This window comes from Silurus aristotelis, assembly GCF_946808225.1.
Source record: "Silurus aristotelis genome assembly, chromosome: 13".
Lineage (NCBI taxonomy): Eukaryota > Metazoa > Chordata > Actinopteri > Siluriformes > Siluridae > Silurus > Silurus aristotelis.
In genome coordinates, this window is record NC_139586.1 from 5,507,658 (window position 1) to 5,570,544 (window position 62,887).

General features: G+C 38.1%; 3 protein-coding genes and 1 long non-coding RNA gene across 8 annotated transcripts; 3 read left to right on the plus strand and 1 right to left on the minus strand.

Annotated features, from left to right (window-relative positions):
• Positions 1-716: 716 nt before the first annotated feature.
• Positions 717-33,756, minus strand: elp4 (elongator acetyltransferase complex subunit 4; the record flags this gene model as incomplete). Of its 3 annotated transcripts, XM_083558193.1 has the most annotated exons (10): positions 717-897; positions 11,485-11,591; positions 12,034-12,142; positions 16,279-16,461; positions 19,282-19,366; positions 23,931-24,064; positions 24,163-24,279; positions 30,112-30,233; positions 33,170-33,205; positions 33,585-33,756. In XM_083558193.1, the coding sequence occupies 10 exons, from the start codon at positions 33,754-33,756 to the stop codon at positions 793-795; spliced, it is 1,170 nt and encodes a 389-aa protein (XP_083414319.1). In that variant the 3' UTR covers positions 717-792. The 3 variants fall into 3 exon arrangements, with proteins under 3 accessions (XP_083414319.1, XP_083414320.1, XP_083414321.1); XM_083558194.1 differs by lacking the exon at positions 16,279-16,461; XM_083558195.1 differs by lacking the exons at positions 717-897; positions 11,485-11,591 and adding an exon at positions 11,708-11,770.
• Positions 16,506-19,085, plus strand: LOC310735463. The gene is made up of 2 exons (XR_014536300.1): positions 16,506-17,288; positions 17,320-19,085. It is a non-coding gene; the product is annotated as an uncharacterized lncRNA (long non-coding RNA).
• On the plus strand, positions 33,717-41,922 carry immp1l (inner mitochondrial membrane peptidase subunit 1). 2 transcript variants are annotated; one of them, XM_083558220.1, is made up of 6 exons: positions 33,717-33,854; positions 35,201-35,337; positions 37,473-37,561; positions 37,692-37,818; positions 38,709-38,819; positions 41,786-41,922. In XM_083558220.1, the coding sequence occupies exons 2-6, from the start codon at positions 35,233-35,235 to the stop codon at positions 41,855-41,857; spliced, it is 504 nt and encodes a 167-aa protein (XP_083414346.1). In that variant the 5' UTR covers positions 33,717-33,854; positions 35,201-35,232; the 3' UTR covers positions 41,858-41,922. The 2 variants fall into 2 exon arrangements, with proteins under 2 accessions (XP_083414346.1, XP_083414347.1); XM_083558221.1 differs by having other exon boundaries at positions 33,825-33,849.
• Positions 41,923-49,660: 7,738 nt separating this feature from the next.
• e2f8 (E2F transcription factor 8) lies at positions 49,661-58,120 on the plus strand. 2 transcript variants are annotated; one of them, XM_083558149.1, is made up of 14 exons: positions 49,661-50,019; positions 51,081-51,171; positions 51,294-51,515; positions 52,304-52,460; positions 52,739-53,038; positions 53,259-53,411; positions 54,743-54,874; positions 54,977-55,171; positions 55,256-55,340; positions 55,521-55,956; positions 56,221-56,475; positions 56,991-57,117; positions 57,295-57,569; positions 57,720-58,120. In XM_083558149.1, the coding sequence occupies exons 2-14, from the start codon at positions 51,088-51,090 to the stop codon at positions 57,861-57,863; spliced, it is 2,565 nt and encodes an 854-aa protein (XP_083414275.1). In that variant the 5' UTR covers positions 49,661-50,019; positions 51,081-51,087; the 3' UTR covers positions 57,864-58,120. The 2 variants fall into 2 exon arrangements, with proteins under 2 accessions (XP_083414275.1, XP_083414274.1); XM_083558148.1 differs by lacking the exon at positions 49,661-50,019 and adding an exon at positions 50,512-50,953 and having other exon boundaries at positions 54,977-55,177.
• Positions 58,121-62,887: the final 4,767 nt, after the last annotated feature.

Here is a 62,887-nt window from a genome sequence, read left to right on the forward strand (position 1 = left end):
GTACCGGGAACCGGGTCTGGCTGTCGACGAGGGACCTGCGGCTGAAACTCCCATGCTGTAAGTTAAGCTCCTGGTTCATCGGGCCTTTTAGGGTCGCCAGGCGGATCAACGACGTGTCCTACTGGTTGGACTTGCCTCCAAGGTACCGCATACACCCGACCTTTCATGTGTCCCTATAAAAGCCTTGTGCCTCGTCTGTCTCTCACCCTCCAAGTGGCCCCGCGCCGGAGGTCATAGATCAGCCAGGGGTCTACACTGTTCGGGAGGTGTTGGATTCCCGACGGCGCGGGGGTCACCTCAAGTACTTGGTGGACTGAGAGGGATACGGCTCAGAGGAGGGGTCTTGGGTGGCTAGGCAGGACGTGCTGGACCCGGCGCTGTTGGAGGAGTTCCACGCCAGTCGCCCGGCGCCCCGGGCTAGGGGCCGACCTTGTCACAGAGTCAGGGCATCCGGTGCCGCCCCTGGGGGAGGGGGTGGTGTTACCAGTCAGATGTTAAGTTTTTTGAGTAAATTAAGCTCCACTCATAACTTATAGTAGTAGTGGCAATACTGTACACAAATCACATAAATCCAGGGAGGTTTGCATATATTAAAGGAGACCTTGCATATGTTGCAAATTAGTTTATAATCTTAGAGGGCAGTAATGTTTTTTACTTCTACTGTCTATCATTTCACTAACAAATATCAAGAGTACTTAAGATTATAACACCACAAGACCTTTTGAAAAACTTTATTTACTTTTACTTGAAAGTAATGGGTAAATATGATCATATAAAACAGGTTACTGCACACTAGTAGTCCAGGTGTTTGTTTCCATCAGAAGTACAGACTGGAGTTATCTGTGCTTTACTGACCCGACTTACGGAGTCAGAGAGATCAGGGGGCAAAAACATCCTCTGGAATGACAGACAGACAGAAAGAGAGAGAGAGAGAGAGAGAGAGAGAGAGAGAGAGAGAGAGAGAGAGAGAGAGAGAGAGAGATAATACCAGAGTTAATATAATGTAAGTAAGGGATAAAAATTATTGTAACATTTAAATGTAAAAATATTCACATGCAAATGAAGTGAACAGTGTATCACTATTTTTATTTTTATTTTTTTAAGTGGTCTTCCCCATGGTGTAGGTTGCCATACAATATGACATGTGCTTGTGTCATGATTATATAGTCTGCGATTTAGAATGCAGTCACAGGTGTTGTGAAGCGTGATGTATTCTAATAATAAGTTTAGGAAGATCAACTTCCAATATGTGAGCTAGTTAGCTAAGTATTTAGCATCCACAACAAAAATTCCTTGTTAGCATTTTGAACAACCATTGTCTTTTGTTATTATTGCCAAAATAGATGGCAACAAAAGTGAGTACACCCGAAGTGAAAGCTTTTGGTTGTGTAACCATGCAAAGCCACATGTCCTTTTCATCATGTTCATGTTTTTGTCTGCCTGACAGGACCATATCTATTATCTATAAAATTTGGAGCGTTTGAGAACAACTCTCTCACACTGACCACTGTATGTTCAACATGGCACCTCATGGCAAAGAACTCTCTAAGAATTTGAGAATTAGAACTGTCGCTCTGCACAAAGATGGCCTAGGCTGTATGTAAAAGCTGGGAGTGTAGGGAGGAGCCCTGGAGTGAGTACTGGAAAGAAAAGCTCCCAGACGGTTTCCTGGACTGAGTCGGGTGTTGGGGGTATGCACCAGCGGTGCACGAGCTGGACGGAATGAGCGGTGAGAAACAACTGCAGCTGATGAGAATAATCAGTGCGCTCTGTTTTAGTCTAGCGACGGCAATAAAGAGGAGAGAGACACCAACCTCCGGAGGAGAGCCACCAACAGAGAGACGAGTGGAAGGGTTGCAGAAAGGTGACCAAGCGCGGGCGGGCGCCGGTAAATGCCCAGGGAGTGAACTCAGGTGGACACTAAGAAACGGCGTGCAGCTAAAATGCAGCTTAAAATATTTCGCCGCGTAAACAGCGTAAATGCAAACATCGGTGTCCACTGTTCATTAAATGTTATTGTGAGAATGCGCCTATCACCGTGCACGTTACCTTGAACGCGCGTGCAGAACAGTGCCGTCGTGCTGCAAAGAAACAGTTTTATGCGCCATGAACTGTTCATAAAAGTCTCATTTACTTAAAAAAACAAAGCTATTCAAATGCTTTTGCCTTCTCTATTTCATGACTGCTATTTTTTCCCCCACCCTGAATGTTATTTATTAATTAAGGCTAATAAAATGTAGTCAGATGCTGATAAACACAAACAACAGATCCCATAATGCAGTGCTTCAGCTGCATTACCGAACGCTAGACTACATGGGAACATTCCAGCGTCAATCAAGTCGAGCTTCTGTTGATGTATTTAACCCTATTGTACAGTTATTGTGAAGCGCCTCAAAATGGTGAAGAGAAAAGTTGATTCTGAAAACAGAGACTTTTAAAACCGATGGGATTCTAAATACATGTTTACTGACACTGCCGGTAAACACGTGTGTTTTATTTGTGGAGCGAATGTGGCTGTAATTAAGTAATTGAATCTAAGATGGAACTACGAGACAAAACATCAGGAGAAGCTACAGATACAGAATATACAGAAAGTAGAAGAGTTAAAGAAGAATCTGACATTTCAGCAAACGTTTTTCACCAGAGCAAAATCACAAAGTGAAGCTGGTGTGAAAGAAGAGGAGAAATCAGTCACATCAGCCAGTTATTTACTGAGGGAGAGTTTCTGAAGAGCTGCATGATGAAGGTGTGAGATGTCGTGTTTCACAGGAGATATTTTTATGGAGAGCAAAATATTTTTTAGTTATTTAAAGTTTAAGATGATTTTTTTATAAAATGGCCTAAGAGCAAAGAAATCAGATTGTTTTGATTTGTTGTTATTTTAACGTTTACTTAAAAGCACAATTTTTATTGATTTGTTCAGGGTTTTTTCACAGCATGTTCATATTTCTAACTTGTATAATTTTGACAGGAGATATTTTTATGGAGAAAAGTTTAAGTTTATTTATTCTGGAATAATATTCCTGTCTGTTTTTATTCATATTTATGTTCAAAAAACATTGTTTTATTGTGTTCAATAAATGTTTATCCTGTTCGGCCCGTGACCTAAAGTGTGCTTTGAGTTTTGGCCCCCTGTGCAATTGAGTTTGACACCCCTGACATAGATAAATATCATTAATTATTAATAATAACATATAATTAAAGGTAAATTGAGCAAATTTGTTATTTCAGAATTGTGTATCAAACTGGTAGTCCTTCACATTAGTCGGTACCCAAGAAGTAGCTCTCAGTGTCAAAAAGGTTGTTGATCCCTGCTTTAGACTGTACATTGTGTGTATGTGTATATATATATATATATATATATATATATATATATATATATATATATATATATATATATATATATACAATTTTTATTCATTATATTAACATTGTGTATGAAAGTGTGTGTGTGTATGTGTGTGTGTGTGTGTGTGTGTGTGTGTGTGACTGAATAAAACACTGAAATTTGTTATTTTTCTCCATATTCATTCTAGTGATGCCTAACCCTCTCTCTCTCTATCTTATATCCTGAAAAGTGAACTGTAACAGACTTACCGCAGGGTCACCATATTTGATAAGGCACAAATACAGGTTATCAAAATCCGTTAACCCCTCTATTTCACATGTAATGACTTTAATGTTCTCCATATTCACTGTAGTGATGCCTAACCCTCTCTGTATTATATTCTGAAAAATATTTCGGTCTCATTTCAACAGGAACAAACTTACAGCAGGGTCACCAAATTTGATAAGGCATTATTACAGGTTATCAAAATCCGTTAAAGTCACTGCATGTGAAAATAGAGGGAGGTAAAGGAATATGGAGAACAATAACAAATTCCGGTATTTTATTCAGCACTTTATTACCGAAAAACAATAATTCAAATGTTTTCCAAATTACTCTATTTGGAATAATAATAATCTTACTGTTGTTAAATATAAAAATAAAATAATTTTAATTAAAAAAAATAAAATATATTATATATACATATATACAGTGCCTTGCGAAAGTTTGAACTTTGCGAACTTTTGCCACATTCCAGGCTTCAAACATAAAGATATAAAACTGTAATTTTTTGTGAAGAATCAACAACAAGTGGGACACAATCATGAAGTGGAACGAAATTTATTGGATATTTCAAACTTTTTCAACAAATAAAAAACTGAAAAATTGGGCGTGCAAAATTATTCAGCCCCCTTAAGTTAATACTTTGTAGCGCCACCTTTTGCTGCGATTACAGCTGTAAGTCGCTTGGGGTATGTCTCTATCAGTTTTGCACATCGAGAGACTGAAATCTTTGCCCATTCCTCCTTGTAAAACAGCTCGAGCTCAGTGAGGTTAGATGGAAAGCATTTGTGAACAGCAGTTTTCAGTTCTTTCCACAGATTCTCGATTGGATTCAGGTCTGGACTTTGACTTGGCCATTCTAACACCTGGATATGTTTATTTGTGAACCATTCCATTGTAGATTTTGCTTTATGTTTTGGATCATTGTCTTGTTGGAAGACAAATCTCCCTCCCAGTCTCAGGTCTTTTGCAGACTCCATCAGGGTTTCTTCCAGAATGGTCCTGTATTTGGCTCCATCCATCTTCCCATCAATTTTAACCATCTTCCCTGTCCCTGCTGAAGAAAAGCAGGCCCAAATCATGATGCTGCCACCACCATGTTTGACAGTGGGGATGGTGTGTTCAGGGTGATGAGCTGTGTTGCTTTTACGCCAAACATAACGTTTTGCATTGTTGCCAAAAAGTTCGATTTTGGTTTCATCTGACCAGAGCTTTAAACGACACTTTTTATGGATATCTTTAAGGAATGGCTTTCTTCTTGCCACTCTTCCATAAAGGCCAGATTTGTGCAGTATACGACTGATTGTTGTCCTATGGACAGAGTCTCCCACCTCAGCTGTAGATCTCTGCAGTTCATCCAGAGTGATCATGGGCCTCTTGGCTGCATCTCTGATCAGTCTTCTCCTTATATGAGCTGAAAGTTTAGAGGGACGGCCAGGTTTTGGTAGACTTGCAGTGGTCTGATACTCCTACCATTTCAATATTATCGCTTGCACAGTGCTCCTTGGAATGTTTAAAGCTTGGGAAATCTTTTTGTATCCAAATCCGGCTTTAAACTTCTCCACAACAGTATCTCAGACCTGCCTGGTGTGTTCCTTGTTTTTCATGATGCTCTCTGCGCTTTAAACGGATCTCTGAGACTATCACAGTGCAGGTGCATTTATACGGAGACTTGATTACACACAGGTGGATTGTATTTATCATCATTAGTCATTTAGGTCAACATTGGATCATTCAGAGATCCTCACTGAACTTCTGGAGAGAGTTTGCTGCACTGAAAGTAAAGGGGCTGAATAATTTTGCACGCCCAATTTTTCAGTTTTTTATTTGTTAAAAAAGTTTGAAATATCCAATAAATTTCGTTCCATTTTATGATTGTGTCCCACTTGTTGTTGATTCTTCACAAAAAATTACAGTTTCATATCTTTATGTTTGAAGCCTGAAATGTGGCAAAAGGTCGCAAAGTTCAAGGGGGCCCGAATACTTTCGCAAGGCACTGTATATATGTATATATATGTATATACAGTGAGGAAAATCAGTATTTGAACACCCTGCTATTTTGCAAGTTCTCCCACTTAGAAATCATGGAGGGGTCTGAAATTGTCATCGTGGGTGCATGGCCACTGTGAGAGACATAATCTAATAATATAATCTTTTAAACTACTTATTTGTATGATACAGCTGCAAATAAGTATTTGAACACCTGTCTATCAGCTAGAATTCTGACCCTCAAAGACCTGTTAGTCTGCCTTTAAAATGTCCACCTCCACTACATTTATTATCCTAAATTAAATGCACCTGTTTGAGGGTCGTTAGCTGCATAAAGACATCTGTCCACCCCATACAATCAGTAAGAGTCCAACTACTAACATGGCCAAGACCAAAGAGCTGTCCAAAGACACTAGAGACAAAATTGTACACCTCCACAAGGCTGGAAAGGGCTACGGGGAAATTGCCAAGCAGCTTGGTGAAAAAAGGTCCACTGTTGGAGCAATCATTAGAAAATGGAAGAAGCTAAACATGATTGTCAATCTCCCTCGGACTGGGGCTCCATGCAAGATCTCACCTCGTGGGGTCTCAATGATCCTAAGGAAGGTGAGAAATCAGCCCAGAACTACACGGGAGGAGCTGGTCAATGACCTGATAAGAGCTGGGACCATTGTTTCCAAGGTTACTGTTGGTAATACACTAAGACGTCATGGTTTGAAATCATGCATGCCACGGAAGGTTCCCCTGCTTAAACCAGCACATGTCCAGGCACTTCTAAAGTTTGCCAATGACCATTTAGATGATCCAGAGGAGACATGGGAGAAAGTCATGTGGTCAGATAAGACCAAAATAGAACTTCTGGGTCATAATTCCACTACACGTGTTTGGAGGAAGAAGAATGATGAGTACCATCCCAAGAACACCATCCCTACTGTGAAGCATGGGGGTGGTAGCATCATGCTTTGGGGGTGTTTTTCTGCACATGAGACAGGGCGACTGCACTGTATTAATTAGAGGATGACAGGGGCCATGCATTGCGAGATTTTGGGGAACAACCTCCTTCCCTCAGTTAGAGCATTGAAGATGGGTCGAGGCCGGGTCTTCCAACATGACAATGAACCGAAGCACACAGCCAGGATAACCAAGGAGTGGCTCTGTAAGAAGCATATCAAGGTTCTGGTGTGGCCTAGCCAGTCTCCAGACCTAAACCCATTAAAGAATCTTTGGAGGGAGCTCAAACTCCGTGTTTCTCAGTGACAGGCCAGAACCCTGACTGATCTAGAAAAGATCTGTGTGGATGAGTGGGCCAAAATCCCTCCTGCAGTGTGTGCAAACCTGGTGAAAAACTACAGGAAATGTTTGACCTCTGTAATTGCAAACAAAGGCTACTGTACAAAATATTAACATTGACTTTCTCAGGTGTTCAAATACTTATTTGCAGCTGTATCATACAAATAAATAGTTAAAAAATCATATATTGTGATTTCTGGATTTTTTTTTTTTAGATTATGTCTCTCACAGTGGACATGCACCTACGATGACAATTTCAGAACTCCATGATTTCTAAGTGGGAGAACTTGCAAAATAGCAGGGTGTTCAAATACTTATTTTCCTCACTATATATATATATATATATATATATATATATATATATATATATATATATATATATATATAAAGTCTTACACACACACACACACACACACACACACACACACACACACACACACACACACACACACACACTTTCATACACAATGTTAACATAATAAATAAAATGATAATTTATACAATTAACAGTCTAAAGCATCCGCATCTGACAAAATTTTATTAGCCTTAATTAATAAATAACATTCAGGGTGGATAAAAAAAGCAGTCATGAAAATAGAGAAGGCAAAATCATTTAAATAGCTTTTAGTTTTTTTAAGTACTGTAAATAAGTCTTTTATGAACAGTACATGGCGCATGAAACAGTTTCTTTGCAGCACGGCGGCACTGTTCTTCGCACATTAGTTCAAGGTAATGTGCATGGCGATTGCCGCGTTCTTGCAACAACATTTAATGAACAGTGGACGCCAATGTTTGCATGTACGCTGTTTGCGTAGCTAACTTATCTAGACGATCTATTTTAAACTGCATTTTAGCAACAGCGCCCTCTATGGTCACAACATACGATGGTCACAGAATCTGGTGTAACACCGGCAATCATCAAAATGGAAAGGCGTCCCGAACCTCAAGTGTGTGGGTGAGCCCTGGCGTGAGTACTGGAAAGGAAAGCGTCAGGGTGAAAACAAAAGTAAAGAAAGAAAGCTCTGCCTGGTGAGCTCCTGTCTTTCCTGTCTCTCTTTCTTCCAACGCAGTACCAGTGAATTTTTTACAATATAAAAATCGGTAAAACCCTGAAACTGAGTTACAGCACAGTGGACAGAGTGATAAAGAGATATTCCAAGACAATATCCACTCAGAATATACTTAGCAAGGTTCAATCAAAGAAGTTGATGGGTGTCAGGTGCAGAAGCTGGTTTAAAAAAAACAGACACATGAAGACGCATAGAGTCGCAGAAAAGGATGTTTCGCTTGTCAGTGCTCAGACTGTACACCGCACATTGCAACAGGTCGCATGGTCAGTTTGCATGGCCGCTGTCCCAGAAGGAAGCCTCAAACAGAGTAGTGGTAGCATCATGGTCTGGGGCTGCATGAGTGCTGCTCGTATTGGGGAGATGCGGTTCATTGAGGGAAACACGGATTCCAACATGTACTGTGACATTCTGAAAAGCAAAACATGATGCCCTCCCTTTAGAAAAGGGAGAACAGCAGTTTTCCACAATAATTAACAACCCCAAACACACTGCCAACTGCCGATGACACTTGCCTTGCTGAGGAAGCTGAAGAAGTGGCTAAGTATGTCTCCAGACCTGAACCCTATTAAGCACTTGTGGGGCATCCTCAAGCAGTAGGTGAAGAAGCTTAATTTGTCTAACCTCCAGCAGCTCTGTGATGTCTTTATGAAGGAGTGGAAGAGGATCATAGCAAAAACCTGTGTAGCTCTGGTGAATTATATGTCCAGGAGGATTAAGGCAGTGTCTGATAACAATGGTGCTTACACAAAATATTGACACTTTGAACACAGTTTTGACATGTTCACTGTGTGTACTCAATTTTGTTGCCAGTTATTTAAATAATAATTGCTGTATGTTGAGTTATTTTTAGAGGAGAGTAAATCTGCTAAACAAGCTGCACACTGACTACTCTAAAATATACCCAAGGTTAATTTCTATAGTATTGTCCCTTAAGTACATATAATAAAATAGTTGCTAAAATGTAAGGGGTGTACACTTTTGTGAGATATATATGCATGTTTATAAGTATGCATGCAGTGGTATGAAAAAGTGTTTGCATCCTTCCTGATTTTTTATATTTTTTTTGCATGTTTGTCACACTTTAATGTTTCAGATCATCAAAATAATTTCAATATTAGTAAAAGATAACACAAGTAAACACAACGTGCAGTTTTTAAATAAAGGTTTTTTATTATTGAGGGAAAACTAAATCCAAAACTACATGGCCCTGTGTAAAAAGTGTTTGCCCCTAAACTCAATAACTGGTTCAGCCACCCTTAACAGCAACAACTGCATCAAACATTTGTGATAACGCAATAAGTCTGTTACAGCGCTGTGGAGGAATTTTGGTCTACTCCTGGGAAGGTTCCCCACTGTTCTATGTTTTTGCCATTTGTAAATAATGGCTCTCACTGTGGTTTGCTGGAGTCCCAAAGCTTTAGAAATTGCTTTATAACCTTTTCCAGACTAATAGATATCAATTACTCATTTACTCATAAAGAACATATTCATTTTTAATCACCGCATTATCTGTGTAAAGCTGCTTTGAGACAATGTTCATTGTTAAAAGCGCTATACAAATAAAAATAAATTGAATTAAATTGAATTGAATTATTTTCTTTCTCATTTGTTTCTGAATCTCTTTGGATCTCAGGACGATGTCTAGCTTTTAAGGATATTAGAGATATAAAAGATTTCTTGATTGTGAACAGATTGTGTGGCAGTAATCAGGCCCGGTTATGGCTAGAGAAATTGAACTCAGGTGTGATAAACCACAGTTTTAACAGGGGGGGCAAACACTTTTTCACACAGGGCCATGTAATTTTACTTTTTTTTTTCCTCAATAATAAAAACCTTCATTTAAAAACTGCATGTTGTGTTCACTTGTGCTATCTTTTACTAATATTTAAATCAGTTTGATGATCTGAAACATTAAAGTGTGACAAACATGCAAAAAATTCCTCCACACAACACTCCTTATCTTCCATAAAAAAAGGTTAAACACATTTAATAATAATGAATGCAAAATTGCCTGAATTGAAGTATGTAAATATATACTGTATCTTAAACTTCAGCAGAAAAACATGTAAATAATTTAAACGGGTGCGGGCAGCGACAGGGCATTCCCTGTGTGTTTGTTCAAAATGTTACAAATATCTTATTTTTGTGAAAATTTATGTTTTTATTTATTGTTTTATTTAATTCAGCTATACCTTGGAGAACATTTCATTTTGCAAAATATTATTCATTTTCAAAACCTTTATAGTTTTACAAATAGACACTTCAGCATTATCACAAATCTGTGTGCAATTTCCTTGATAACCAATCATGTGGACTCATAATACTACTTATTATATAACAAAATCGCAATATTGACCACAATAATCGCAACATGACATTTTCCCCAAATTGTGCAGCTCTAGTCTCAATACTACCCTAGTCTCTATACTACCCTGTCCTCAACATCTGCCTCTTTCAGACCAAGTATCTATATGTCTTCCCTCACATTCATAAACCTCCTTGGCCTTCATCTTTTCCTCCTTCCTGGTGGCTCCATCTTCTGCATTCTCCTACTAATATACCCCATGTCCCTCTGCACATGTCCAAGCCATCTCAATCTAGCCTCCCTCGCCTTGTCTCCAAAACGTCCTCTCGCAGGCCCTCTAATAAACTAATTTCTAATCCTGTCCATTCTCGTCACTCCCAATGAAAATCTCAGCATCTATAAATAATTTGGTTTGAAAATGTGAGAGTAGAGTTTAAAAGTGGAAAGTACATATATTTATATAAAAAAATGTATAAGTAAGAGTAAAAAGTTGTCCAAAAAGTAAATATTGAAGTAAAGTACTAATACCAGAAAAATCACAGTAAAGTAAAAAAGTGATACACCAGTGGTAAGTTGAAAAAGCCACAGAGTAACAGGAAATAGGTTGATGGACTGAAAACGGCGCAGTGAGAAGAAAAAATAGACATTTCACCAAATAAATTAAAGTAACAAGCTTGATTTAAAAATGTATGTAGAAGAAAGTACAGATATTTGTGTAAAAATGTAATGAATGAAAGTAAAAAGTTGTCTGAAAAAAATCACAAATCACTCTTCTCCACCCACTCTACCCTGCCTGCACTCTTTTCTTCACTTCTCCAACACACTCCATTTCTTTGTACTGTTGACCCCAGGTACCTGAACTCCTCCATCTTTTCCATGCAACCGCACCACTCCACTGCCCTCCCTCTCATTCACACACATGTACTCTGTCTTACTCCTACTGACTTTCATTCTCCTTCTCTCCAGTATGTACCTCCACCTCTCCAGGCTCTTCTCAACCTGCTCCCTACTCTCACCACAAATATCTTCCGCAAACATCATAGTCCATGGAGATTCCTCTTTGACCTTGTCTGTCAACCTGTCCATTACCATTGCAAACAGTAAAGGGTCTCAGAATTCCCACCTCCACCTTGAACTGTTCTGTCGTTCCTACTGCACACACCTACAATTGTCACACTATCAATCTATCTATATATCTATCTATACACATATGTACATACCTCAATTGTGAACTGTTTCCTCTTCACTCTGAATGCAAGGTCCTTTGTATCTGGAACTTCACACCCCAAGCAGTTCAACTGAGGGACCTGTACAACCTGCAGAAGACCTGCCCCCCACAACACACAAACGCAACAACAAATAAGTTACTATCATAGTTAACTATAGGAAAACTTTTATTTTAACAACTTTTACACAGTGCAGTTTTAAGGTCTTTAATTTGGCTTCCTCTAATGCTGCTTTGTGGAAAATCTAAGTACTTCCTCTTCCAGAAGTACTTAAATTAGCCTTTAATAAAATAAAAATAAAAATTCTAATTACATTTCGTTACAGTTTTTAGATTTTCTTAATATTAGTCATAATAAATCACTATCAAAATGTATTTACTATTAGGGACTTCAAATAAATAATTCGCTCTGAATTATGTCATTCTATAATCTTAATCTTATAATGCTTATCGTATTCTTTATGTCCTACCTGTCAGTGTGCCTCACAAAAAAAAAAGATTGCACTGATATGCAACACTCCTATTTTGTGTGTTTTTCTCTCACCATGGTAGTCCTTATAAAGTGGGTTGTTGTTTCTCTCTGCATCTGAGAATGATTGTAAAGTGATAGCTGTATCACTCAACCTAATCATCCTTCCTCTTATTGTTTTATTCTACAAAAGGAGACACAGTCAGACATATAGCCAAATTAACAGGTTCACAAGAATGTGAGGCAGAAACAGAAAAAACAGCAAGACCCTGAGTATTGTATTGTATTACAAAACAATAACTCCGGGTCTTGCTGTGAATTATTGTATTGTATTACATCTTAAAGTATAATTACAAATCTGTTAAAATTATACAATAATTCGGTCCCAATCCACAAAACCTGCTAACTACACTATCTTTGGAGTTAAGTACTGTCATCATGTACAGTGCCTGTCAAAGGTTTGGACCAAACAAATATATAAATGTACAGATGTTTTGTTTTTTTTTTCTCAAGGAAAAATCCTCCCTTAGCCTGAATAAAGGCTTTACACACTCTTGGAATATAGACAGTTAGTAACTTTAAACAATAATCTGAAATACTTGCCAAATGTGCTTTTTGCTAATAAAGTAAATTTTATCTATTGTATTTAGTTGATAAAGCAAGGGTAAGGACACTCTTGAGACGGGCCAAGAAGAAGGTCGGGTGGTAGCCGAGGATTCTGAGAGACTTCAGGAAGACCACCACTGGATATATCGTCTTAGAGGTTGCCTGATGAGGCGCTGGGCGAGCCTTCTGGGGGTTGCCCTTAGGGGCAGGTCTCTGGTGGGCACCCAGGCTTTCTGACCGACATGATGAGGGCCCTCAGCAGAGGGTATTCTGCAGAGCAATGTTCTCTTTATTGCAGGCAGGCTGGGAGACATTTTGGGCAAAACAATATGTTCAGGAGGCTTTTACTGATGGGAAGTCTGGGAAGCATACTTAGCAGAGCAGGGGAGCTGGGCAATACCCCAACCAAGCAGGAAGGCTGAGTGATACTCTTGGCAGGAATTTGGGGCTGTGTGACTCCCTGCGAGCCTTCGATCATGAGCCACAACCCCAGGAGGGGCGGCCTGGAGCTGGCAAAACACCCAACAAGGCTCTGAGGCTGGGCAAAGCTTTCACCACCAGGTACGGAGACCACACTGGGCAGGATAACTGTGTGACATTTTTGGCAAAGCAGGCTGACTGGTTGAAGCTTGCTGGGAGACCAGCGGGGATCGGGGGCTGAAGGGACAGCCGTCTCAGTACAGTATGTTGCCTACAGCCGATTGGGACGCCATACTTTGGGCATGACATGCCCTAAAGTAATCCGTTCTTCGCTGGGGGCTGAGCTTCCAAAGATCGATCGTCTCTGTTGTGTCCAAGACTTGCCAGTTTGAGGCAGGGCAAGCCAAACACTTTGGTGCATCCACTGGGTCGATGTTTGGCCAGATTATTCTGTCAGGAGTGGGATTGGAAGGACCCAAAATGCAAGAGTACGCATTAAACAGTCTTTATTAAATAAAGTAGCAACAGAAAAAGACATTCAAAAACATATGAGCACAGGCAGCTGGTGAGAAAGAGATTAACCAGTTCTTAATTAAATAAAACAGCAGAAAACTGAGCAGTAAGGGGCAGAGCAAATTCACAGAACAAATACAGTCCTAATCAAACACTAAGACCAATGGTGGTGTGGCAGGGTCTAATATTCCAGATATATAATATACCTCCGCTATATTAGGTACCAGTAATACAACAGCCTGATTCATCATGGTATCCTACCTCTGGATATAGTTCTCTTCGATTGGAGACATTGTGCATCTGAGTATTTTTACAGGTGAACAATTTAAAGAGCCATGAGTTTACTTAGTAGGGTTAAACTCAAGGTTTCTTCCTCATACCATCTTCGATTTTCTCTTGCCACTGTTCCCACTAGCTTTGTTTAATAGTGATAAACCTATAGGGAGTTAATTATAAATTTAAAATGCATATTTGTAATCTATTTATTTCTGGAAGTAGATTAGATAAAACTATTTCTGTATTTCCACTTTGACAGCGACTCAAAGCATAAGTCCAAGGCCATGAAGTGTTAGACAGCTAAACAAACAGTTAGTTTGGAGAAACTATATTTTTTATATAAATATTATAAAATTGGGGGAGATTCACAAAGAGTGGACTGCAGCTGGAGTCAGTGCTTCAAGAGCCACCACACACAGACATATCCATGGGCTACAACTGACGCATTCCTTGTGTCAAGCCACTTCTGAACCAGCAACGTCAGAGGTGTCTTACCTGGGCAAAGGACAAAAAGGAATGGACTGTTGCTTAGTGGGCCAAAGTCGTCCTCTGAGATGAAAGAAAATTTTGCATTTTATTTAGAAATTAAGGTCCCAGAGTCTGGAGGAAGAGAGGAGAGGCCCAGAATCCAAGTTGCTTGAGTTCCAGAGTATAGTTTGCTCAATCAGTGGTGGTTTGGGGAGTCATGTCATCTTCTAATGTTATTCCACTGTGTTTTATCAGGTCCAAGGTCAGCACAGCTGTCTACCAGGAAGTTTTAAAGCACTTCATGCCTCTCTTTTTGCTGACCAGTTTTATGGAGATGCTGATTAAAATTTTCAACAGAACTTGCCACTTGCCCACACTGCCATAAGAACTAATACATGGTTTAAGGACCATAGTATGCATGTGCTTCATTAGCCATAACACGTCAGCAGTGCCACAGACTAATCGCCACCATGCCACGCCACATTGCTGCAGTAATTCATGCAAAGGGAGCCCCAACCAAGTAATGAGTTCATACTTTCCAGTAGTCCAACATTTGTGCAAAAAAAATCTTTATTTATTTTAATTTTTACATTTTTTTATTGGTCTCAAGGAATGAGATACTGAATATTGGGTTTTCATTAGCTGTAAGCCATAATCATCAAAATGAAAAGAAATAAATCCCTGTTCTATATCAGATCTATATAAATATATCAGTCTGTGTGTATTGAATCTATACTGTATATTATGAGTTTCACTTTTTGAATTACTGAAATAAATCAACTTTTCGATTATAATCTTTTTTAATTGATTTGACGCATCAGTAAAACAAATGTTTTTGGATTAAAAACGCCTTGAATAAATGTGTGTTGCCTTAAAAGTTTTAATTTCACCTCTTTTATATTTATTAATTTATTTATTTAACAAAAATGGTCAAACAAATACACGTTTTATTAATCGTTAACATGAATTAGCTTGAATTTTGACAGCCCTTGACATATCACTTTATTAGGTACACCTTACTAGTACCGGGTTGGACCCCCTTTTGCCTTCAGAACTGCCTTAATCCTTGGCATAGATTCAACAAGGTACTGGAAACATTCCTCAGAGATTTTGGTCCATATTGACATGATAGCATCACGCAGTTGCTGCAGATTTGTCAGCTGCACATCCATGATGCAAATCTCCCATTCCACCACATCCCAAAGGTGCTCTACTGGATTGAGATATGGTGACTGTGGAGACCATTTGAGTACAGTGAACTCATTGTCATGTTCAAGAAACCAGTCTGAGATGATTCGCGCTTTATGACATAGCGTGTTATCCTGCTGGAATTAGCCATCAGAAGATGGGTACACTGTGGTCATAAAGGGATGGACATGGTCAGCAACAATACTCAGGTAGGCTGTGGTGTTGACACAATGCTCAATTGGTACTAATAGGCCCAAAGTGTGCCAAGAAAATATCCCCCAAACCATCACACCACCACCAGCCTGAACTGTTAATACAAGGCAGGATGGATCCATGCTTACATGTTGTTGACGCCAAATTCTGACCCTACCATCCGAATGTCGCAGCAGAAATCGAGACTCATCAGACCAGGCAACGTTTTTCCAATCTTCTATTGTCCAATTTTGGTGAGCCTGTGCGAATTGTAGCCTCAGTTTCCTGTTCTTAGCTGTCAGGAGTGGCACCCGGTGTGGTCTTCTGCTGCTATAGCCATCTGCCTCAATGTTCGACGTGTTGTGCATTCAGAGATGCTCTTCTGCATACCTATATATTATATATATATATATATATATATATATATATATATATATATATATATATATATATATATATATATATATATATATATATATATATATATAAAAATAAATAAATTTATTTATTTATTTATTTAATCCCCCCCCCCCCCCCAAACTTTTGAAAGGCACTGAAATGCACTTACTACAGAGCTTAGCTAGAGAACTTCTTTTGTAACAAGCAAAAATTTCAAGTTCAGAGAAAAACATACACATACGCACACAGAGCTCTTACCCTGATGAGGCGAGTGGGTACTGTTACCACAGCAACAGAAAGGGAGGAGCGTAGTAGGGCTCGAAGTACATAGAGAAACATCAACAAGGCATGGTTGTGGGCTTGGCTAACACAAACATCATCACCCCACAGCGTTGAGCCAAGAGAGTGAAGGACAAGCCGTAGCACATTACAAGTCTTCAGCTTGTACAGGGAGAGATTCAAAGTGATAGAGATGATGGGTTGCATGGGGGATGGGGGTTAACAGAGAGACAGTAAGATGTAAGGAATTAGAGCGATTGAAAGAATGTAATAATGACAGTTCACAGTAATAACCAACAATGTTCTAGCTAATCACTCTATTAGAAGGGGTCCTTTTCTAAAATGTACATGTACACTTAACTTAATGGGAAAAGGAAGAACCCATTTAAAAACTAGAATGTTCAAATCTCTTAGGTACCCAGCTTTAACTACTTTCTACTTTAACGTTTGTATTGTATTCTGTGTCACACAGTATAAAAATATGCAAAAATATGCAAAAATAAATCTAAAAGTAATCAAGGTCTCTGTTGTGAATTAAATGAATGCAGTGTTTAAGCTTGTGTACCATGGTAACAAGAGCTTAATGCTCATTTATGTGTAGATGCCAGACAAAGTATGATAAATTTGATCCCCCATCAAAAGTCTAAACTGCCTGTGTAGTTAAGAGGTACTGGGATTCACCCACAGAGCCAGAATGAACAACTGATTACTGAGTCACAAATTAACCTGTAAAGGCTCAGCCTGAAATTATGTTTTGGAGACACCTTCTGGATTCTCTTCTTTAGATATTCCACAGGACAAAAATCTCACTTTAGGGTGGGGAATACTCAAAGAAGCAAGGCAGGGGACTTACATTTGGATTGTTAAACAGTCATAGGGTTTTTCTCCGTTAGATTTCCATTAGTTTTAGAATTAAAAACTGACAATTGGTTGTCTATATGCACAAGAAATCATGTTATATACACCTGAAAGAACAGATATCTTAAAAGGTTATAAATTTCTCCTAAATCTGAACCAAAGTAGGAAATGTTTTCTAGACAAGCCACAGATAAGACATGGGTTTTGTACACTGAGGTAAACTGTCTGATAGAAGCTGTGTGATTTAAACTAACATGATTTATTTTTCCATGTACTGAGGAGGCCAAGGACAATAAATCTCAGTGGACTATGTTAAAGTTTTTAATGGACATATCAAGAAGCAGTCAAGATAAGAGGTGTCTAAAAGATAATAGCTAAATGTAACACCTCTGTATTTCCTGATCATTTTGTTCTGGCACTAAAACAAATTGGACCTCTGACATGCATTTACAGTATCTCACAGAAGTGAGTACACCCCTAACATTTCAGCAACCATCTTCTTAAAAGACAATACTATAGAAACATAACTTGGATATATTTTAGTCAATGTGCATTTATTAAAATAACCATTTTTTGTTTTACACTAAAATATATCCAATTCATTTCTGAGGTCCAGAGTGCGCTGGAGCAGGTTTTTATCAAGGATGTCTCTGTACATTGCTGCATTCATCTTTCCTTCGATCCCAACTAGTCTCCTAGATCCTGCTGCTAAACAACATCCCCACAGCATGATACCACCACCACCATACTTTACTTTACTTTAGGGATGGGATTGGTGATGGTTGATGATAAATGCCTAGTTTCCTCCAGACATGACGATTGGCATTCAGGCCAAAAAGTTCTGTCTTTCTTTCATCAAACCAGTGAATTTTGTTTCTCATGGTCCGAGAGTCCTTCATGCGCCAAACTTCTTCCATTTACAGATGATTAAGGCCGCTGTGCTCATTTAGACCTTCAATGCTGCAGATATTTTCCTGTACTTTTCCCCAGATCTGTGCCTCATTACAATCTGCTCTCTGAGGTCTACAGACAATTGCTTTGACTTTATGGCTTGGTTTGTGCACTGACATGAACTGTTAATTGTGGGACCTTATATAGACAGGCGTGTGCTTTTCCAAATCTTGTCCAATACACTGAATGTACCACAGGTGGACTCCAATCAAGTTGTAGAAACATCTCTAGGACGATCAGTGGAAACAGGATGCACCTGGGCTTTTGAGTGTCATGGCAAAAGGCTGTGAATATTTATGTACATGTGATTTCTTTCTTTTTTTTAAATATGCAAAGATTAAAAAAAAAACTTATTTTATGTTGTCATTGTGGGCTATTGTTTGTAGAAGTTTAATCTATTTTGGAATGAGGCTATAACATAAAATGTGGAAAAAGTGAAGCATTGTGAATACTTTCCAAATGCAATGTACCTACATCCTGGAGTGTGTTAAGTAGATTTTCTTCACTAATGGAAAGTATGCATCTCTTATTGGCCAGAGAAATAACAAAAATCTGATTCAATACGTCCTTTATCTAAGAGCAAAACTTTACACACTGGGTTAATTAACAGAAACACTGGGTTAATTATTAGAGCTTGCTACAGGTGCAATTTTTTCAATCTGGGCTGTATAACAAGGCATTTCAGCTAAGGAAATGTTCAGGTGGGTGAACTGGCAGCTAACATGCAATAATTCTTACCTGTGGAAAGAGTTATGGCTTACTTCACTTGCAGTGAGAGCAATTTGGAGTTCATATTGACTTAATAGATTAATGATTTCTAAGCACAAGCTATACATATACATTTATACTTATATATTTCAATGCATAAGTCATTCTTACATACTAGTGCTACATTGTGTCATGGTTTACATCCAACACATACTGCTGGAACTCAAATAATGTGAATACTTTATCACTATATTAGACATGCTTTCCTTGTTGGTGCATCTTCTAGGTTTTACAACAAAAAACTAAAGGTCATCTTTTTCTATGTACAATTTGTTTTATTTATCATTAAGCTCAATCAATTTCTGACAACAGCGCTACCAACCCAGCAGTGACATTCAGGTGCAACAGTACATACTGGTATATACTGGTTATTTACATAATTCCAAGTTGAAAAAAATAACTGACCTGTGAGTTTGATCCATCAAACCCATTTTGTTTAATTAACAGCTGGATAGAGTGTAGTAACGCAGAGTAGGGGCCAAGAACATCACTGTAAGTAAGACAAGGAGTAAGAAACAGAGCAGAGGAAAAGACAGGAAGAATACTGATGAATAGCGGTAGATAGACTAGGAAAAGGACTATAGTTAAGAATGATATTTAACATGTTCGGTAATGAAAAAGTGTGATTTAAAGGCTTGCAATGAGATTGGTAATGATTTCAATCAATTAGAACTTATTCCTATAACTAGAATTCTTCTTTCAACTTCTCCCATTAGGGGGTCACCACAGCGGATCATTCGTCTCCAATTTCAATAAATTAGAACATTTTATGTAAGTAAATATATAAGTGTTTTTGATTGACTCCTGTTTTTTGCTTCAAGATAAAAAGTGAAAAGAGCACAGCATGTTATGGGAAAATTTTGAAAGATAGTCAAAAGGTTTGCAAACACATCCTGAAACAGTTATTGGGGTCTAAAGCTAGGTTCAGCCATACTCCATTGGCAGTTTGTATGCAGCACATATGCAATGTGGAAGTAGCATGCACCATTGTGCTTTCAAATAAGATGTCTTTGGTGTGCTTCTGTGTGTCACAAATTCAACAATTATAAATTTTTTTTTAATTATAATTTTAAATCCAAATGTTAACAACAAACTATCATGTATGTGTTCTTAGGAAGGTTACAGGGACAATATGGTGCATATTACTATATTGTCTTCTAACTTCACCTTAACAGTGACTGGCAAATAAAATACTTTTGGATGAGTGCAGAGCAGATGGATAACATTCTTTGTCTGGCAGGAGAAAGATTTCCTGGTTCAAAGTAATAAGACTAAAATAATTATTTAAACTATGACTAATAATAGTATTAAACTTCAATTATATGCATTTATGGTGTAATTACTCATTTTTATGTCAATCAGTGTTCATTTTGACCATGGACAATGGGCTATCACTTTAATTCAGTACAGCAAAATTAGACTTGATGCATAAACAATCACTGCACTGCTGCACCGCACTATTTTAGCCACGAATTGACCACACCGCTTCTGTATGCAGTGTGAAAGTTTTAAATTGTGAACGTAAGCATGGGAAAAAAAAATGCATACACATTAAAAACTAGGCTAACATTTCAGGTTTGTGATTAAAGGTGCAGCATATCGAGATGCACACCAGCCTGCTGTTATGAGACATCAAATAGGCACAAGAGTAAAGAAACTGAGCAACTATCCTTCTTGATTCATTGACCAATGACTTTAAAAATGCCACATCCTCTATTAATTAATAAAATGATCACAGCTAAGAGAATCAAACATATTGCAATGCAATGATCTTTAATGAGTTCAAGCTATTGGTTTGCAATCAAGATAATCAAAATGAATGAAGTCATAAAAATATAGTTAAACATTATTGGAGTATTAAAACAGCACTTCATATGTTTAAATTAAAGGTTGGAAACACACCTGTGAAAAAATACCATATTTTATGGTTTTTTTGAGAGACACATATGTTCCTTTTAGTTTATATGCAACTTACAACAGTAGGTAAAACAAGAGGGTGAAGATTTACTTTGACTAAAAAATTATAATTGTACAGATTATTGTATAAGCATTATTAGACATCAATCATAGCTGCACTTTTAACTCCCTCTGGAAACTGGCAGGGACTGCTGATCCAGTTTGCCCAGTATAGAGAGCCTAGTGTCAAAGGTTTGCCTCACAGACATGGACATAGACATATGTCTGCACTGTTTGCAATAGGTTGCACTAGGACACTTAGTCCTTGCTCTGTGTTCTGATAGGTAGCTCTATGTTGTTTAATGTAGCACCAATATCTTTCATCAACTGAAAACATTTGTTGCATCATACGAAACGAAAAATTCACAGAACCAAGGACTATTGAGCAGCTAGAATCAGACACGAATGGGACAACATTCATCTCCCAATACAGTGGTCTTCTAAACAATGATGCGACAAAAAAGTACAACCTCTTTGAATTCGAATGTTTGCTCTCTAAAGAGAGCTTACAGATATTGGATATATGCTTTAGGACTGTCTTGCTGTATGGTGAAGTTGGTTCCAATTAGCTACAATGCAGACTCAATTGCATGGTGTTGAAGTATGAAATGGTAGCATTGTTGGCTCAGCATTCCTTTCACTATTTAACCTACATATATATAATAAGTTATTATAATGATGTTCTCCAAATACATACAGAAACTTGTGAAGTAGAATGTCGTATAGCTACATGTATTTATCCAGGGTGACAGTTTGGTGAAAAATAACACTGTTATATAACCAAGCTCTTTGCATATAAACAATTTACATTTACAGCATTTTGGAGACACCCTTATCCAGATCGACTTACATTTATGTAATTCATACAACTGAGTAGCTATAGGGTTACGGGACTTTCTCAGGGGCCCAGGAGTGGCAGATTGGTTTGGCTGGGATTTGAACTCACAACCACTAAAACTTGCATGTTTAATTTTTTCAACACTGGCACTTTCCAACACTATTTTGCCTGTTTGTGTTTCTGAATGATATTGCTGATGATATTTTACCAATGCAACTTAAAGCATAAAGACAGCAATGTTAAACATAAGATACATTTAGTTAGGTAGAGAGAAATGAATACTTATATTAAAAAGAAGGAGGATCATGGGGCGACGTATAAGAGTGGAGGAAGGTAGACACAGAAGTTGGACACTAAGGAAGGAGAAAAGGATTTATACCGATTTGCCAAAGGGAACAAGGGCAGAGGGACCGAGCTGGGAAGGATGTGCTACAAGTTAGAGCAATAAAGGATGGAGATGGAAAATGTGTTGACTAGTGAGGAGAGTGTGTTGAGAAGATGGAGGGAATATTTTGAGCAGCTGATGAACGAGGAAAATGAGAGAGAGAGAAGGTTGGATGATGTAGAGATGGTGAAGCAGGAAGTTGATAGGATTAGTAAGGAGGAAGTGAGAGCAGCAAATAAGAAGATGAAGAGTGGAAAGTCGGTTGGACCAGATAACATAGAAGCATGGAGATGTTTAGGAGAGATGGCAGTGGAGTTTTTAACCAGATTGTTTAAAAAGATTTTGGAAGAGGAGAGGATGCCTGAGGAATGGAGGCATGTGCTGATAACGATCTGTAAGAATAAAGGAGATGTGCAGACCTGCAGTAACTACAGGTGAATAAAGCTGATCAGTCACACCATGAAGTTATGGGAAAGAGTAGTGGAAGCCAGGCTGAAAGAAGAGGTGACCATCTGTGAGCAACAGTACGGTTTTATGCTGAGGAAGAGCACCACAGACACATTATTTGCTTTGAGAATGTTGATGGAGAAGTATAGAGAAGGTCAGAAGGAGTTGCATTGTGTTTGTGGAACTAGAGAAAGCGTACAACAGGGTGCCAAGAGAGGAGTTGTGGTATTGTATGAGAAAAATCAGGTGTGTCAGAGAAGTATGTAAGGGTGGTGCAGGACATGTATGAGGACAGTGTAACAGCAGTCCAGTGTGCAGTAGGAACGACAGACTGGTTCAAGGTGGAGGTTGGACTGCATCAAGGATCGGCTCTGTGCCCTTTCCTGTTTGCAGTGGTGATGGACAGGTTGACAGACGAGGTCAGACAGGAGTCTGCATGGACTTTGATGTTTGCAGATAATATTGTTATTTGTGGTGAGAGTAGGGATCAGGTTGAGATGAGCCTGGAGAGGTGGAGGTATGCGCTGGAGAGAAGGGGAATGAAAGTCAGTAGGAGTTAGACAGAGTACATGTGTGTGAATGAGAGGGAGGTCAGTGGAGGGCTGCGGTTGCAGGAAGAATAGTTGGTGAAGGTGGAGGAGTTCAGGTACCTGGGGTCAACAGTGCAAAGTAATGTAAAAAGAGTAAAAAAGTAAAAAAGAGTTGTGTTAGAGAAGTGAAGAAAAGAGTGCAGGCAGGGTAGAAAGGGTGAAGAAGAGTGGCAGGAGTGATTTGTGATAGAAGGGTATCTGCAAGAGTGAAAGGAAAAGTTTATAGGACTGTGGTAAGACCTGCGATGTTGTATGGATTAGAGACAGTGGCATTGACTAAATAAATGAGGTGGAGCTGGAGGTAGCAGAGCTGAAGATGTTAAGGTTTTCAAAGGTTTTTTTTTAAGGGACAGCGCATGTAGGACGTTTTGGAGACAAGGTGAGGAAGGCAAGATTAGGATAGTTTGGAGGAGGTTTATGGATGTGGTGAGGGAAGACATGCAGGTATTTGGGTTGAAAGAGGCAGATGTAGAGGACAGGGTGGTATGGAGACAGATGATTCGCTGTGGCGACCCTTAATGGGAGAAGCCGAAAGAAGAAGAAGAAGAAGTTAGGTAGAGACAATACATGTGAATGTTATAATGTAATATGAAATTTCTGTTTTTTTTTTTTACCAGTGAGGCGTGCTCATTTCTTATGATCTGTAATCTCAGTTCAGCAAACAAAAGCACTTTAGCTTTTTGTTTTATTTATCTTTAATTTTTTTTATTTATAATGTGTCCAATAAAAATTGTCTACAATAATTTCTTTAATCTGGCAAAAAGCATCAATTCATGCTTTTATGTATATACTGTATATCAAAGATTTATAAATATTTTTCTATAGCTGAAGTGTGTACCTGAGACTTGTTGGTGCTATTTGCTCTTCAGGCAGGTAGAAAGTGTGAATCTTGGCATTCTGTAGACGATCTTGCCCCATATGTTTGGCAAGGTCATAATAATGGCCAAAATGGGATGAAGGTGACAGCACAGTCTGGACACAACATCAGGCATAAGACATAACCATTTAATACTTTTTGCTACTTCATTGTACACATTCATCTCCATCTCTCCATGTAGAATTGTGTTTACCTGGACCTTAGGAAGGTTCTGATAGCGCCAGGCAATTTTCATGGTGTCTTGCTGATCCAGAGTCTGTGATATGGTTTTAAACTCTGTCTCTTCCTCCTGGAATGGAGACGGAATATCCTGCAGCAAAAAAAAAACTTTACATTTTTGTTTTACTGATAAAAATCTATAGCAATGTTCATGAAAATAAATATAACATGCATTTGTAATTGCATTTTGTTTTCAGAGTACACACAATTCTAAACATAATTAGAATTTATTTGCAGCCCCAATTCCATTTATTTATTTATTTATTTATTTTTTTGTTATTGCCTCAAATAATAAAAACTAAAGTGGAGGAAAGAGCCTTCTTTAACAAAGCACAACAGTTATGGAACAGCCTTCCAATTAGGGTTTGGGATACAGACAAAGTCTCAGTGTTCAAGTCTAGGCTGATAATTTGTCTGTTACCTTTTGGCTCTCGGTTTTTGTTATTCTGACATAGCTAGTTGTGCTAGCGTGCCTACTTGCACCCTGATCACACTATACAATCACATACTACAGAACACCATCTTCTAGAATGGTGAATGCGGACTCTTCTCGGGCAGATGAGCTAAACATCTTTTACGCTCGTTTCGAGGCTGCAGCTTACTACGCTAGCGGTGCTAGCGGCACAAACAGTGTGCAGGCAAAGAGAGCCGGAGAGGTGAACACCTTTACCATCTCGGAGCATGACGTGAGGAGGGCATTCAAGAGAGTGAATACCAGGAAGGTAGCAGGACCAGATGGCATCACAGGTCGGGTTCTAAAAGCCTGCGCTGACCAGCTAGCACCGGTGTTCACTGAGATATTCAACCTCTCACTGGAACAGTCTGTTGTCCCCTCATGTTTCAAACAGTCCACCATTGTTTTTGTCCCGAAGAAACCCAGCCCGCCTGCCTTAACGACTATCGCCCTGTAGCCTTGACCTCAGTAGTGATGAAGTGCTTTGAGAGACTGGTCAGAGACTTCATCACTGCATCACAACCAGACACACTGGACCCATTACAGTTCGCATACCGTCAGAATCGTTCCACTGAGAACGCCATTGCTCATCTCCTCCACACCATGATGAGCCACCTGGACCACAGAAATGGGAATTATACAAAGATGCTGTTTGTGGAATACAGTTTAGCATTTAACACCATAATTCCCTCCACATTCACCTATAAGTTGGAGGTCCTGGGACTTAGCCTGCCGCTGTGCCAATGGATCTCTAACTTCCTGTCAGACGGACCACAAGCCGTACGGGTGGGAAAACACACCTCATCCACCCTCACCCTCAGCACTGGAGCTCCACAGGGTTGTGTTCTAAACCCCCTGCTGTACTCACTGTACACATACGACTGTGTGGCCACTTCCAACTCCACCACCATCAAGTTTGCTGACGACACTGTTGTGGTGGGCCTGATCAACAACGACGAGACGGCCTACCTACAGGAGGTTAAAAACCTGGAGAGATGGTGCCAGAAGAACAACCTTCTCCTGAACGTCAGCAAGACTAAGGAGTTGATAGTGGACTTCAGCACAAAGCAGGAGCGGTCATACCAACCGCTAAACATCAACGGGACTCCAGTGAAGAGAGTGGACAGTTTCCGGTACCTAGGTGTTCACATCACACATGGACTTTAAACTACCCTCTCAGGTGCTAAAGACTTTTTACACCTGCACCATTGAGAGCGTTCTGACGGGTAGCATCACTTCCTGGTTTGGGAACAGCACTATGCAGGACAGACGAGCCCTCCAGAGGGTGGTGCGATCAGCTGAACGTACCATCTACACCAAGCTCCCTAACCTGCAGGACATCTACAGCCTGCGGTGCCGGACCAGAGCCAGGAAGATTGTGAAGGACCTCAGCCATCCCAACAATGGACTCTTTTCTTTGTTGCAATTAGGGAAACGCTTCCACTCCCTGAAAGCGAACACAGAGAGGAGGAGCTTCTTCCTGCAGGCCATTCAGAGTTTAAACCAGGAAACACCCAGGATCTAAAAACTGGTCCACTCTCTCCATCATCACACTTTTTCTCTGCACATATTTTTTCTGTTCGCACTACGACACTTTAAACTCGCACAGCACAGTCCACTTTATATTTTATACCACACCATACCACACATGGACACTTTAAGGACAATTACATAAACCACCTTAAATTGTTTACTAATTTACTGTTTACTGCCACAAGCATATTTTGTATATACAAATTTTTTTTCTCATATATATCTTTATATATTCTTATATTTTATATAGTTTTATACTTTATTTATCTGCCTTCTTTTTCCTTGTTTTATTTTTCTCCCCATCCTATTCCTTCATGCCGGACCGTCGTAAAAAGCACTTCACTGCATGTTGTACCTTGAATGTATGTACAAATAAAAAATTTATTTGATTACAGTGTATTTAAACATTTATTTAACAATGAGAATATTTAACAATCATTATTTGTCCCTCCCTCTCTGTTGAGTTAAACATGCTCCTGAGGTACCAGTGATCAGTGTTCCTGTCGCTTTTTTCTTTTCGGATCTGCCTGATCCATCCCGACGCCCTACCTCTGGATTGAATTCTCTACAATTGGAGACCACTCTTAATCGTGACCCACATATTCGATTTGGCACGTTTTACGCTGGATGCCCTTCCTAACGCAACCCTCCCCATTTATCCGGGCTTGGGACCGGCACTAAGAGTGCACTGGCTTGTGCCTCCCTAACAGCAGGTAAAGAGGGATGTGGCGAAAGCCAAAGAAAAGGCATACGAGGAGCTGTATGAGAGGTTAAACACTAAGAAAGGAGAAAAGGATTTGTACCGATTGGCCAGGCAGAGGGCCAAGCTGGGAAGGATGTGTTGCAAGTAAGAGCAATAAAGGATGGTGATGGAAATGTGTTCCATCACCTAGTGAGGACTAGTGAGGAGAGTGTGTTGAGAAGATGGAGGAAGTATTTTGAGCAGCTGATGAACGAGATAAATGAGAGAGAGAGAAGGTTGGATGATGTGAAGTTACTGAAGCAGGAAGTGGATAGGATTAGTAAGGAGTAAGTGAGAGCAGCGATTAAGAGGATGAAGAGTAGAAAGTCGGTTTGGAGGATAGTTTGGAGGAGGTTTATGGATGTGGTGAGGGAAGACATGCAGGTAGTTGGTGTGAAAGAGGCAGATGTAGAGGACAGGGTGGTATGGAGACGGATGATCCACTGTGGCAACCCCTAATGGGAGCAGCCGAAAGAAGAAGAAGAAAAAGAAGAAGAAGAAGGAGGAGACCACTCTGCGCAGCTGGGGATATCAACAGCCTAAAGAGCAATAAAGTTACTGGGCAATTCAAGAACTATAAAGATGGCTTTGGCCTGCAATTAACATAAACAGTCTGCAGCAATGGCTTGTGTACGCAGTTTGCAAGAACACTTCTCCATTTAAAAGCCCATCACTGAACAGTACACCTCAATAATGATGAAACTGTAATGAATGGACATTCTGTGCCACCAAGATGAGGATGGGTTCCATTTTGAGTCTGTTCCTAGGTTTGTTCCTCATGATATCTCAGGGAGTTTTTCCTTGTCACACTCGCAACTGGCATGCTCATTAGGGATAAAATTCAAGGTACACACTATAAGGCATTTTATTATAAGGTTTCTTATGTCAATGTCCTCAGGGATGTCCTCTCCCCATTACTATTCTCCCTCTATACGAACGACTGCACATCAAGTGACCCAACTGTTAAACTTCTGAAATTTGCAGATGACACCAAGCTCATCAGACTCATCCAAGATGATGGGCAAGATGAGCAGGAGCTGGTGCTATGGTGCAGTCAGAACAACCGAGTTAAACACAATCAAAACTGTGCAGATGATAGTGGACTTTAGGAAACACCCTTCAACACTACTCCCCCTCACAATATCCAACAGCCCTGTGTCATCTGTAGAGAACTTCAAGTTTCTGGGCACTACCATTACCACTACCAAGATTTGAAATGGGAGTCCAACATAAACTCCATTCTCAAAAAGGCCCAGCAGAGGATGTACTTTCTATGCCAATTAAGAAAGTACGGTCTGCTACTGGAGCTGTTAATGCAGTTCTACACTGCAGTCATTGAATCTGTCCTGTGCTCATCAATCACCATCTGGTTTGGAACAGCAACAAAACAGGACAGGAACAGACTGCAGAAAACAGTTAAAACAGCAGCAAAAATCATTTGTGCTCCCCTGCCCACTCTCAAGGACTTGTACCATACAAAAACCAGAAACCAGGCAGGAAAAATCACTACTGACCCTTCGCACCATGGACACAACATCTTTCAGCTCCTCCCGTCTGGCAGGCACTACAGAACTCTGTTCACCAAACAGCCTTGGCCCAGAGAAAACGGGCCAAGTGCTTCTGGGTCATGTTTAGATATGGCTTCTTTTTTTTACCTATAAGTTTAGTTTTTAGTATTAGTTTTAGCTGGCAATGTCGAATGGCACGGTGGATTGTGTTCACCGACAATGTTTTCTGGAAGTATTTCCTGAGCCCATGTTGTGATTTCCATTACATTCTACATTCTATTCCATTACTAATTCCATTAGTAGCATTCCTGTATGTGATGCCGTGCCGTCTAAGGTCCTAAGGATCACGGGCATCCAGTATGGTTTTCCGGCCTTGACCCTTACGCACAGAGATTTTTTTTTGGATGATATTATGCACTGTAGATGATGATAATTTCAAACCCTTTGCAATTTTTCTCTGAGAAACTTCTTTCTGATATTGCTCCACTATTTTTTGCCGCAGCATGGGGGAAAACCTCGGCCCATCTTGACTTCTGAGAGACACTGCCACTCTAAAAGGCTCTTTTTATACCCAATCATGTTTCGCCAAATTGACCTAATAAGTTGCAAATTGGTCCTCCGCCTTATTGCTACCTGTCCCAACTTTTATGGAATGTGTAGCTCTCATGAAATCCAAAATGAGCCAATATTTGGCATGCCATTTCAAAATGTCTCACTTTCGACATTTGATATGTTATCTATATTCTATTGTGAATAAAATATAAGTTTATGAGATTTGTAAATTATTGCCTTCCTTTTTTATTCACAATTTGTACAGTGACCCAACTTTTTTGGAATCGGGTTTGTAAAATGAAATTGAAACTTACCTGCAAGAACTCTTTCGCCAGATCTGGGTGTCGGTTTTTAAGATGTTTTGCAATTTGTTTGCAAATTGGTTGCAAATTGACATTGTTTGCAAATTGGTTTTTGATGATCTATGATGTTTCCCTTGTCATCAGCCACAAATCCAAAATATTTTATAAAGAGGACGCAAAATGTGCACCTTTTCGAAAGCGCATCAAGAACCTGGTTGACATAGTATTCTGTACCACCGGTATTTAAGAAAATATGGTGCTATAATGTTAACATTGTTTAGTACTGACTTAGCACCTAAATACTGGGTCTTTTGACAACACTAGTAGGCACTAATGCACCCTCTTACCATCAGAGATGCAGGCTTTTAAACTGATCACTGATTATAAGCTAAATGGTCCCTATCCTTACTAGTCCAGATGATGCAGCATATATAGTTTCCTTGTGCACATAGATTTCTCTAGATTATCAAACTTTTGATGATGTCATGTAGATAATGCGATATTTAAAGTATGCAATTTAATGTTGAGGGACATTACATTGAAATTGTTCAACAATTTGTAGACACAAGTTTTGAGATTGGCAAAACCATCTTTTCTTTTGAGATACCCAATCATATTACTGACCTGCTGCCAATTAGCCTAATTTATTGCAAAATGTCACTTCAGTCGTTTGTTTTAAGTAACACTTGTACACAGAGTCCCAACTTTTTTGGGATTTTTATGGGGTTTGGGGTTGTAAATCATAATACATCTTACATCTATTTGTTTTATCTTTTAAGCTATAAAATGTTTTTGTTTTTTTAACTCCGATAGCATATACAGAACATAATACCTTTATGATTTCTTTAGGGTGATCTTGAGCAGAAGCAATGAATAGTTCATGTCCACTCATTACGCCTTCTGCCAAGAAATATTGCAACAATGCACGAGAATAGCTGTCAAACTCATCCTCCCCTGCAGAAAACACACATGAAACAAGCACAAACACAGATGAACACAAACACACACACTAATGACTAACTGTTAAATGAATAAAAAAGAATAGGATAAACTTATTTATTGCAATCAGACTAGTATAGTTATGAAGTATAATAGTTAGTATTGTATGTATTTTTAAGTAAAGATAAAGACAGAGCTAAAAAAAAAAACATGGAAATACAGTCACCATGTTTGTTTGTTCACTCTACAATTTGTCAAATTCTTAAGTGAGCATTTTGATTAATTTGATCCTTGTAAGATTTACTGTCTGGGTGTGGATGTGTGTCTCCATGGTATTAATGTGTGGATGTGAGATTTTACTGACGTCTGTGTAGCCCTCAATTTTTAAAAGGCTGCTACTCCCATCTCTTTAATCATCTCCAGGATAATTATGGAAATTCAAACCACTATAAAGGCACTGAAAAAGCAAGAAAATAAAGAGGACCTATGGGACTCTTTGAAAGACCCATGAACTCTGTCAACACCTTACCTATTTTTGAGCCCTTTCAGTATGTTGTTTGTATGTTATTATTTATATGTTATTTACTTATGCAAGTTATTTAATTATTTTGTTTAGTTATTTTAGAAACTGCTGTGGAGTCACAAATGATTTGTTCAAATCTTTTGTCTGCTTCTTTCTTTATTATTATTTGGTTTAAGCTCACTGCTGCTTTTGATACTATTAGTAAATTTGATCTCTATAGACTGCTTTTTTGTCAGATGATTAGAGGTTGCATCCTATCTTACGGCAAGCAATTTGTTCATAAATGGTTGTGACAGTTCTAAAAATTCATCCTGTTTGCACTGGTGTCCCACAAGGTTCACTTTAGGTCCCTTTAGTTATTAGCATCTTTATTTTCCCCCCTGGTCAGCAAATACAGTAATCCCCCATTTATCGTGGTGGTTACGTTCCAAAACCGCCCACAATAAACAAAAAACAGCATAAACGGAAGCCACCCCAAAAATGCTTTTTTTGTAAATCATCCTCCCACACACTTTAAACACACAGAAAACATTTGCAGGAATACAGTAATTATATTTGAATTAATAAACTTAATTATTTCAACAAAAAACTTCCGTATAAGTATTTTGGTCTATTATGCTATCCGTGAGAGACCGGGAAAATCAGCGAAACCGTGGTAAAGCAGGGGATTACAGTACATAATTTTTGAAAATCAGGTAAAAGCAGGCAAAATCTTGGTTTAGATTAATTTTTTATGCAGACTCAATGGTTGAAAAACTGATTCCTATTTATTTTTTCTACTGCATTGATTACTGTAATGCACATCTTGTTGGGGTATATACAGAACTGTAAAAAGTCAGGTGGTAAGGCAGGTGTAAAGAAGGCAGGTGTAAAGAAATGTAAAGTAAGAATGCTTTTTAAAAAACAGATTACATTGTTTATTTGTATCAATTTACAAAATGCAAAGTGAGCAAACAGAAGAAAATCTAAATCAAATCCATATTTGGTGTAACTACCCTTTCATGTGCACACTTAGCACAAAGGCAGAGATTGTGTACGATCAGAGTCAGAGGTGCATCATTACCGATTTCAACAAGCAAGTGCTAAAGGTCATCAATTTCATATGTAGGTTGAAACATAGTCATTGGCTGAAACAGAAACAGCTGTGTAGGAGGTGTAATACTGGGTGATGAACAGCCAAACACTGTTACTAAAGTGAGCATGTGCAAAACAGTTTCATGTCACAGGTCATGCACCATGGCAAGACTGAGCACAGCAATAAGTCACAAGGTCTGCAAGGTCTCTCCCAGACTCCCAGAAAGATTTCAAAGTAAAGTGGGTTTCAAGGTGTGCTGTTCAAGGTGTGCTGTTCAAGCACAAAAAATAACAATGTTAAGGACCTTAGACACAGTGATTGGCCAAGAAAGCTTATTTTAACAAAAACTTTAACAAAATTTTAAATATTTGACTGTAGCAGGTGGCAAGTTGTTTGCCAAAAATCTGAAGAGCAGTACGAGTGTCTGCAGGCAACAGTAAAGCATGGTGGTTCTTTGCAAGTTTGCAGCTGCATTTCTGCAAATAGAGTTGGAGATTTGGTCAGGATTATTGGTTTCCCTAATGCTGAAATATATCAAGCAGATATCTATCATGCAATACAATCAGAAAGAAGTCTGATTGCCCCAAATTTATTTTACAGCAAGACAACAACCCCAAATATACAGTACAGTCAATGTCATTACGAACCACCATTAAGAACTACCATCATTAAGAATATTGATGGTTTGGATTCCACAGGGCTTGGATCTTAACATTAAGTCTGTCTTGGATTACATTAAGAGACAAAAGGATTTTAGGCAGCCTACATCCACAGAAGATTTGTGATTAGTTCTCCAAGGTGTTTGGATGTCCAACCTCTGCATTTTATTTATGTAGAACCTGGGTTCAGGAGGAACATTGTTTCATTTTACTGTGTACTGCATCAGCTATATATGGTTGAAATGACAATAAAAGCTTCTTGACTTGACTTGACTTGACCTGCTGAGGTCCCTCATAAACTGTGAGCAAGTGAAGAAGAATTGATGCTGATTTGCAGGTAAAGGGTGATCACACTAAATACTGATTTAGTTTGGATTTCTATTAGGTTAATTTACTTTTTATTTTGTTACCTGATAAACATATTTATTAACATTTCTATTTTTAAAAGCATTTTACATTTTTTTACACCTGCCTAAAGTTTACAAAGTTCTTTACATCCAACAATAATTTATAAGATTTAGCTAGAAACCTAATTAGGATAGAGATTATTCCTATGACAAGCTACTGAGAACTTTTTTTATTTGATAAACAATATAAAGCACTTTATGTGGCTTCGGATAAAGGTGTCTGCCAAATACTGTAAATGTAAAAAAAAAAAAAAAAAAAAAAGAAATGTCCACATGTTTATTCTTACCAATAAGCAGCAGACTTCCCACTGCCAGTCCTCCTCCTAATGAACAGGAACATGTACTGTTTAAAAATTTTTAAATGTAATGATTATAGCCTATGCCTTCATTCTGCAGCCATGCCTTTACTATTTCATGGAGCAGTGTACTTTAAAATCATAGCATTCTATAACATACTATCATAACATATTATTTACTATTTCACAAAAGCAGTATACTTTAAAAATCAAAACATCAACTGTAATTTATTTGCACTAACTGTGTATGGACGCTATTTTTTGTGTATTTCACGTTGCATTATAGTCAATAGCAGCAGCTTTCAGCTCACAACAGGGTTTTACTCTGTTAAACAACACCAGCAGTTTATTTAAATAGGAGTTTTACTGTCCCTGCGCTGAATAGTTCAGGTAAAGGCAAACTCACCGAGAGCACAATCCAGTGACGGTACACCGGAAGAAATGATAAGCTGCCCAGTGTGAACAGACGGTTTAGTTCCAGGAATTTGAATCAGTTTACTGCGGGTTTTTTTCTGAAAGCTGGTGACGTTTCCCGATAAACGGGTCCCTTTAGCTGCGCTCTGCATGGGCACTGCCATGCTGGATAGAGGAAAACAAATGACACTCCTTTCACATTTGCGAGTTCAAAGTTCATAGTAAACGGAAGTGAATAAAAGGTTCCGTCTGTAACTGTAAGGTAAGTTTATTATTTGAGCACTGCTTCTAATTCGTGTTTTAATAGATGCGAACAACAGTAACGTTTTACATGTAAATAAATAAACACAAAATTGTTTAAGTACTCGGCTTGTTTGTGGAAAAAGGAGATATTCGCGATGTGTTTTCATGGAGCTCATATCTCTTTGGCTTAAAAAAATAAACAACAGGGTTATATTTTAAGTTTATGACTGGTTGTATTGAAATAAGCTGAAATATTACATGTTACATGTTTAAAATAAACTCTTGATTCTAAAAAAAAAAATAATTAAATACCAAGAAAAGAAAAGAACACATTAGCATTGTTCTCAGTCCGGTGTCCCATGTTTCCGGTTTATATAGTGATTACTGGCGGATTTTTTTTTTTTTTTTTTTTTGAAGATGGTCCTCTCTTATCCTCTGCTTTTGTCCGAATTTTATATCCAAAATGAATCTGAAATGACAAAAACGAGTAAAATACATATGCTTATTGGGAGCAATATTTATTGTCAAATAAATTATTAGTTTTCTTGTTTGTGTATATTTTGTAAATAATAAAATCTAATGTTAGATACATGGTTGGTAAAGTGAGATTTATTTCTAATTTGGTGTATAGGGATCCATCTTTAATAACACGTGCAGTTTAATGTAATACAGTAATTTAAACTTACTGTATGGTTGTATGGTCCTGTCAAATGCAATATGTTTTATAAATTATTAATTACAACACTGTAATAATATATATATATATATATATATATATATATATATATATATATATATATATATATATATATATAATTTTAATTATAAACCAAGGCAGCTACATTCCATAACAATTTACTGATGACTGTTTGACCCTATCTAGTGCATGAATCAATCTTTTTAAGTTTACCCAGGCTCTCCTTTTAAACAAAATTCTCTGCTTTCCCTGATAGAACAAGCATAAAAGCATAACTTTTCCATTCAGATAGTTGGCTTACTGTGTGAGTATGTGTGTAATGTAAGACTGTGTGTACTGTATGTCTGTATAATGGGAGACTTGTGACTGGTTATCAATGTAAAGGCTAGGCTTTTTTTTTGCCACACTGAAGTTTTCATATTTACGAGTGCAGTGTTTTAAAGCACTCCTCTGCATGTCTCGCTGTGTTTTTTTATTTATTTATTTTTTATCTTGGAACTTATGCACAGTTGTTTAATCCTAAACATTCACTTCTTCTGGCTCCACCCTCTATTCACACCTGACAACACCCCCATTATCACAGTGAGACTGTGTGTAAAGCAAAACTGCGTGTTATGTGAGATTGTGTAATGTTATACTGTGCACTACAATAACAGTTGCTTTTACAGGTTATGATACAGGTGTTTTGTGGAAGTGCTTGATGTCACAGCGTTTGTTTAGCAAGGTGTTGGGTTTTTTTGGCTATGCTGTTCAGTATGGCTGCATCGCTCACTGCACATTCGAGTACATTGGAGAGTTTGTCATGGTAAGTTAATTACATCTTGTTTTATTAACTTATAATACACATAATGTTAAACATAGTCATCAGCTTAACTCATACAGGTCATCTAACCAAGATATAAATTAAGTTCCATTAAAAGATTTTTGCTGTCTAACAAACATACTGTATGTCTCATGCCAAGCTGGAAATTTCATAGTTGGTCAACCTCTAATTAATTTATAGCCTTTTAAGACCAGAACTAACCATAGGATCCCCCCCAGGCTGTTATTCTGTATGTCAAAATGAAAATATTCACCTCACTATTGGGTGAATGTGGCTGTATTATACTTTGCATGCATAAAATGCTCTTATGCCTTGGAACGCACACTTGTTCCTGCTGTCGGGTGATATGTACTCTGCGCCATTTAGCAAGCGGCTGCGTTATCTTACCATCACACTAACCTGTAACTTTAGCAGCCCAAATAATCAATAACGGCATTTATTGACAATGAATTTCATTATTATTCATTATATTACTTGTTGCAGCCCTAGTCCGAAGAAAAATAAACTGTAAATTCAAAGAATAAGTAATGTGTGTTTAATAACAATACAGTATTGATGAATATCAAAAGATAACGTGCATCGCTGGATGAATTGTGTGTAGGTATAATATCTTAAGTAAAAATACAATAAATAGTACAAACACAAAATTTTATGGATAGAATAAAAAATGTGGCAAACTTTTTTAAAGCCATATTTAAACAGAAATGACACACACTTGAGGACTCTCGCACAGCAGCTAGTTAGCAGATGTAGCCTACAGAGCCTACACTGTACTTGCTCTATCCATAGTAAAGATGTGTATGTGTGCTGCAAATGGCTTCTGTGTGCATGGATGAAGCTAATGAATTCTGAAATGGCTAGCCTGTTAAAAAAAAAAAAAAAAGATTTACATTATAGTGTATACCTCAATAGAAGTAATCTAAAACTGATCATTGTCCGCTGTTTTTGAGGTAAATTAGGACAAATTCAGACTGACAGCAGATTCAAATATTTCCATATATATATTTCATAATTCATATGGTCCTGGCAACTGCAGGTTTAATTTCACTAAAGTTAGGGGGGGAAGAAATGAAAAGCTCAGATTTTAACTATGTTTCCTACGTAAAAAGTATTATATTCGGTACACTTGTGTGCCATACGAAAAGCCCTGTACCGAAATAGTTCAGTATGATGACATGTACCATTAAACCCCTATTCATTATATTGCACCTTTTACAATAACTTTTGCACTAATTTCAAAACTGTATTGTCATTTTTTACAACTCTAGACATAAAACTTACAACTGTAATTTCAGTTACATATAAACCTAAGATCATATGCATTTCACACATTACATCTGAGATGGCATTTACGTACTCATTTTATTACCCACAACTAACTAGAAACTGATCCATTACTCTTAATGTGTTAATGTTTAGATCCTGAAAATATGTATGAACCAATTATGTTATATATGGATGTAATATTTCAGCAGCATTCCTTTTCTATATAGATAACCATTTGTTAAGCTTCTTCCAGTAATCATTAAAAGGAATACTGCTAAATGCTTGATTGTACAACCCCAATTCCTAAAAAAACAAGAATGCAACAAATCCATAAACCCATATATTATTCATAGTAACATAGAAATCATATTAAATGTTTAAACTGAGGAAGTGTACCATTTAAAGGAAAATATAAGGTAATTTAGAATTTGATGGCCGTAACACACAACAGAAAATTGGGACAGGGCCATGTTTACCACTGTGTAGCATCCCTTCTTTTTTCAGCAATTCTGTATACATCTAAAAACTGAGGAGACCAGTTGCTAAGGTTTTGGAAGAGAAATGATGTCCCATTTGTGTCTGACAGGACACAGGATTTAAAGGATTCTAGCTACTTAACAGTCCTTTGTTTTGTTTTTTTCTAATTCTTTATTTCCTTATGCACCAAATGGTTTTTGTTGGCAAAAAGTCTGGTTTCAGCATTCAGATTCTACTAGAGAGCCATGCTTTTTAATTCAGTCTAGCATTGTCTTGCTGAAAGGCATTTCCTGAAAAAGATGTCATCTGTATGGAAGCGTTGTTGCTCTAAATCCTGTGTTAATATTAGTATGTGTGTTCATTTTATTGTACAGTGTTCAGGACCATCTATGGAACCAACCATCACCAATTATGACACTGTTTTTTCAGAACGCCTCAGCAGACACTTATACCGCATAGAGAAGTGAGTGTGGTTTACATCACTAAATGGAGTTTGTTTATGTATCTATACATAGAGTGTATGTGCATGTAAGAGCTAATACTACTAACTAGTGACCCAGAGGTTTCTGTAATTTTTGTGGGGTTTTTTACAGAGGGGATATTGTTATTGCCAAGAGCCCATTTGACCCAAAAATGAACATCTGTAAACGAGTTATTGGACTGGAAGGAGATAAAGTGTGCACCAGTGGACCTTTAGATACATTTAAAACACACACTTTTGTGAGTATAAATTGTGTCTAAGAGTCACTGTGAATTGTGTTCTTGCCTATTTAATAGCTGGGGTTTTGGTTTGCACTTAGCAGAAGCTTATTCATATCAACTTGTGATATGGCTTTTTAATAAAGGTAAATAAATCCACCCTAGAAAGAGTTACATTGTGTGTTTGTGGATTTAGAGATAGCGTATGACAGGGTGCTGAGATAAGAATTGTGGTATTGTATGAAGAAGTCAGGTGTGTCAGAGAAGTATTTGAGGGTAGAGCAGGACATGTACGAGGACAGTGTGACAGCAGTGAAGTGTGCAGTAGGAACTAGAGACTGGTTTAAGGTGGAGGTTGGACTGCATCAAAGATCGACTCTAAGCCCTTTCTTGTTTGCTGTGGTGATGGACAGGTTGATGGAGGAGGTCAGACAGGAGTCTCCATGGAATATAATGAGTAGGGAGCACATTTAGAAGAGCCTGGAGAGAGAAGGGGAATGAAAGTCAGTAGGAGTAAAACAAAATACATGCGTGTGAATGAGAGGGAGAGCAGTGGAGAGGTGCGGTTACAGGAAGAATAGTTGGTGAAGGTGGAGGAGGTCAGGTACCTGGCTTCAACAGTGCAAAGTAATGAGGAGTGTGTTAGAGAAGTGAAGAAAAGAGTGCAGGCAGGGTGGAGTGGGTGGAGAAGAGTGATAGCAGGAGTGATTTGTGATAGAAGAGTATCTGCAAGAGAAAAAGGGAAAGTTTATAGGACTGTGGTGAGACCTGCAATGTTGTATGGTTTAGAGACAGTGGCACTGACTAAAAGATTTTCTTAGTTTTCACTCCTGTGTGTGTGTGTGTGTGTGTGTGTGTGTGTGTGTGTGTGTGTGTGTGTGTGTGTGTGTGTGTGTGTGTGTGTGTGTTAGGTCCCAAGAGGTCACGTGTGGCTGGAAGGTGATAATTTGCAGAACTCCACAGACTCACGGAGTTATGGTCCTGTTCCCTATGCACTAATACAAGGACGAGTATGTTTAAAGGTAAAAACACAAGACTGCAAATTGTACATCACAATATCAAAGTAGATGGCATTTAGTAGTGCTAGCATTTTGCTTTAGCTATAGTATTATAGTATATTATTTTTGATTTCTTGCTAGGGTTTAAGGAAAAATTTTATATTCTGTCCATAAAAATACAATTTAAGTGCCAGATTGTGTCTTAAAGTAAATGCACTTTCTGCACCCTTCACCATTTACTGAAAAATATAAAGGACCGTGATGTATGAATGAGAACCAGTAAAATAAGTCTAATATGACTCTAGTATATTGCCAACATATTGCAATATTAGTAATCATTACATCTCTACAGAGTTGTTTGGAAAAACTGCTAATGGTTTAAAGGATAAGCTAAACAAAGTTTCATCGGCCATACTTATATAAACTGATCCCTCCTTTTTTGTACGCTAAGTACCGTAATTTCCGGACTATAAAGCGCATCCATATATTCAGCCGCACCCACTGAATTGTATAAATATTTTTATTTTTAACATAAATAAGCCACATCTGTCTATAAGCCGTTTACATATGTCTACACTAATGTACTTTACACAGGCTTTAACGAAAGACACATTACACATGGTGTAACGGGTGAAATATGTTGCGCTTCCTTTAGGAGCATAGCGGTATTTTAGGAATAGCATGCCACTGCATATTCGCTATTACTGCGTGTGTTCAAGACAAGGATTATGTCCTTATTATTTTCTGATGCTCAGTTCTAAGTTACTTTGTCTAACCCGTAACGCTGTTGCCAAGAAAAATAAAAAAGCACGAGTTTTGGAAAGCTGTCTGTGCTTATATGATTTCTGTTGCAACTGGAGTTAGCGAGCTCTCCCTTCACCCAGACTCAACGCGTTACAACGGCTTGTATCTAAACAGTAGCTGACCAAGAAAGTCATTGTTCACTGTCTTCCTCCTTCCTTTCACAACTACTTCTCTCGGGAGTTTATCTTTTGGCATCGTCGTGCGTTTAAAAATCACCCGATGGAAGTTTTTTCTCCCGAAGCTGTGCAGCTCAGAACACAGGTGAGGTGCGTTTTTTTTGTTTCCGTTTGGAAATTTCATTGGTCCAATATTATGGGGTTCAGTTTTTTGGCTTGAAGTTTGTGAAACCGGGAAAAACCCAGGAAAAAATTCATAAATAAGCCGCTTCGTTGTTTAAGCCGCGGGGTTCAAAACGTGGGAAAAAAGTAGCAGCTTATGGTCCGAAAAATACGGTAATATAATTAAATATAATTAGTAGTTTAAACTTTTATCTACTGTAATTAATTTTGGTCTCAAATGGCTTTCCATTTTTTTCTGAGCTATTATATGTTAACTGCCATTCAGCCGGGTTTAATAGTTCAGACTGAGGTCTGAAGAGAGTTTTGGTAATAAATTCTAACTACAGATGCACTAGAAGATTATTGGGGTTGAGGTCGGGGCTCTGTGCTGGCCAGTCTTTTTCCACACTAAACTCCTCCACCCATGTTTTTCTCGGGTTAGGGTTAGGGTTCCCAAAACTGTTCCCACAAAGTCAGAATTATAGCAATGTTCAAATTTTCTTGGAATCCTGAAAATGGGGGTCTAATGCTTTTTCATGCATTCTGAGTTGTTTACACTGTTTATGGAGTTTGATTCTCATGGCCAAAGTTTCAAACTGCAATTTGGTTGTATGACAGATAAGTATAAGTTTTGGAAAATTATTTTCGAGTATGGCCCTTCATGATTTCATGAACAGCAGAATAACTTGTGTGGGCACTTCTCGTGAAAGAACATGCGCACACAACAACCAGAGTGAGAGCAATAGCACACCCATTAACGTGCTTCATTTGGTTATAGAAGTTGTTGGCAGTGCTGGACAGGACTTGCTCAAGAAGAATGACTCCAAAGAAGTGTGTTTTAAGATGTGAGGGAAGAAGAACGTTGTACAGTACTTACCATATAGACACATCTTTCTGTAGTTGTTGTAGCTTTTGTTCTTGATGTTCAATTTCAGTCTCTGTATCTGTTTCTGGATCAAATATGTCTGGCTGGATCTGATTGTTAGCCATAGTTAATTTAAGACTATAAAGTATATTTAAGACTTGTTGTTCCTGTTTTATTTATATCGATGCGATCAACTTGCAGATGATCGCTACGCAAAAGTTGTTTATGTTCGTGATTCTTAGGCCCACGGCATGCCTCCAGGAGTTAGGTTGCTTTCGAAGAGAAACATAAAGCTGTTTCTTTCTGATAAAACTTAAGACTCTTCAGAGATATGAAGAATGCAAAATGACTGTATAGGTAATCAAGATGAAAATGAGTTTGGTTAAAAATGTGTGTATGTCGTCCCCTTTAAAATTTCTCTTTACTGGAAGCAAGGTAATTGTTTAAAAACATTCTGTCTCTTGTTTTCCGTCTTACATATGTTGTTCTGTTACAGTCATAGATGTCAAATTCAGACTCACAAATCTTTCTTTAGTCATTATATGTCCAATTATGGTGTGTTTTTGCCCTCTTTATTTATTTGCTTTATTTGTAGCCTTAAGTAAAGGGTTCTTACAGAAAATGTTGCCCATCAGCACTGTATCTGTAAGCTTTCCAGTAACAGTGGTTGTTGACAGTGGTACATCACATCTGTTATTGGGCTGTGCTATAAGCTAAACACTAGTTAAGTGTCTGTTGCAAAGGCCCAACACCCCGGGTTGCCAGTCCTCATGAAGAGTGGTACATTTTGTTCTTTGTGTCCTTGTCAGTCTCAGTACTGGGTTTTCTCTGCAGACAGTAGTACATTTCTTTTAGTGAAATCTTCAACTTATACCTTAATTTCTCAAAAAAACTACAGACTGGCATTTTCTATTGAGAAGTTGGTATGTTTTGTATATCCTAACATTAAAATATTTGTAATTTTCATTTCTAACATAATAAAACACATGCCTGGCATACTGGACTTCCTGTTCAGCACTACTCTTATGTGTGTTTTCTTGCAGCTATGGCCTCCACACAGTGTTGGCGTGTTAAACAAGAGTCCCAACGCCGGGCGCATTTTACGCACTAAATAACAGTAACCACAATCATCTCTCCTTCATAGTTTTTGAAAAATAAACTTGTATTCAGCAATGCGAAAGTGTCTCTTCATTTTATTGACCGTAATAAATTATGACTTCATCTTGGATGCCATGCTGTGCATGTTATGTGTCTGTTATGTGTCTGTTAAAGGTGGAGCAGAAATAGTTTATTGACCAAGTTTTATCACATAATGTATGAAGTTTACCCTAAGATCATTAAATCCTAATTAAATGCAAAACTATTATACAAAAATGTACTAGAGTAAAAATAAAAAGACATTTAAATAAAACATTTTTATTGTTTTTTTATTTTTATTTTTTTATAATAAATTCTAATAATATGTTTTCCTTTTTTATTTACAGCATTTGTTAGACATCCTTATCCAGAGCGACTTACAACTTTATCATTCATACAGCTAAGCAGTAATTCAAGGTTAAGGGCAGTGCTCAAAGGCCTAGCAGTAGTATCTAAACAGTATTGAGAACTCACAACCTTCTGATCAAAAGTCTAACACCTTAACAATTGAGCTACCACTTTCCCAGAGTCAGTTTTTATAGTGGTTTAATTGACAATTAATTGGTGACATTGGTCCTTTGATTGTTTCTTTTAATAGGAAAGAATATCAAAAACGAATTGTCTTATTGTAAATTTGCATTAGGTGTGTTGTGTTTTTGTGTGTGTGTGTGTGTGTGTGTGAGAGAGAGAGAGAGAGAGAGAGAAAGAAAGAAAGAAAGAAAGAAAGAAAGAAAGAAAGAAAGAAAGAAAGAAAGAAAGAAAGAAAGAAAGAAAGAAAGAAATAGTCTGTCTTATAGCTGTCTTTATAGACAGGCTGTTCACAACCTATATAGAACCAGTATTTTCTGTAAATGCCTAAATAGACATGAAAAACCTAATGTGAAACTATAAGCATTAAGCTCGGCAGTCAGCAAAACACTGATGAGAATCAGTGGTATCATGACAATACTGACTTTTATATACCATATCAGGCATAACATTATGACCGCCTGCCAAATATTGTGTTGGTCCCACTTTGCTGCAAATACAGTCCTGACCTGTCAAGAATTATAAGCATTAACTTCTTCAGCAATTTGAGCTACAGGAGCTCCTCTGTTGGATCAGTTTTGGAGATGTTCTGACTGAGTCGTCTTGACGTCACAATTTGGTCCTTGTCAAACTCGCTCAAATCCTTACGTTTGCCCATTTTTCCTGCTTCTAATAGATCAACTTTGAGGAGAAATGTGTTCACTTGCTGCATAATAATATCCCACCCACTAACAGGTGCCATGATGAGATAATCAGTGTTATTCACTTCACCAGTCATAACGTTATAATTTCATAATTTTATGCCTGTTCTATGTATATACAGCAAAAGGTGAATACAAACATAGAGGGGATTAAAGGCACAACCACTTCTAGTTAAATCAGTAAAAACAATCTCTACTTATTGCAGAAATGACTATAATAACAGAACAAAGATTATTGAAGCATCGCCACCCAAGTACTTTTGAAACATTTCCATTAAATACCACTCTACCACTCCAACTTAAGCTAATATATTTTATAAAAAGCAAAAATTAAAAAGACAAAAAAAAAACTCTGAATTTAGATACTTATGTGTACTTTTTCTTTATAAAATCTTCATTTGTATTCTCACCATGAACTAAATATAAACAAATATATATTAAGAGAGCAGAACATCTAAAAAAAATGTAATGCTTGTATGATGCAAATCTTTTTCACATAATAATAGTCAAGTCAAGTCAAGTTTATTTGTAAAGCGCTTTTCACAACAGACATTGTCTCAAAGCAGCTTTACAGAAAACAACAGTGAAGGTGAATGGTGTGCGTTTGTCCCTGATGGCGACAGTGGCAAGGAAAAACTCCCTTGGATGATATGAGGAAGAAACCTTGAGAGGAACCAGACTCAAAGGGGAACCCATCCTCATATGGGTGACATCAAGAGTTTGGTCATAAATCTTTCAACAATACAGAACAATTTGTGATCATCATAGATCCAGCATCAGCTTCTCCATGCCAGGGCCTTTAAACACTCGGCATCTACTTCTCCATGATCATCCATAGGTCCATAATCTTCACGAGGTGGGACGTGACTGGAGCTGGCCAAACCTTAGGATGCCTCGGGATGGGGAGAGAAAGAGAAGCAGTGGAGAGGAATTAGCGTAGCTGCTGTTCATGATATTAACAGCCCAAGTTGATAATGTGTATGTAATCATATATTCTGGAGCACAAGGTTGTGATGTGATGTGTGTTATGTGTAGGCTTTGCTAAAAAGATATGTTTTTAATCTACACTTAAACTGGGAGAGTGTGTCTGAACCCCGAACACTGTCAGGAAGACTATTCCAGAGTTTAGGAGCTAAATGTGAAAATGCTCTACCGCCTTTAGTGGACTTTGCTATTCTAGGAACTACTAGAAGCCCAGAGTTTTGAGATCTCAGGGAGCGTGACGGATTGTAGCGTGTTAAAAGACTGGATAGATACATGGGAGCCAAACCATTTAGTGCTTTATAAGTGAGTAGCAGTAGTTTGTAGTCTATTCGAAACTTAATAGGAAGCCAATGTAGGGACGATAAGATTGGGGTTATATGATCGTGTTTTCTTGACCTAGTAAGAACTCTTGCTGCCGCATTCTGAACTAACTGAAGCTTGTTTATTAATGATGCAGGACATCCACCTAGTAATGCATTACAGTAGTCTATTCTAGAGGTCATAAACGCATGGACGAGCTTCTCTGCATCAGATATAGATAACATATTTCTTAGCTTAGAAATATTTCTAAGGTGAAAGAAGGCTGTTTTTGTAACTTGAGTGATGTGATTTTTAAAAGATAAGTTGCTGTCTAAAATAACTCCCAGGTCTTTTACCGTTGAACTAGTAGTTACAGAACAACCGTCTAAATGCAGGTTGAGATGCTGGAGCTTCTGTGTACTATTTTTGGGCCGATGAGCAAAATCTCCGTTTTATCAGAATTTAATAGCAGAAAGTTATGGGTCATCCAATCTCTTATTTCTTCAACACACTCAGTTATGCGAGCTAATTGAGCTGTATCGCCTGGTTTGGATGAAATATATAGCTGGGTATCATCAGCATAACAATGGAAGCTAATTCCATGCCTTCTAATAATATTTCCTAATGGAAGCATGTATATTGTGAAAAGCAGGGGTCCTAGAACTGACCCTTGTGGCACGCCATAATTTACTAGCATTATCCTGGATAGCTCTCCATTTAAATCTACGAAATGGTAACGATTGGACAGGTAGGATTTAAACCAGCTTAATGCCTGTCCCTGAATACCGATGTAATTCTGTAAGCGATCGAGGAGAAGATCATGATCTATAGTGTCGAACGCAGCACTAAGATCTAGTAAAACTAATAGGGAGATGTAGCCTTGGTCTGAAGCTAAAAACAGGTCATTAGTGATTTTAACTAGAGCAGTTTCTGTGCTATGATGGGGCCTAAAACCTGACTGAAACTCTTCAAAGATATTGTTCTCCTGCAAGTGGTTACATAACTGGGCAGCGACAATCTTTTCTAAAATCTTAGACATAAATGGGAGATTTGAAATTGGTCTGTAATTCGATAGCGTGTTTGGATCCAGATTAGGTTTTTTAATGAGGGGCTTAATAACTGCTAACTTGAGGGATTTAGGGACGTGACCTAACGATAGTGAGGAGTTAATAATATTGAGAAGAGGCTCACCAGCTGTATATAACACTTCCTTCAGTAGTTTAGTGGGAATTGGATCTAACTGACATGTTGTTGATTTAGCTTTCATAATAGCATCATACAGCTCTTCCTGTCGTATAGATGTAAAACAGTGTAGTTGTGGGGTTGTAAGTACGATTGTGTCGGGAGATGCTGTCAGAGGTTGAACTGCCACAATTGTTTTTCTAATGTTATTTTTTTTTTCAGTGAAGAAATTCATAAAGTCTTCACTACTAAACTGTGATGGAACACATTTTTCAGATCCCTGATTTGTCGTTAATTTAGCGACTGTACTGAAAAGGAACCTGGGATTGTTTTTGTTATTTTCTATGAGTTTGCTCAGGTGTTTAGCTCTAGCAGCTTTTAGCGCCTGTCTGTAGCTAAGCATACTGTCTTTATACGCAATTCTAAATACCTCCAATTTAGTTTTCCTCCATTTTCTCTCCAGATTACGTGTTGTTCTCTTTAGGGCATGCGTATGACTATTATACCAAGGTGCAGGTGCTTGTTCTCGAACCTTTTTTAACCGGATGGGGGCAACAGTGTCTAAAGTGCTAGTGAGGATAAGGTCTATGTTGTTCGCCATCTCATCAAGATGATCAGCAGTTATGGGTTTAATGTGAAACTGAGATAAATCAGGCAGGTTATTTATGAATCTGTCCTTAGTGGTTGGAACAATAGTCCTACCAAGTCGATACCGTGGTGAAACACGGTTAATCTGCTCTACCGGTAGTGTGTACAGTATGAGGTAATGGTCTGTGATGTCATCATTCTGAGGTAAAATATCTATATCAGTGACGTCTGCTCCGTGGGATATTATTAAGTCTAGTGTGTGGTTAAAACGGTGGGTTGGTCTGGTGACGTTTTGTTTAACTCCAAAAGAGTTTAGTAAATCGACAAATGATAATCCTAGAGCATCGTTTACATCATCTACATGAATATTAAAATCTCCTACAAGCAGCACTTTATCAAAACTGATCAAGAGGCCTGAGAGAAAACAAGCAAACTCTTGAAGGAAATCAGCGTAGGGTCCTGGGGGTCTGTACACGGTGACCAGAGCGAGTCTTCTATGCATGTCTGAAAGTGCAATTTTAAGAACGAGCACTTCAAATGATTTAAAGCTGAATCCTAATCTCTGACTTACATTAAGAGAAGCACTATAAATGGTTCCTACCCCCCCCCCCCCCCACGACCAGTCTGACGAGGCTCATGCTTATAAACATATCCTGACGGTGTCGACTCGTTTAGACCCATATAATCACCTGGTTTAATCCAGGTCTCAGTGAGACAGAGTGCATCGAGATTATTATCTGTGATCATCTCATTTACAATCAGTGCTTTGGGTGCAAGTGATCTAATGTTTAAAAGACCGAACTTTAGAACTTTGTTGTGTTTGTTTATCTGGCATTTTTCAGTTTTAACTGCAATAAGATTATTTTTGGATCTTGTGTATGTAATTCTTGGTTTTACTACACGAGGAATAGATACGGTTTCTATAAACTGGGCTGTGTGTGAACTTGTAACTATTTGGTCTGTAGTATGCGTGTTCTTATAGTTGAAGATTTCCTGATGTCTTACCAGTCAGATGGTGTGAAGTATCCTAGAGATGTTATCTGATAGCACTGCTGCTCCAACTCTGCTGGGGTGCAGGCCATCAGGGCGGAAGAACCTAGGACGCTCCCAGAAACAGTTCCAGTTATTAGCTTTCATAATAGCTTTCATTCACACCACTGAGAACATCCAGAATGAATCGAATTGGTCTCCGATTACCTGGTCAGAATTATCCAGGAAAGCAGAGCTATAACCTGATCACCAGAAAACCTTATGTGAACCTCATAATTAGCAAGAAACACAGGACCTCTGATCAGACTAAGATTTGTTTACTCAAATCACTTTGTCCAAGAGACACACTCTTACTGTGTTCAGCAAGATGGTTATCTGCATACAATTATATTGTTCAACATCCACACTTATAAAAGGGTGTAAGACATTTTTTTCCTCTAAATTTCTACCCCATGAACTATGTTGGTTAGTATATCACAGTAAGTTGGAAAAAGAAACTGCCATGATTAATTTTTACTACATTTTCAAAACTCCAATTTTCTGCGCTGCTCTTCCTAAATGCTTCAACTTTCTAACAATACCACTTACATTTAATCATGGAATATATAACAAGTTTACAACCTGATGTAAAAAGCATCCTTTCATAGTACTATTCTTGAATTTACAGACCTCTTCAGAATAACTCTTTTTTTCATACATTAAATATGAATCACAATTTTTGTTCCTTTAATTCCCACCCATGAAAAACTCCTTTGTGACAATGAATGTAACTGGTTGGTTAGACCCTTTTAATAAACATGTCTCATAGTGAATGAACAGTGTGTTATTTGGTTTTTAGCTTGACCCAAGAGGTACAAGAAGAATCTTTAAAATAAGCTCATTTGTTTTTAAGGTATGGTATATGCTTTTTTTGTATAAAATAAGTAGTTGGTATAATGTAAAGTCTATATATATTTTTTTATTTTATTGTTATAAAAAAACACATCAGGTGCACACATGTATATCACTTATCTCGGTTTTCTAGTATCAGGACATAATAAAAATCATCTCATCCTTAAAATTAAATAATTACATACATTAAATATTACACTGTGCCATTATTTTTTTTTTTTACAAAATGAAGCCAAATTTTAAAAAGCGTGTAAAAAAAAAAAACCTAAGCAAACTTTCACTTCTAGCATAGGATTTAAGAGGCTAAGTAACAGCCAGGTGCTGCTAATCAAATACACCTGATAACTGATGATCAAGTGTAACCTCCTCTATAAAAGCCAAAGCTGCAGACTTTTGTTGGTCTGGAGCATACAGGTGTGTATTAACATGATGCCAGAAGGAAAGGAAGCACTAATCTTTGTGAAGCAATTGTTGCTGTCCATCAACCTGGCAAAGTCTACACAGCCATTTTCAAACAATTTAGTCCATCATTCTTCAGTGAGAAACATTATTCACATGGAAAGCATTTACAACATTTGCCAGTCTTCACAGGAGTGAACGTAAGCGCAAATTCATCACAAGGTCAGACTGAAATAAGTAAATTAGAAAAAACTGAAAAATTTGGTTTGGTTGGAAGGGTTGCCAGGAGAAAGCTTCTTCTCAATGTCATCTAAACAAACTGCAAGTCTTCTGGAGTAATGTCCATTGGACAGATGAGACCAAAGTGAAGGTGTTTGGACCGCCTTATTACCTGAACAACTTGTACTGCAATTGCTATGAACAGTTTTGCATTCAAGTGTCCATCAGTGAAGAGCTGATACTCAATGATATAAACTAATGAGTGGACAGTTGGGGTCACCCATATAAGGATGTTTCTCTCAAGGTTCCTTCATTATACCATGTCTGGTTTTTTTTTTTTTTTTTTTCTTTCCACAGTCACTGGTTTGTTTATTAGGGATAAAATTATATGGACTAATTAATGATAAAAAAAAAATTATTTTTGTAAACTGCTTTGGGAAGTTGTAGTTGCTTTGAGAAGTAGCGGTTTGGTTTTTAATGCAATTTGTCTAGTCCCTCATTTTTTAAACACAATTTTACACCTCACACATATCCCCAATATTGGAATAATGACGTTACATACAAATGTTTTTTTCTGAACTGTTGATCTGTTTTGTTCTCTCCATCTGCACTTTGCATTATGTTTATTTTTTACTGGAATAAAACTATCTTGTCGCACATCAATGACGCTATCACCTTGCGGACAAGGAGAGGGGCGCCATTTCGGGACAAAGCCTGGAAACTCCATGTGACGTGTGAGAGACCTTCTAAGCTCCTCCCACTTCAGCTAGTTAACCTTTTGTAAAAAAGTAAAAACTTTGTTCTGATTTATAAAAACGAATGTTAACTAGATCTTGCAATTATATGAATTTACAAAAACGTGCAATGTATATGCGTGATGTACAGTTGTACTTTGTAATTGTTTATTTCAACATAAATACGTTTGGTTTTTTTTAGTTCTTTACTGTAGTAAACTCAAACTCGCTCGCTCTAACACCCCCCCCCCCCCCCCCCCGTGTGTGTGTGTGTGTGTGTGTGTGTGTGTGTGTGTGTGTGTGTGTGCGCGCGCGCGCGTGTGAGAGATGCTTCTGCCTGGCGGGAGGGTCTGTTGTATAAACCCTCTGTGTCTCGGATTAACAGATTTTCTGAGCGCCTCGAAGGTTTTCTTTAATGTTAGTTGATTTTTTAAGCCCGTGTGTTCCTCAGGACGGGTTTTCAAGTTTGACAGAAGCTGGTTGTTTTAATTACCGCTTCATTACTAGTTCGATAGCAGTCCAGGAGTTTAGAGGGAACAGCTGAAGACTTCTCTGTAAACGACGTGGGATCTGATATTTCATGGAGTTTTAAACGAGATCAGAATACATCAACCCCCAGTGCGGGTAAGTAGCGTTTACACATTTCTACAGGTATAAAGAATTTCGAGAAACACACACTTTATGACTAACGTTCAGGAAACCTTCAGCTCTGATTGCCGCCTATTTATTACCGCAGGTATCTAAACAGTTTAAGTGGTTATTAAAATATGTAAATTTGTTCTGAAATCTGTTTCTATAATAAATTATAGTTCACTATGACGTAACTCTCGTCGTGTTTTCCAGCTTTATAAATATCCACAGCAATATGGCAAAATGCAAATAAGCAACCGACCAAACGTTATGGATGAAGCGGTTTTGTCGTTCAGTTCAGATGTAACTTGATGTAGATTACATGAGTTTGATTATAGTCAACTTCTGGTTCTTGTGTTTAATGGAAAATTTAGCAGTCGTGCTACACCCGTAGGTGTGATTTACATTTAATCTGGACTGAGTGTTTAAACATCAGAAAATACTTTTATTGGACTAATGGTGATCACAGTTTTAAAGATTTGGACTCAGCGCGTTCAGTGTTTTAATGTTAATCTTGTTATTTTTAGCAGTTTCGGTTGTTACTTTGGACTCTGGAGAAGGAAATTCCGCGCCAACATTTTAAAAATGTGCGCACTAGCGCGCGCTGCTGTGGAATTTCGTTTCCCGGTGCATGCTCATTGGCAGCTATTGGTGTGATGTCACGTCCTACTCTAAGCTCGTTGGCTGTGTTTTTTAAATGGGCGTGGACTTTACACGTCCTGCCATAGAGTCTTCGACAGAGCGGATATCAGTAACCGCCAAGTGTCCTGGTTACCGGACCACGGCCTTCTGAAATCTAAATAACTTCGGGGCAAAGCGACTGCGCCTTATTGCTCAGAGCCGCCGCCATTCACCAACCCTGAGCCTACACACACTGACCTGAACTGCGATTTTTTTCTCCTATACTGCATAATGCTATAAAGAAAAGGTAATTTTTCTCGAAGAACTGAAGAAATCAGTAGCTTGGCTGCTTTACTACAGTCTCATAACTTCTAAGCAGTTAACACTGTAACTAGTTAAAATATTCCTACATGTCTGTATAAACTGTTTTTCAGGTGGAAGATGTCCAGCACTTTACTGGATGATCAACAGTTGAAGCAAAACCGTGAGGTTTCCACCAGCAGCTCGCTGACTGCTTGTGAGAAGGTTAGTGTGTTGTGTTTTCTGTAGCATTATGAAAATCCTTTAAACTTAACTGATTAACATGAAGATCAGGCATTTAACATTCAGTGTTACACTGTGACCTGAATATACATTCTGTTTTACAGAAAAAAGTTGTGTTTGTGGAGCCACAAACACAAGGAAGATTTCAGGAAGCTCAAAAAGGAATGGGACCTTTATCAACACCTAAGAAGGGACCAGAGGCCCCAGGAGGGGACCCATGGACACCGACATCCAACTTGAAAATGCTGATCAGTGCTGCGAGTCCAGAAATACGCAATCGAGAGAAAGAGAAGAAAAGCAGTGAGGAAACCGAGCACTCCTCTCAGGTAATTGTGACAATGAGAGCAAATTTGTCAAGCGTTTGTTCAACTGCCTTTTTTATTTTTATTTATTTAAAAAAAAAATTACATATTGTTTATAAAGTGCTGAAACATTGTTTATTTGCTACTCATAAATATTTTTGGGAGCGGTAGCTCAGTTAAGGTGCAGGTTTACTAAACGGAAGGTTGGGGGTTCAAGCCCTGATCCCGCCAAGTTGCCTCTCTTAGGCCCTTAAGCAAGGCCCTAAACCCTCTGTGCTCCAGGAGTGGTATACTGCAGTAAAACATTGCTTGAGCAGAGCCAAGCTTTGTAATGGACTAGAAATAATTAGAAAAAAAATAGCTTGCATAAATTATTATTATTATTTTTGTTTGAACTCCAATGTACTGTGGTATCAATCTAAAAATAACTTTTTCACTTTCCAAATATTTATGGGCTAAGTGTACTTAACAAATTAATATTAGAAATATAAATATTTGAACTGTAGGAATGGGACTGCACATTCTATTTTTTGGACATATGTTTTAGTACTGAAGTGTTTAAAATTTGTGACAATCTACTGTACTATATATTGTAGTTAATATTTTTATGAATCTGAGCCACTCTGCAAGCTAGACCTGATATCTTTTAGGTAAAGTTTTGAAGAAATAAAAATTTGAAGCGAATTTGAAGCTGCATCCTGCCAAAACACATGTCCACCTGCAGGGTCTGGGGCATGCTGGTTTCAGCCTGGGTTTGACCTGATCGTTTGCCTGTTCTAACATATGGTGGTATGTTTGTATTTCCCCTACAGGATACTGAACAAGGAGAAGAATCAGAAAGGCTGCAGCTCAGTCGAAAAGAGAAAAGTCTTGGGTTGCTGTGTCACAAATTCTTGGCACGTTATCCAGATCATCCGAATCCAGCTGTAAACAACGACATTTGCCTTGATGATGTTGCAATTGAACTGAGTAAGACTTTTACAAATACGATAAATTCAGTGTATTCATTTCTGTGATTGATTTTTTTTTTACAACTTTGCATTCTTTTTAAAGAAGTTAAAACTCGTTTTGGTTGTTGGATCTTGCGATAAATGCATACCAGTCAGCAGTGTTTTTACACTTCTCAATTGTCTAATGTATTACCCAATGTGCCACAGATTTTTGCGGTTATATCAAGGGCTTTCTGCAATATCATCTCTGTGAATCTCTTTGGTTTTAATTCCATGCTTTCTTTCTTTGTTTATCAGATGTAGAACGGCGGCGTATTTATGACATCATGAATGTCCTGGAGAGCCTGAACATGGTCAGCCGTTTGGCTAAAAACCGCTACACATGGCATGGTCGTGCCCAGCTTGCACAAACCCTAGCATTGCTGCAAAGAGAGGGAGAGAAACATCACTATAACCAGCAGATTCAACAGATACAGCAGAGACATGCAGAGGATGTGCTGGAGCTGGAGGGAGAGGAGAAGGAGAACGAGGACCCCGATGGGGAAATCATACACAGGGAGTCAAGCTTTAGTGAAGCCTCCGTTGATGCGAAAGGGGGTCAGTCAGGAATGAAATCTTTGTCATTGAGAGCCCATATGCTCATTGTACATGAACATTTTTTTTACTTAATGTTGGGGTTTCAGGCTTTTGCCATGTTTCCCCTGTAGAGTCATTCATGCAGATCTGTGTTTGTAGGTTATTGTGGAATAGACTATAAGGGATGTGTGTATCACACTACTAACAATTTATTTTTTCCAATTGCCTACTGTACCCACAGCTAGCCGTAAGGATAAATCCCTGCGTGTGATGAGTCAGAAATTTGTTATGCTGTTCCTGGTATCGAGTCCGCGTGTGGTGAGCCTGGAAATCGCAGCCAAGATACTTATTGGAGAAGACCAGGTGGTGGACCAGGACAAGAGCAAGTTCAAGAGTGAGTAACGCACTTGTCACTGAATGGTTTCACTGTTTTAACATAACGTATTTTTCGGACTATAAGCCGCTACTTTTTTTTCCCATGTTTTAAACCCCGCGGCTTATTTATACATTTTTTTTCTGGGTTTTTCCCGGTTTCACAAACTTCAACCTAAAAAACTGAGCAACATAACATTAGACCAATGAAACGAAAAACTACAAAACGCAGCTCACCTGTGTTCTGAGCTGCACGGCATCGGAAGAAAACATTTTTTTTTAAACGCACGACAATACCAAAAGAAAAACTCCCGAGAGAAATGGTTGTGAAAGGAAGGAGGAAGACAGTGAACAATGACTTTCTTGGTCGGCTACTGTTTAGATACAAGCCGTTGTAGCGTGTTGAGTCTGGGTCATGGGATAGCTCACTAACTCCAGTTGCAACAGAAATCATATAAGCACAGACAGGTTTCCAAAACTCGTGCTTTTTTTTATTTTTCTTGGCAACAGCGTTACAGGTTAGCCAAAGAAACTTAGAAATGAGCATCAGAAAATAATATGGACGTATTCCTCGTTCTTGCACACATGCAATAATACCGGAAGAATGCGGCAGCAGGCTATTCTCAAAATGCCGCTCTGCTCTTAAAGGAGCCACAACATATTTCACCTGTGTAACAGACACTGTCGTAAAAGCCTGTGTAAAGTTCATTATATACAATTATAGACAGGTGCGGCTTATTTATGTTTAAAATGAAAATCTGTGTCAAATTCAGGCTTATATATGGGTGCGCTTTATACTCCGGAAATTACGGCAATACCTAATTCCCACTGTTGGTTATTAACTCTTGTTCTATAAGTATTTTTACTAAATAACACCAATAAAAAGCAGACAAACCGATTAAGTTTTGGAATTGAACCAAACATGATCATAGCACGGTCTAATGTTTAAATTAGTTTTTCTTTAAAAGCCTGCTTGTTTGTAGTACGTCTTCAAGGTACCGCAGGCATGCACATAAGCAACAAAATTTTTTTGAGGTATGGCAGAGGTGTCTTGTCTTTATCTTTGTCACACATCTGCTGAACTGATTACAACATTTACACTGTAACTAAAGTTTCTGAAAGTAAATTTGTTTGTGCAATAATTAAAAAGTACAATAACTTGGTGTTCATGCACATGTTTTTTTTTTGGTTTTTTTTTTTAGTTTAGTTATATATTAAATAGATAATAAAACTCTATAAATGTGATTTGTATCTGTTTAGTATAAAAGATGTTTGAAAATCCAGGTTTTCTTTTTTTTTTTATTACTAACTAATTTGAACAAATTTTTTCTTGTTTCCCATTTTGTTTTTTAGCAAAGATTCGTCGTCTATATGACATTTCCAATGTCCTCAGTAGTCTTAAGCTTATTAAGAAAGTGCATGTGACTGAAGAACGAGGAAGAAAACCAGCATTTAAATGGACAGGACCAGAGAATCTTTTACAGGGTTAGTGGCAGCTAAAGGGGTTACACAGCTGTACTTATAAAGAATAAATCAAATAAACCAACACACTTATATTTTAAATCATTTGTACTATATTCTTCCCAGGTATGCAGGTTGAGGCTTCCTCTCGCCCTCTCGAATCCCGCTCGTCTGTCGATAACTGTACTAAAAATCTTTTCAGCTCCCCCAGCACCAAACGAGGTTTTACACGACATCATTCACTTGTCAAATTGGCGAAAAGCATTGAGGACGATCGCAGGAAGATCAACTCTGCTCCATCAAGTCCCATGAAAATCGCAAGTAAGTGTATAATTACAGATTTTTTAAAATGGTAATTCATTAATTTGTCTCAGTAGTATAATAGTTCTCTTTTTATTGTTTTAGGTGATGCAGCAAATGGAAGCTTCTATTCAAGTAAAATGGATCACCTTGCTGCAATTTGTAAAATGCAGCTGGACCAACAGGCTGGGTAAAAAAAGAAACACCTTAAAACTACTTAATTAGAAATAAGAAAGGTGTAGAGTAAAACTTTAGCCTATTGTATAATTCAGTTAAGCATCAATTTGATTCCTTTTACTTTTCATGACTTCTATATAAATAAAAAAAGAGAAACCGTTATTAATTAATATTGCTTGTTACTTCGTTTTAGGAATGTGCCAAAGCGGAGTAATCCGGAAGAGGCTTTTCACTTACAACATAAAAGCTCAGTGTTGTCACCCTGTCCCTCTACGATGACCGCAGGAACAGATGCTTGTCCCCAGACAGTGCAGTTATCATTTGCACCTCCTCCCTGCTGCTCATTCGTTCCTGTGCTGCTTCCCCATGCTGTGTATGTCACACAAACCCCTGTTCGTCCTCGCTCTGTGGCCAGGCCTTTGCCGTCCAGCACTGCTGTGCGCTCCATGACCTTTGAAAGCCCCAGATCAGCAAATCCAAAGGCCTCACCAGCATCTGTAACGATCACAAGTCAGAGACTGCTGCACGGTTACGAGCCAGCAAGTCCTGCCTTGAAACGGACAGGTTTAGAAAGTTTAGAAAGAAGTCCAGCAAAGATAAAACGGAATGACGTGATGACAAACTCAAAGGTAAGTGTTTGTTCTTGTGTCGTTGGTAAATCACATGCCTTTTCCCATCTATTTCACTTTCAAATCCATGAACTTGAGAAATCATTAGCATCAGTTAGATTTCTGACTGTGTGTGACCTGTTTGTTCTGTGCTCACAGCATTTTAATCAGAAATTGTGCAGCAAAAAATGTGATGTTTTTTCCTGAGCTTTAAAATAGTTTTTAAAGAGAATTTATCAGTTTATTAAGTATTTCTTTTTGTGTCTGTGTATTCTTGTGTTCCAGAGCGTGTCCCCTAAGTTGTGTGAGATCCTACAAACTCGTCTGAAAGATCGTAGAGGAACCTTGAATTCCAGTCGTGCCTCAGCGAGAGCTCTGCACCTCGAACCTGAATTTACAAAAACACCCCATAATAATTCTGACGCTGTAGAGCACAGCATGGAGCTGCCACACTTCCTGGAGACCGAGGAGAGGGACTTGAAAATACATAACCAGGCTACACCTACTCTGCAGGATTCAATGGGGCACACAAACACAGAGGTAGAGGTTTCTTATATACGACACACAAAAATTGAATAATTCAATAAATTAGTAGTATACTCAAACTGGCTTCCATGGCAACAACAATGGAATAAATTGGCAGTCCATAAAGACAATTGTTTTTGTCTTTAATAAAAAATTAATGTTTATTAAAAAACCTAAATAATAAGTGTCTCATTTAATTATTGAGACCCTTGGCTAACTCCAGATTGAGTTATGGTACAACCTTTTACTTTTAATTATTTTGAGAAGTGTGTAGAACGTCATGTAGATTCCCCAAAACACTGAGCCTTGAGTTCTTGGTTTGCTGCATATAAAATCTTAAATTTTATATATATATATATATATATATATATATATATATATATATATATATATATATATATATATATATATATATATATATATAAAAATATTGTAACTTATGGTTAAAGATATAGTTGCTACCACGATTCAATAAATTCTGCAAGTTAATCGTGTGTGTGTGTGTGTGTGTGTGTGTGTGTGTGTGTCAGACTCTGATCCCTACAGGTTATTTGATTCCAATTACTCAACAGCCTCTGCTCAGCTTTAAAGAAACTCCGACCTCCAGTGGAGAGACGAATAAAACACCAACATACATTTATCACACTCCAAATGCAGGTCAGCCTATCTCTCTCTCTTTTATCTCTTTATTTTTTTTATCTCTTGCTCTCTCAGACACAAACCGAACCCGTTTGGTGACTGAATAATGCTGTAATCACATTGCAACTATTTGTCTGTATCTTTGTGTCTACCTTCTTTCTTTAACTGCGCATTTTTTTGTGATGTGAATTGCAGGTTCGGTAGTCCCTTCACCTCAGGAGTTTACCCCTTCCCCTTTACCCATCCATCGCCCCACCCACCGGGTCAGCCCAAATCCATCATTCCTTAACTTCACCTTGCAGAACCTTGCTTTGATCCACAGCACACAAAGCACCACACACACAGCACCAGCAAACGAGCAGCCGAGCCCTGTACCCTGCACGCACACACATGCTCACACACCGCTTCAGACACATGGCATGATCTTCATAAAACCTGTCTCACCCCTCACACTCATCAGCCTGCAGCAGGTGAGCATAATACAGACCTGCACATACACATTGTGCTCTACATACAAGAGCAATCTGTTGTAATACATTTTATATATATATATATAATTTTTTTTTTCTTCTTACTATTATTATTATTATAAACTTATTTTGTAAACTTTTTGTCTCTAGCCTGCTTTGACTACTCCCAAAAGTGGCTCCGCCTCTCAGACGTGTTTTTTTCACACACCGGTCTCTACTGTGGTTACGTCTACTGCCACGAAGAGCCTGTACATCCCTCAGAGGAAGCTGGACGTGAGCTCAGAGGAACACTGATTACCAGTGACCACTAATAACTTCTGGATTGTGTATATGGCTTTGGTTTTGAGTCTCTGGTCTTTTTTTTTTTTTTTTTGTGCATGTGTGCACACAGGTGCAGGTGTAGAAACAAAAAACTGATAAACTTGATCTTAGCATTGAGATGCTAGTGTTCTCTAATTAGCTTTGTAAAAATGCTTGGTGCTGTATCGGAAATGTATAATGTGTATGTTTGATTAAAAAATAAATGTTGGCCTTCTGGGCCATATGGGAAAGTCTGTTACTATAGAAATCCACATCACATTTATAGATTTCTTTTATGACGTTACAAATATAGACTTGATACGATTATGGATTCCACAGGTGTAGATAGAGTTTAAGCTCTCTCTCTCACGAAAAGCCGTTTGTGTTAAATATTTACAATTAGTTAAAATATTAGAACATATCTGAATTTACTGAATAAACTAGCAATACTTTATTTTATTTTTTTTGTAACGGTACAGTGCTTTCAGAAGGTGTTCAAAATATATGCAGTGTTTCACCTGAAGTACTGTACTGTCTTTCCTGTTACATCCAGACACCGCCATCTAATGATTAGCAGGCCAGTGGTGTAGTTTGAATTTTCAATAACGCCAGCACTACTGAAGTGAATAAAAGGGACTTCATTCATTTATTTTGAATAAAATAATTAATCTGACTTTAAAGTTGACCTCAATTCCCTTATCACAATGAGTGCAAACATTTTCTCTGGAAATTGGAGACACAGGAAATTTAGTTTCTGGTTGTCTTTTCACTCACACTAAGGATCTCAGAAATACTAATTTATCTCTTTATTTTCACTTAGTATGGTTGACTTGATTAAGCTTAGTGGTGGCTTCAAATGGTGTTTAGATCTGTAAGTAGCCAGTAGTATTTGTCTCTAAACCTTGGTCCACAAATCAGCACATACTTTTGAAAGAATGCCTTTTGGAAATGTTACTGTTTTTCTTCACAGTTGTTTGCATAATGTAAATGCCCACAATTTTTACAAACAAATCTATATATTTCAAGGAGGTTTACAAAGCACCACTGATTATTTTCCATAAAAGTATAAATACATTTATCTTCCAAGTAAAATATACTCAAGCTTACATTAAATTGCATGAATAAAACAATGGTACTGGAGAATGCAGATCAATGGCCCACTGATTTCTCACTTTCTCTGTTCAGTCTTCTGTGGATTTTTTTAGCTCTGCCACCTTCTCATTATGGGCCAGTATAAGATTTCACCCTGTGTGAGTTCTGCAGTTGAAGAAGTATACTATATCAACACACATAACAGTTTATTCCACCTTTACTGTAATAAACCCAACCGTCCTGGGAAGGCATTTCATTAGATATTGGCTGTGGTGATTTGTGATTTTAAATATACATTATTTGTAAGGTAAGACTTGTGTATAATGTTATTAAATCATTTGGGAATGTTTATTCATTAGTGTTTGGAAGTGCCTTGTTTTGATGGTAACCAAAGGTAAGATCAGTCTCCATTAAGGTGCCAATTGTGGGCAGTATTTAGTAAGAGATATTTAAGGTTTTCCCATTTTTGGCATCTATATTTAATCCTGTATTCTCTAGATCAGCGATCCCCAACCTTATTTGCGTCACGGACCGGTTTAGTGTCAGACCATATTTTCACGGACCGGCCTTTAAGGTGTTGTGGATAAATACAACAAAATAAAATGATACAACCGGCATAAAAACTGGTATTTTCTAAATATAATAAAAGTGAATCCACTGTGTTTGTTCATTTTGCTCGCTTGGGGGTTTGAATTTAGCGGTAATGTATTATGTGTTAGCAGCCGGAGCAGCCCCTTTAAGAAGGTAGCGGATGGAGGTAAGACATGTGACCGAGGCATCATGACATGTAAGTCATAGACAGATGCGTGTTCAGAATCAGATAATAAATAAAACGGAAATAATGTAAGTTATGTATTCTTTCTGTGCGGCTCCGTACCAATTGACCCACGGACCATAGACCATGTTATTTTTAAGTTCATGATTAGAATGAACTGACCTCAGACAAGTACCTCGAGCCTATCTTTGTCCTCACATGAATCCAGAAGATTTCACACAAAAACCAGAGGCAGAACCTCTAGTAATCTTATCAATTCTCCACTGTAATCTCAATTTCAAACATTGGTGGTAGGTGGGCTTTTAAACTGCCATTCTGCTGTGAAGAAAGCTATCTTAGCCTCTTATCACTCTCTTGACTTTCTTGCACCCTAGCAACCTTAATCTGTATATTTCCATGTAATTCTGCTATGGCAGCTCTTCTTTTGCATACGCTTTCTCTCACACCACATAGCAGAGGTGGCGGCTGTTTTGGAGTTGTTTATCATGCCTTCGGGCAGGACCCCATGAAGACTTCATCCTTGTATCTGACAAGCTCCAGTCCCTTTGCCTTCTTCCTCTGCATTTCTTTTTACTGGCCTTCAATACTTGCCCCCTGGGCAGGATCGCATCTTGACATTTGTCTCAATTCCAAATCTTTAAAATGTTATCCGTCATAACCTCCACCCCTACCTCAACTTTCACACTACACTCATGTTTCTCCTTCTCTCTCACTAATTGATTTTTGCAATATATCAACAGAAGAAATCTTGCAAGTCATCTCGTCCTGCAATCCTATCACCTGTTCATTGGATCCATTGTCTTCTGCAATCTTCAAGACTGTCTCACAAGATGTCTTTCCTGTCATTATTAATGACTTCATAACACCTGTCTTGTTCCTACTACATTCTAGAGAGCTAAAGTTATTCCTATCATCAAGGAACCCACTCTTAGATCATGGGTTGCCAACTGGCGGAATGTGGACCGCAAGATGCGTCCAGCCGGACTGCGAAGAATTTTTACATAATGAAATATAAATATATATATATATATATATATATATATATATATATATATATATATATATATATATATATATATATATATATATATATATGCTAAACTCTATTTTTTTATAAAATCACATTGATATCAGACACACCAAGGTCAGCATAGTAGAGCCGTTTGGGTCCTACGGCGCCACAGGTCGCTACTACAGTAAACGATGCTCACTGTTGCTACAATCAGATGTGCATTTGTGTGTGCAGGGAAGGCAGCAAAGAGCAATGCGCAAACAGATGAAACTTTCAGTGAGTGAAAAACAATGCAATTCTCAAAAATAAAGAAAGTTGGTGCTGAAAACTTTTTCGAGATAAATGGGTGGAAAAATACAAATGTATTCTTCCTGCATCGAGCTTTGCGAAGCCTGTGTCACTCATTTGCTCGGAGACTGTTGCGGTTGTCAAAAGTGGAAACATTAAATGCTATTACAAAACTAAACATAGACACTTTGAAGAAACTTACCCTCAGCAGTTCGAAGTGAGGGCATGAAAAATAAATGAGCTCAAAGCCCAGTACGAGCAACCTACACGGGTTCTCTCTCACAGCCCAACAACAAGCATATGAGTGTTCACTGAGAATACAGTGGATTTTAGGAAAACACAACAAGCTCTTTACAGATTATATTTAATTTTCATTTGAGGTTATTTACAATTTTTTGGACTTAAAGAAACTACAAATGAACCAAGCATAGAAGAGAGCAATGTTAAACATTAGATACATTTAGTTAGGTAGAGACAATAAGTGTGAGATTTCCGTTTTTTGTTTTTTGTTTTGAACCAGTGAGGTATGCATTCATTACTTATGACCTGTAATTGGTTTTAGGTGTATAATTGTCCAGACCTCAGCTAGCGAGGAGGGTTCATTTACTGGGCCTCAAGCTATTTCAGTTGAAGACCCCTGCCTTAGATATATAAGTAAATACTGTCCGGTATCAATTAACCTATTTTTTCCCCCAAATCCTTTAACTTATTGTCTCTAATGAACTGTCTCACTGTTTGATTTCAAAAGTCTGATTTTAAAGTGGCACAGTCCATAAAGACTGCCCTCTTGGCTGTCACTGAGAAGCTGCATGCTGCTAGATTTTCCTAGCTGTTATGAGTCCTCATTCTCCTTGATCTGTCTGTGGCATTCGACATGGTCACCAATCCTCAGGAGTTATAGATTCCAATGGCTTGCCAATATCAGGTGACATAGAAATGATCCACATCAGCTTCATACCATGGCTAAGCAGATGACAATTAACTAACCCCTTGGCATGTTTAACAGATATCTCATAATGGATTTAATTTCAGATGATTCATCTCCACATCAAGATCCTGTAATTTCTACAAACATCTCTCTGACCACATTTTTGGTCACTGCACACAACCCTTGGGTAGCATGGACCATTGCATCTAATGGACTAAATGTACATTTCTTCTCACATTGCTAATCTAACATGCTTATGTTGATTTTTCCTATACAACATCAGAAGAATTTGTGTCCACATAGGCCACTCAGGTGCTTTTTTAGTTCTCTCTTATCTCACGACTGGACCACTGCAACTTGCTTCTGCCACTCCAACACCACCCCACTGCTTCCTGTAGTTGTCCACGTAAAAAGTAAAACACTGGCTACAGTACAGAATAGACCAGCACAACTGCCTGTCAACAGCTAGCTATAGGCAGAGGAGGCAATTGCTTAGGCCCACTGGCTTTGAAGTGGGGCCTCCATAACTGTAACAAACCTATACACTAATTCACCAATCAAGACCGGCAGTGCTTGACCCCAAAGACATCTACACCAATTAGATTTTGCTGTTTTCTTTATTCTGGGTAACAAAACATTAACAATGGTCCTGGGTGATTTAGTCAGTTTATTTGTGAGTTATTTCTAATACAATTATAACCTTGATCTTCCTAAGTTAGCATTTTAAGAAAATGAGAAAAACATTACCAAAACAAATAATTATTTTACAGTGTAGCCTAGCTAATGACATTAATTGTTTTAAACAAGTGGTCATGGCCAAGGAATAAGAAGAAAAAAAGCTGGACTAGATGTCTTTTTATATTGTTTTTTTAATTTTTTTTTTTTTTATTGTGGACCCTAGTTAAAGTTTCATTAATATGCAT

Excerpts from the sequence above, each read along its gene's own strand:
- immp1l (XM_083558220.1), top strand. The coding sequence starts at position 35,233 with ATGTCACAGCGTTTGTTTAGCAAGGTGTTGGGTTTTTTTGGCTATGCT. Across the intron at positions 37,819-38,708 it reads CATTTAAAACACACACTTTT|GTCCCAAGAGGTCACGTGTG; the intron begins GTGAGTATAAAT and ends TGTGTGTGTTAG. Across the intron at positions 38,820-41,785 it reads AAGGACGAGTATGTTTAAAG|CTATGGCCTCCACACAGTGT; the intron begins GTAAAAACACAA and ends GTTTTCTTGCAG.
- e2f8 (XM_083558148.1), top strand. The coding sequence starts at position 51,088 with ATGTCCAGCACTTTACTGGATGATCAACAGTTGAAGCAAAACCGTGAG. Across the intron at positions 54,875-54,976 it reads ACCAGAGAATCTTTTACAGG|GTATGCAGGTTGAGGCTTCC; the intron begins GTTAGTGGCAGC and ends TATTCTTCCCAG. Across the intron at positions 55,178-55,255 it reads CATGAAAATCGCAAGTAAGT|GTGATGCAGCAAATGGAAGC; the intron begins GTATAATTACAG and ends TTATTGTTTTAG.